Genomic DNA, 60,948 nt, shown 5'->3' on the forward strand with positions numbered 1-60,948 from the left:
TCTTAGTACAGTCTTTGTCCAGGACTCGAGGTCAGAAATTTTCTGTTTCAACATTTTCTGAAGAGGTTCAGTTTATTTTGCAAAAAGTTTTGATAATTTGTCTTTTATCTTAAAAAAAAAAAAACAAATAAAAATATCATGATTTCCCAGGATACAGAAATTCCATCTTTCTGCCCATTTTTGAGCCCAGTGGTTTCAGGGATAATACAGAGCTTTGTGGGTTTGTTTCAGGAAACACTTGACTCCTGGTCTCAGTTTTTCTGTCAAGCACACAGTTCTTGGTCGCTTTTGTCTGTGTTTTGGTTTCTCTGGATAATGGGGTGAGCTGTTGCCTTGAGAAGTTGCCATCGAGGCCTGAGTTACGTTATGGTTTCTTCTCCTGTTAACATCGGTGTACAGCTGGAGACCGAAGCCAAAGGAAAACTCCAGGCTTGTGCCCAAGTGATTGAAAACAGAAATCAGAGGTACAAACAAGAATAAATCCTACTACTCTTAATAAATAAATAGAGCTATAATAAAGTCTCGTAGCATTTTAAATGACTAAAAGAAAACACTTTGTATAGGTCTAAATTCTCAGTGTGATCTCTTTAGTACTTTTTGCAAGTCATTAATCTCTGGAAACTAACATCATCCCTCACTCTCCAGCAAACACTGGGCTAGAAGTAAAATATTCTGGTCACTAAATTTCAAAGAAGTTTTCATCTGTCTTGAAAAAAAAATATTCAAGGGAATATATGCAGGATCCTGCATTTTTATAAAATTTGGATATTAGTATTTGAGAGTGTCCTTTTAAGGCATTTCAGGAAGATTTTGAGGGTCTGTTAACTCATCACCATACAACTCACTGTAACTAAGAACTTTTCCTCCAAGAAAAATGGAAGAAATATAAATAGAAGCAGAAGCTGAATGACACTGTCTTCACTTGAAGTGATTATCATGATCTACTGACCCACAAAGTAAATATTGATTGAGGTGAATCCATGGCCAATATTTACTTGTAAGAAAAATAAATTTGTTTTCATCAGACAAGAAGCTAATATACATGTGGTTTGTGAGCTGCTTCCCCTACCAGCACATCCTGTCCTGGCTTGAGAGCTGGCATGAGGGCCAGCAGGCAGATGTGAAAGAGCCTTTCTATCTCTGTTGATGCAGACTTGAATTCTGCAGAGGTTTTCCCACCATCTGCTTAATTTATTTGTTCATTCCTCTTCTGGACAGTTGCACCATGGCTGGCTGCTAGGAGATGAGTCCATAAACCATCTCTTGAATCTGAGGCACTGGTGGCCAGCAGAGCTGATTTTGTGGGTCTGTTCACATCTCCAGTGCTTCAGCTGGCCACAGCTGCTTTGGTAAATCAAGGGCTGACGCCAGCTCGTGTCAGGATGCACAGAGGCCTGGAGTGCACAGGTGCAGACTCACCAGATTGATGGTCAGTCTGTACACCTTAGACTCTTTTCTTTCTGCATCTCTTACTTGGTAGCACTTTCAAAGAACAGTGTTTGAAAATATGTGACAAGGAGTAGTAAAGCACAGAAAATGTGCAGAGAAGGTAAAACTCCAAATCCATCTGACTGCAGTAATCCTCTGCCTGGAAAATCCACTCAGTGACCCCAGAGATATTGGCCTCCAAATGTGCACTTGGCACAGGAGATACTGTTGTTTCTCATCATACACTTGTTTCCTGCAAGGATCAAGCTGTCATGCCCAGGACACCCATTTCAGTGCAGCTTCTGTCCATAATAAGGTTTTGAAGCGGATCGTGTCACTCCAGCTCTGGGGCCAGGGCTTCTGCTGCTAATGTCTGGAAGAGGAGGGACTGAGAGCTCTGGTTCATTGGTCTTGGGTTGGGCTTCTTCCCCAGAAGAAAGGTCAAAGGGGTGACCAGCCCTCCATGCTGGTAGTGACAGACACATCACTGTGGTGGGCTGACAAGCAGACTCAAGGGCACACGGAAGCACTCAGAGTCCTTGGTTCACCACCATTTTGTTCTTGCACTGGGTGTTTCTCAGCCTGTTGACCAGACTCAGAGCTTGGAAGGACACCTGACTGTGGTCTGGGCTGGAGGATGGTTAACCTGCCCATGTCTGATCCATTCAAAGCCTGGAAATCTGCTGGTCATAAGGAGTTAAATATCCTTCGGTCTTATTTTTTGTTTAGGGGGTCTGGAAGAGTACCTAGCATCAAGCTGAAGGTGTATAAGCTGGGTAATGTGAGGATTGGGGTGTTGGGTGCTCTGTGAGACCTTGTGTCTCTACACCTCCTGCTCCACACCAAGTCCTGCTGCAGAAACGCCCTCCCAGTCCCACTCTCTCACAGAAGAAAATAAACTAGGGCAGCTCCCCACCTCCCAGGATGGGTTTTCCCTACAGACCTTGAATTGTCCCTTGATCCCAGTCGCTTACTTGAGAAAATCAAGTTAACATTTCTTACGCAAAAAAAGGAGGAAAAAACGCTGTTCAGTGCAAGCACCCCATTGTGCTCAATACCAAAATGTCAGCTGGCAATAAAATTATTCCCGTAAATACTCTTTATTAACAGGGGAGACATTTAATGTCTCTCACACACTGTGCTTCTCTGGGCCAGTTGTTAAAATGTTAAAGGGACAATGCTCTTAGGATTGATGGGATCCCATTTTTTTTAACCTGCTTTCAAGGGGGACTGTTTGATTGCACAGTATTTGATGGATCATGAAACAAGTCAGGCAAGAGGGTCTGAGCTGCCATACAACCCCTACCAGCTCCTCTGCACATACCAACTACCTCCTGCCTCCCTCACCGGGCTCTGCCTTTTTAATCTGATTTTACAGGCAGGCTGGTCTGCTGAGATTTACAAGATCCTGCTTTTCTCCTGGCTGTTCAGTGAAGAAAACGGCTGCACAATAAATTTTTAACACCCCCCCCCACCTCCCTCCCCCCTTTTCAAGCTCTAATGGCCATTGCTAGGGCTGCATGGAGACAAACCCAAAGGCTTTGCTGCTTTTCACTCATCTTTCTTCTGAGAACCTGGGAGAAAGCCCATGGGCCATAGTCAGGGTAAGGCAATGACCATAAGAGGGGAGTATAAAACCCCAGCCAGAGGTTAGATGAGGACAGTGCTGGGAGGAGGAGATGTGTCTCTCTAAGTGGTGTAGAGCTGCCTTAGCAGGTCCCCATTTGTCTGCTCTGCAGAGGAGGGAAGGTATTTTTACTGGGATACTACAGGGGATTTTGCTTCTATAAATCCTAGAGTGGATGATTATTTAGGAAACTGTGTGATGGGTAGGTGCTGTTATGGTGTGCGTGAGGAGGGTGTCCCTGAAGGACAGCCACCCCCTGTTTTGGGGGAACCTTGTTGTAACACTCGTGGGATCATCTTCCCTCCCTTGGCAGGAGGCATCTGGAAGAAGCCTGTTGCCTGGAGAGAGACTGGAGCACTCAAGCAGACACCCAGCTCTAAAAGAGCATTTAATTTTAAATCTCTTTTGTGTTGGCCCCAAACAAGATTATTCATGACTTCACAACTTGTCTGTGGTTTTCTCAGCTTAAAGCAATTCCCCCTTATAACCTCGCAGGTTGCCCAGAAAACCACCAAAAATACTCTTATATGTTTTGGAAGAGCTCTTGTCACTAGAGGAAAAGTACCAAATATTGCTGAGAGCCCTTCTCCACTGTGGCCCCACCTACACACATCTGCTTTTTATGTGCAGTAAACTCTGTGCCCATAATACCTGCCAGCAAGACTGTGCCTGGCTTTTATAGGAACCATCATCAGCGTGTGAGAAATATGCAATAAATTTTAACTATAAATCTTTCTCTGGGATGCTTGGAGAGTCCTTGCACTGCCGCCAGCCTTGACTTTGTGCAAGAGGTTTCCTGCTGTTGCATTATCCCCCCTTGCTGCTGGCTGTGACAGTCCAGATGCAGACCCCAGCTTTACTGCCTCTAATTTTATGTTTGTTTCTGCCACAACAGCTGCTGGGGATTAAAGTTGGGGACAGGGCTGGAAGCTCCCAGACCACTTTTTCCCACTGGTCCTCAGCCTGGATCCTCTTTCTTACGGTCCAAGGTGAAATCGGGAGTGTCTGGAAAGTGTTTGAAGTTCCCTTGGTGGAAAGTATTAAACACAAGTGATCAGCACCACCTGCACGCTGCCATTTCTAAAGTATCCCTCCAGTGCCAAGGCATGAAACACTGTAAAACATCAATAAAGACACCCAAGTCAAGAGAGGGATACAGGCAGAACTTGCCAGAGAAAAAGAGGATAGGAGGAGTACTGGTCAGCAAAAAAGGTCCCAAATGGTTTCCTTTTGATAACACAAATGATTTCATTTCAATAAGGTAAAGATGCTTCACTCAAGGAAGGGGGAAACATGATAAAAGTTGCAAACCAGCTGTGTTATATATTACTGTATCTATATGTTAATGGTGCATTAAGCTATATGTATGTTAATACCTAGCCAATAAATATTAAACTTCATGTTTCACTGCAACATAAAACTTCAAGTAAATTAAATGAAACAATAAGGTCAAAACAAAACTATTTAATTTTACATGTTGGTAGCTGTATTTGGCACCAGCCATCCAGAATGGGGGTGTCAGAAGACTTGCTTTGATTTTTATCTCTCTCAGTGGATTTCTGCAAGATGTTTTAATTTTTTGTGCCTTCCTGAATCTCCAGTGGAAAACTGTTCTGCTGAAAACTTCTTGGCAAGTTTTTCTGAGGACCAAATAGCTGCTCAATAAATGCTTTCTCATCTACTGAGCAAGTTTTATTTAATTACACAGCAGCTATACAGTGTGTAGCTGTTCCTGCATTTTAAATGGCAAGTGGGTCCCACTGCACCTCCTCATTGTAATTTGCCTCTTTTTTTTTTTTTTTTTTTTTTCTGTGGGTAATATATAATTGCTGTGAAATTACATAGCATTAGCTAGTAAAATAATGAGATTAACTAGGAGCCAAGATCTTCAATCAGTCCTCAGCAATGTGGCCACTACCCATGAGGTTTGTGGCCAAGCCTACTCTGCTTTGCAGATCTTTTGCCTGCAGAGGTAGGAAGGGGACTCCCAAGGACCTGACACAAGCAACGTCCTCAGGGGAAACTTTAGGCTGAGCCTCCAAGGCTGAAAACCAGCAGTGCCTCCATGTTGCACCACTGCATCACACTCTGGTGATGTTTGTTCTGTGGGGGGAATGGGGAGAGCAGAGAACAGCAAGAATAAGTGGTGAGAATAAAACCCTCTGTAGAAATAGATAAAAACATTGGCCTTGGCCTGGTGAGGCAAGTCCCAGGAGATCAAAGCTGTTTATCTCTAATAAGAGAGCGTGGAAAAAGCATTAAAAAACCAGCTTAATTTCCCTGCAGTGTTTAGACTGGCGCTGCCTGTAACTAATGGTGGTTAGTTATAGGCTATAATAAGTTTTCCTTATGTAGGCAAAGTCCCATTGGGTTTTCTGGGTGTTAATAGAATAGGAACTAAGTGATTTAGTCTCTTCCAAGCAGAAGACGATATCTCTCTTTCCTCTCTTCTTATGAGACCCATCCATCACTCCTGAAGGCAGGCTTCTCACAGTGGCACGGGCCCCCAGTCCTGCCAGGGCTTCCCCCTCCTGCCTGCAAGGTACCCACAGCTGCCTGCAGAAACAAAGGAAACTTCATGCATGGGAAGGGAAGAAACTTATGTTCCCCTTTCACCTCCTTAGCGCTCTTTGGCCAAGCCCAGGACCTCCACCGAACTCTTCAGCCTTGCAGCAGTTTTCTTGAAGGCCCTCTGTCACAGCTTCAGCAGCCTCCCTGCCTGCCCATGTCACCCACTGGTGGGTCAAATCCGTGCTTTTCCTTTTAATACAAGATTCTTCTCTGACTGATTTATAGCTTCTGGAAAGTTCATTGATCCTGATTTTAATCTCCCAGTGCTTGGAAAATAGACATAAATCATATTAATTGCAGAAGAGGAAAAACCAAGTTTATTTGACATAGCTGAGGCTGCAACGTTCCTTTAGTAGAACATTAGAATCATTATGTCAATTAAATCACTGTATGCATTAAACCAGAGCAGCCTTCTTTTCTCCTTGCTGGCTGCACAATGAACTATTTTGATCAGATACTCTGTTTTTTGAAATGAAAATGAGAAGTTTCAAGTTTCCCAAGTCCTAAACATTTCAGCCGCCCCCCCTTAAAACATGCCTGCTGTGGTGGTAGTAACACTGCTGGAGAGAGCATCGATGGTGGCTTTTTGGTACCTTTGGGATGGGAAAAAGATCTGGGAAGTTGATGGCATGAACTTACTCATGGTACAGTCATACAAGTGTTTACAACCATGTTTGCCCATCACTGTTCCCTGGCTGTGCTTGGCAGATTGTTAGACCCATTTCTGTGGGCAATGCATATAATTTATTACATCCTCAGCGTGTATGAGTCTTACTGGGAAACCTGGGAAGACTCCCATGGCTGACCACTGTGAAAAATAGTGAAAGACAATCCTAAATTTCTGAGACAGCCTGGAAAACCTCTGCATCGCTTTTGCAAAGCCAAGTAGTTCACTGCAATGTTTTCTGAAGGACATTCCCAAGACTGCTGTGCCAAAACGAACCTAATTCTTGCTTGTGAATCTCTCTGTCACCTGCAAGCAAGTTGCTCGTGCAGCTAAAGTCCCTTCCCAAACCTGGGAGGGAGCCGCTGCTTTGGGCTAATGCCAGCCTGACCAAGAAAATCATCCTTGAGGAGATGTCTGAGGTGGATAAAACACTGCAAACTAGAAATAGTTATCCCTGAGTCCCATCCCCAACTTTTTACTGAAATGGATTGATTTTCTTGCTGGCAGCAGGAGCTTTCTGATGCCTGAAGAAAGAGACAGAGTGAGTTCATAAGCAGTCCTACAACCAAGATCTCCTTGCAAGATAAGAGTGCAGGAGAGAGAGCAAGCACTTGGGTCAAGTGGAAGGTGTCTGTTGGTAGCCCTCAGAAACAGAGATACTTATACAGGGGGGAGGGTGTGTGTGTGCTTCTGGAAGGCTAGTTATCCCATTTCCTGCCTTTTGCATCCATGTATGTGCCTTTGTTTCCCTTCTCTGGATCTGCTCCTGGTTTTACTGCTAGTTTAAAATAAAAATATAATCCATTTACCATCTTCCCTTATGGCCATTAAGTGCTCGCCTGAGAAAGGCTATTATCTCCACTTGGCTGGCAAAGGATTCAGAGCTGCGAAAGGCTTTAACTCCTGTGTGGCTGTGCGGGCAGGAGGGTCCCACTTGCCAGGCTGTTGGGGATGGGGGAAGCTGTCACATGCCTAGCTTTGCTGCTTTTCTATGTGGTCAAGAGCTCCAAGACCCCAGGGACCTCTTCTGTCCCCTCTGCAGGCTTTGTCACATTGCTGCTGTGAGCAGAGGGGCTGCAAAATCTGCAGTGCCCCCACAGTGAATGCCATGGGGGCGGCTTGCCTTCCAGCACCGGGGAGGTTTTGTCCCTACATGGCCAAGAAAGAGGCAAAGAAGTGGGTTTCATTGTACAGGGCATGTCTCCAGCCGTAAAACTGGGCTGCCAAAAGGAGCAGAGGACCCAGCCCATGGTGCCTGGGGGTGTCTTGCCCTAAGACAGCAAACTGGGTGGCAGAGCTCGAGGCTCAGATCTGATCCTGCCCCGTGTGGCTTGGGGATAGGAGCATAACCTTGATGGCTTCACCCTGGAAATTGCCATAACCTGCGCCTCACACCCGGTGTCCTGTGTCCCCATGCTCAGGGCATGCTCTGGGGCAGGGCTATCCCCAGTGCTGCTGTGTGCAGAAAACCATCCCGCAAGGTTACAGCTGGATAGTTATTGTTTCTTCTTCACAGGGAAAAAACCCTAACATTTCTGTTTGCTCCAGTCTGGGAAGAAAAGTCAAAATTTTGCATTTTCCTGCATATGAAAATCCCTCTAATACTGCACAACAAAGTGAGTTATCTACTTATTTCACCACTGTGTGCCCATGAAATGTTTCAATTCCTTCAACTCAGCATCAGTGACAGGAGACCCGAGCTACTGGGACATTTTGGACTGACTTTGAATCCACGTGTGATGGCAGAGGAAACCAGCTGAGGCCATGTCTGCCCAGGGTTCTGCCTGCTTGAAAAGCAAAAGCTTTTCCAGCTTTCTTGGAGGGACATGAGTCTGAGGCAGGGCTTTCCCCACAAGCACGTCCTAATCTGCCTCGAGGGAAATGACACCAAGATTGTTATTGTTTCTTTTGCTGGACAATTCCTGATCATTATTATTTGGACCATGCTCACCAGGTTTTAAATTATTCTGTCTCAACTAGCTGATGGCATTTGTTACATGTCATGCAATGTTCCTGGTAATTAATTGGTATTTAATTAATTAAGGGATAATGGCATTCAATTAAGGGATGCTTGTGGAACACTGTCACTGTGTAATTAATGGCTTCCTGCTGCTCAAGCAAAGCCAAGGCATTTGTGGAAAATAAATAAAGAAGAGAAGCTGAGATGTTTATTCCCTCGGCAGAAGACAGTGTTGTGTCCCAGTGATCTCTGATTCTCCCGCACTGTCACCAAGGTGGGGACACCGCTCACGGCTGCAGGCAAGAATTGTTGGGTGACCTCGCAGCATCAGGCACCCACTCACACGCTTTCAGCTGGCAGCAAACACGATCTGCAGTCACTGGCGCGGAGGATAACTGCACAAACAGTGAGCACCTGGTGTTTCCAGCATCACACAGCAGGTCAAGGGCAGAAACAAGACCTGATTTCCACACCCTGTGCCCAGGGCTGTGCTCAGGGTGAGTCAGGCTCTGCCCCAGCATGTGTAAACTTGAAAGTGCTCTCACTGATGTCAAGGACCGACGTACCTGGGAGAAAATTGGCCTTATGACCTATTGACTTCGGAGGAGAATGCAGAAAAAAATGTGAATTTCCTGGGACATGAAGACAAATGAAAATAAATTCCCCGAATCAAACAGAAAAGAGCAGAATTTTGAATAAAGGACAAATATTGAAGGATAAACAGGAATGAGTCACTTTGCCAGCTGTTCCTGGCTGGCTAGAAATGCTCTGTGATCTTGAATGAGCCCTGTGTGTGATGGGTATAAATATTTCAGGCATCTCTGGCAGGACTCAGAGGGTTTGAACTCCTCTGGTCCCTTCTAGCACAGCACCCTGTGCAAGGGGCCAGCCCGAGTCAGGGACTCCTGCTGCTACTGGAGAGTAGAGGACCATCCAAGAAGAGTGATAACCACATCTGCCACTATGACTCCTGGTCTTCCTGGCTTCCTCAGCCATCCTTTGGTACGCATGACACTCAGCGCTGATCTCATCCTTTGGGAATAAGGTTATTTCTAGGCAGAATGGGAGAATGGTCTCTGGGCACTGAAGCCCTCTTGGTTTCCTCTTCAGAGCTTCAGTGAAGACAAAAAACTCAATGCAACCCCTTCAGAGCAGATGTGCTTCAAAGGTCCTGGTTTGCTCCTGCACCACAGCAAACCCAGCCGTGCTTTCCCCGGGCAGCTCTGCCAGCAGCCAAGCAGCTGGCATGAATGATGCAGGAGGCTCCGCTCCCCTCTGCCATACACGTCTCAGCGAGGACATTCGTGTGGCCTGCATTAGCATACTCTTTTCTTTCCTAATCCCACCAGACTCAAGAGGAGTTATTGCAGTCTAGGAAAGAAGCATGGATAAATTACAATACATAATATTTAAGATGATGCCGCTGTAGGCACCTGAATTCTTTATTTATCACTGACTCTTATGTCAGAAGTCCACACTGGAGCATTTCTGATGTTGGTTTGGGGCTCAAGCTTCTGCCTTTCCAGCATGTAACGAATGGAGTGATATGGCTCCTGACCACAGCTCAGGGCAGCCAGTGTGTTAAGGTGTCTTCCCATTAATTTGTGAACACCGTGGTCCATCCCTGGGGATGCAGAGAGGATCAAAGCTGAGCTGGAGCACCTGGCACCCACATGGACAGACATTCAGTGTTATTCAGTGAGATGCAACGTGAAAATTACCAAAGACTGCAGTGCTTTTGTTCTCTAGCAGCTTGCAATAGGTTTTCCCTAAAAAGCCCTCAGCCGTTTTTGTTCCAAAATCACATTTCCAGCTGAGAATTGCAAAACAGCTGGGGGGGGGAACGGCAAATGCAAATTGGCCTTTCATAGTTTGCTTGCTGATGCATCCTCTGAAGGAATTGCTTGCTGGATGTAATTGTTTAGGCCAAGAATTTAATGATGGTATTAATAATTAACCATTCCTTAGACTTTACATTGACTCTTTAAATGCATTGAATTTTCATTATTTTCCAGCACTCCTATATAAACAATTTTTTCCTCCTAATTCCTTCTCATATTTCAGCTTTACTTAGGTAGAATTAACATGATATGCAAAATACAGAAAGCTATTGCTGGTCGGCACCTTTGTTCCTACAGCAGACTTAAACCATGACAGGTCCTTTCCAAGTGCATGTCAAAGGCAGCTTTCCCAAGGAAGGAGCGAGGATGCTGAGCTGAATAGCGCATCAGTGACCCCCCCCATCTTTTCCAGGAGTTTTATGCAACAGGACAAAGATGCAAGGAAACTCCTGGGAGGACGCGGGTCAAGGAAATTTCCACTGTGAAGTTATAGCCTAGAAATCATCAATGTTAACCATTTCTTTGTTGATCTGAGTGCGTCAGGAATGTGCATGTTTCTGAGTACATGTGTGTATTCATGCCGGTGTGTGTGAAATGAATCTGTAGTCGCTGATCTCTCAAAGCTGCTCAGGATTTGTGTAATTTGCAGGTGATTCCTGTTTTTTCCTGGTGTAGGTGTACAGGATGGACATGGTGGGGTGCATACAATTTCCCGAGACCTTTGGGATGGAAGGTAATGTGGAAATGTCAACTCTAATTACAGCTCCAGTAAGCTCCAGTTTCTAATTAATTGCAGATTAAGTTAAAAATAGAGTTGGTTATATAAAATGTATTTCGAAAGGCCAGGTCTACCTGGTTACACAATACTCAGGACAATGATCTCTAATTAGGGGTGAAAACACTCCAGGTGCAATTTTTGAAAACACACAGAGCAGAACAATTCAGAAAAGGTGTTCTCCTGCTCTCCACCCTCATGTGCATCCTCATGCCACACTGGGTTTTATCCTTTGCTCCATCCCCAGGGAAGGAGCTCCCCAGACATCTCATCTCACTCTGTGCAGTAATCAGAAAACTCATAGGTTGGTAGCCAGTCACCACTTGCAAGCCTGGAGGTCCCAAAATGCTTTTAAAACCCAATTCCCCTGGAAGACAAATCCCACCTCAGGGCTGAGGACACAGCCTTTCCTTCCCAGTGGTTCAAGCATTACTAGTGGTTCCTCATTACTCTTTTCCAGGCATGGCTGCTACCACTCCACAACTCCTCTCCAAAGGTCCTTTGTGTTGGCTGGTGCCCAGCTTAAGAGCAGTTTGTTTATCTTTTGAATCCGTGCAAAACTGGCTGGTTCTCAGATGGGCAAATTCTTCTGCAGCTTAGCGTCTGCAATCAGAGCAGTGACCCGCAGGTGTGATGGGTGCCATCAAAGAGCTCCGGGAAGGGTGGAGAAGGACCTCCAAGGGCTTCTGCCAGGAACAAGCCTCCTCTTCCTTCCCAAAAGGCAGTCTGCCCCTGCCACCAAGGAATCGGTTTCAGGGCAGGATTGGCACTCCTTAGAGCTGATCAAAGGATGTGGGAGAGCCTGGCTGGAACATGTCTTTGGTTGCCAGAAACTGTGATCCCCAAGGCACAAGTCCTGGGGAAAATAGACTGAGATGGGGCTGCCTTCAATTTCCAGATCAGATGCAGATGTTTGACATCTGGTTTTAGCACCAGCATCTTCTGCAGCTCTTTCAATCGAAGTGCCTCCAGTGTAGCTGTGGACAGGCTCCAGATCTGATGGCCTCTGGCTCATCTCCCTCCTGTGACATTTTTGCTCTTATAAGCTCCATGTCTGTCTGTCTCCTGGGATTTGAAGGTCCTGTGCAGGGGATGATGTGGTTTCCCCCCCTTTATGGAACCTTTTGCTGGCTGCCAGCTCTGCCTTGGCATTATCTAGTGCTGCTCCGGCTCTCCACATTCTTGTAAACACTTTCCTAGAGTGGCTGCATATAAAAGGAAGAAGAATGCAGATCTGGTCTCCCCATCCACTCCCCAAGGGGCCAAGCAATTCCTTGCTTCTGGCAGAGCCTCACCACAGCAAACACTCAGTAGGTTTTTTGTTTCATTCATTTTAATTTAATCTGAAAGAAGATTATCTGCCATTTGAGGAGCTGCTTGGAGATCACAGTCAGAGGATGACGTGGTTTCTCTGCGACATGCAGGGGTTTCCCTTAATCATCCCAGGAGCCACAGCCAGGAATTGGGGGTCAGGAAAATTGTCCGTAGAGCAATGGATTTTTCTGACCTTCTGGGGAAAAAGGCAGGTGCTGGGGGTGGTGGAATGCAGGATGGGGGGGCACTGTCTCATGGGGCTCCCATGGGTGACAGGGAACAGACTGATGTGTGAGGTCACAGCTTGGGTCAGCCAAGGTCACCTTCCTTGCTCCTCCCAGGACATTGAAAACCACTATTTCTGGTTGCTGGGACAAAAGCTGCCTCTCACTATCACAGCGCCGACTAGGTCTCCATTATCCAACTGTGCAACCCCAAGCTGGCCCATCCAGCATCTCTATCATGAAGTTATCCATGAAACTCCCTGGAAATCTCTGAGACCGCTTGCATCCTGACCCGTTGTCCTTCCAACAGATGTCAGGGAGGCTGAAGTCTCCCATGAGAGCAGAGTTTGTCACCCAGAGTCTTCCTTGAGTTGTTTAAAGGTTTTGTGCCCTTCCCCACCCTGATGGGGTGGTCTGTAACATGACCCAACACCAAAGTCATCCTCCCACCCCCTTTTCTGATCCTGACCCACAGGCACACACTCAGAGGGTGACCCATCCTGTGGAGGGGCCCCACACACCTGAGCTGCTCCCATTCATCTTTCAAGGTGAGGCTCCTTGGTCATCAGGGGTGATGTTGGCTGGCTCAGCCATGGTTTCCGGGAGCAGCACCCTCCCTCTCACCGGGTCATTCCTGGCTGGAGGCCCAAATTCAAGTTTGGGCAGTGTTCAAGTGTTTGTGTAAGAAAAGGAAAATAACTGCAAAACATCATGACCTCTCATGAAAAGAAGGTTTTGCTGAATCTGGTTGCAAATATTACAAATGGAGAAGTTTTGGCAAGAACGTAGGGCAGTCAGATATACAGCTTCCATTAATTTCAGGAAAACTGAATGTCTAAACCACTTGCACAGTTTTGAACATCTAAGTTCAAACATCTGTACCAAAGAGATGAGGAGACTGGAATTAATTTTCAACACCAACTATATTTTATTATTTGAAATGCCAGGAAAATTAATTCTCCTAAATGTGGGAACTTCTGCTGGATGGTAGCTCTGTCCCTGGACATTCACCCTGGACCTCTTTCCTTTTTCTACACCCCTCCACCTATGCTTCTGCCATTAGGATATCGTGCATCCCTCCCCATGGCCATGGTAAGGAGCACTCTGTTGTGGGTACAGGCTTGTAACCCTTTCAGCTGCTGGATGGGCTTAATGAGCAACCTACACTCCTCATTTTGGGAGGTGGATCCCCTCTGCCACCTGCTACCCAGGGGACATCCGTGGAGACTCTCAATGAACCAGAGGACATCCTCTGCTGAGGCAAGGGACAAGGTCTTGTCTCACAGCTGGTATTTCTTCAGCAGCTCGCTCTGCCACTGCCGCTTCTTGTTGGGAAAGGCAACAGGGATCTTGATCTTACGGAAGTCCTCGATGCACTTCCCCAGCTCGGAATCCAGCGCCTGCCTCTCCTTGCTCACTGCTGCTGCGGGGCTGACCTCCACCCCATTCTCCTTTACTGCCATGTGGTTAATGTTTCTTCTCTGCCCTGTCTGTTTCACCTCCTCCGGCTTCTTCAGGGACTTGGAGAAATCCAGGGTGTTGGGGCGGGCTCGGCATTCTTCAGGGGTTTCTGGCCATGGCAAGGAGCTGGTGGGACTGAGATTCCTCACCTCCGACTGGTGAACTCTGCCTGAGAGGGTCTCATCTGTGGTTGGAGCTGGGCTGGGTGCATCATGGTTGCTCATGCCAGAGGTTGCAAAGTCATCCCCACCACTGGGGCTAGCTGGGTTGTGCCTTGTCTCATGGATTTGCTTTGGCTCTTCTGGGTCGCTGTGGGCTGGGGAAGGAAAGCAGAGAGCTGTGTGAGAAGTGGGAGCTTGCACAGCCCCTGGTGACAGGCTGCATCTTGAGCAAGGCTGGGGTGCAGCCATGCTGGGGGTGTGGGTAGCTCAGCTCAGTGTCCCTGTGGGGTCCCCAGCTAGGAAGGCAAAAGCAAACCACCATGTTGGTGAACCTTTCCCCAAGCCTTGGGTTGTCTGAGCCCTGGGGCCAGACCTGGGTAGGCTTGGGTGGTCCTGGGAAGGTTATGGGCTTCCTGTGGTCTGTGGTTTGGTGCCGAGGGATGCTGAGAACAGGAATGGTCCAAATGAGAAAACTAAGATGCAAGGAAGCCTTAAATAGAAGGAGAAATCTCACAGCTTCCCACAGACCTCAGGCAGGGCTTGCACACGCTTTTGTTTGTTAACAGCAGTGGAAAAATAGCAGTGACTGCATGGGAAATAGCCACTCTATTTCAATTACCAGCTGCCAGTGAAAATCAGTTCGGAAGAAAAGTTGATGGAAACTGCTAAGAAAGCATTTAGCAGAGGGCCTTCCTGCTCCCCCTCCTCAGGTTTGCAAAGAGCAGCACATGCATTTACACCCGAACCTTGGGGAGTGTTTGCCAATACCTGTGCCTGGTGTGGATGGGAAGGTGCAAGGGGTCTTCACCCAGTCCAGCAGACCTTTCCCACACATCCTTCCTCATTCCCGATGCCAGCCAAAGCATGCTGTCACCTCTGGTGCTAGCTCACCGACAGTGACTACCACGCTGCTCTCAGGAGGAAACACCCAAGGGATGCAGAGGAAGCTGGAGGTGAGCTCACGGGGCTCTGGAGGTGCCATGGGCATGTGACAGACTCTGTGGTGGGGCAGCAGAGATGTCCTCAGGTGGATGAGGGCTCTGACCACATGGTGGGTTCAGGTCTGTGCCTAGGGCCAGACCCTGCTCCACAGCTGGCAGACATTCTCAAAATGTTGGTGTTTTAGAAGAGATTTGTTTTGAAAGTTGTGGGAGTTTTTTTCCCTGTAAAGTTCCTGTTTTTCTAAATATCTTTGGCAGAAACATAGGTCTTCCTGCTCTTTGAAATCTCTGGAACAAGGGGAGTGTTTCTTGTCATTGTTTTCATTTGCACGGATGGTTTTTTGGTCGGATCAGACACACAGACTTTCTTCCCCTCATAATAACAAGATTTGTTTTTCTGAGCAGCGGTATCAACCTGGCAGTGGTTTTCATTGCTTCCTTTCAAAGCACTTAAAAAAACCTTGCTGTTGCACAGCCTTAACCTGAGTAGTGCCTCCAATTTGCCACTCTTGAGGTTTTCACTCATAGTACCTCTGTCTGGCTTTCAGTTTCCAGCCCTCCACCTATACCCGGTGATGTACTGCTGGGGCTATCCTTTTACCCTTGCATTACAAATGCTCTGGCCATCACAGCAAAAGTGGATTGGGAAAATGCTGTTATGTGGGGTTTTATAAGAAGTGATTGCCACCAGGGCATGAATTATCCTCACCCTTTTCCCCTCCTCACACTGTAGTTCTCCATGTAGGACTTTATACTGTGCAGGGCTCAGCAGATACCATTAGTAGCTAACGTATAGGCAGTTGATAAGCATTAGCCAGTAATGCACCTGCCCACAGGTGAATGGCAATTCGTGCTACATCTGCCTGGACCAGTTGTGCTACAATCTTTGCTATTAACATGTGAAAGCAATCAAAAGGGAGTTTGAGTCCTGATCAAAAGTACAGATCTACTATAGAAAATGCAGCATGATCTAGGAGAGGACCTTCTTGTTTCTCCTGGGGGAGTTTTCCCTGTCCCTTTTCTCCCTTGGTTTGTTCTCCTTTCCTTACCCCTCTAGGCACTTTTCACTGTCAGAGCTGATGGATGCCCTCAGAGGGGCTCCATGAGCAGGTCTCTGTGCAGGAAGGCTGCACTGGGGAGCTGACGCAGGGAGGACCCCAGTGCAGCTGAGGTTGGCTTCAGAATGGACCCACCAAACTCCCACAGAAAGCCACTGCCCCATTTCTCAAAACCAAAACGTTCTGAAAACAAAGCAAAGATTTTTCTCTAAAATGTCTAAATTCCTGCCCTGATGGGATTTTTTTTTTTAAAGTACATCTGCTAGCAGAGATATGAAGCAAGGTATAAAGTATTTCTATTTTAAATTCCTCATCCTACTTTTTGCCCCCCCCATGGAAGCCAAAAATGTCAAGGTGGATTTTCTTCTTCCTTGAAAACTTTTTGTAAGGACAGAGTTTGGTTTTAACCCCCTCTTCCTTCCTCTTCTTTTTTTATTTTGACATTTACTTGAACAGCTCCAGCACTGAGATTACTAGAGGTGTAAAGCAGAAATGTCATCCATCATTGAGCAGAAACCTTAAAGGCTGGATTTTCTTTGGCAGACCTCTCCAGGAAGTTACAAGGATGTATCTTTGCCCCAAATTCTTTGAGTGATGGAATAAAGTCTCTAATGCTTTAATCATCTTATCTGCGAGCCTCACAACTGCATTTGTGAAATGGGGAGCTGAGGCACAGGGAACATAAGCTGATGCAGCCAAATTCATACAAGGAGCCTATGACTTAGCTGGAGACTGAATTCAAATCTCTTCAATTATTCTCTAGTATCTTATCTTCTAGACCATCCAATGACTGTAGCTGGCTTCATATAGCCTTTTTTTTTTTTTAAGCTTTCAACACATTTTACATCACATTATTCCCATTTGAGGCACAGAGAAGTGAAATAACTTGTTAAGGTCACCAAACTGAGAACAAAAGCAAGTCTCCTGGGTATAGCTCCTGCACACTCTCCATACCAGACTGTACTGGTTCCCTTTGCATGGTCTGGCAAGGCTTCTGCCAGGTCACAAACCTGCACACTCTCCCAGTCTCTCTGCTCTTGCTATGATGCGTGGTGGGCTGCCGAGCTTGGGGAGAGCAGCGCAATGGTGCGCAGCCACACTGAAAAATCTCTTGCTAGAGTATAGGTTTGCTAAGGGATTATTTCTTTGCTTTGAAACTGCTGAGAAGGTGATTTTCAGGCCATTCCTGTGCTTCTCCAGTGAAGTTCTCTGTGTCAGTGCACAGCTTCGTCCAGATGTTCTGCGTGTACCAGCAGTGTGATGCTGTTAATTTAGGTATGAGGAGGTAGTTTAGGTCATCTCTAGACAAAGGACTTTGCATAAAGGAGCTAGTGAGTTTTAATGACTTGTCTTTGGAAATATTAATTAATTGCCCATTACAATTTATTTACCTTTGTTTTGTCTCATTCACCAAAGGTACGTTATCTCAGCCTGTTCTGGCTGATTTCAGACTAACAGCTGTAGAAATGATCTTGCACTCATTGAGAAATGTAGACCTCAGCAGGTTTTTATTTTCTCCCCATATGTTGCTGAAACACGCAATTCCTCCTGGCCAAGCATCCTGGCCAAGCATCACAGCCCACAAGTTCACCTGCATGGGCACATGTATTTCCAAACAGCAAAGGACTGGAGGGTAGCCAAAAGCAATGTGGATTTGCAGACATTTTCTGGGAAAAGTCAGCTCCACGTTGGAATTTGCAGGATCCAGAATCAGACAGATGACAACGGGTGGATGTTCACCTTGGCCACTCTTCTACACTGGCCACCAGTAGATATCTCATGACTTGTACAAGATACTTAGGCCTAGAGATCTGTGCCTAACCCTGTCTATGAGACCAGAGTCTTTCTGACCTCACTTAAAAGGCTGGGGTGTGCTATTAAGATGAGCATATATTTTCTTTCTGTGTGCTAGTGATTTAAAGAGTGTAGGGATTGCTTTGGCTAAAGTCTGACCTGGACCAAATCTGACACTGAGGCAGTCTAGGTCTTCCAGAGAATTTCCTTGCCATTGATATTCTCTGCAGCTTTGGATGAACACCTTCATTTTCCCTTGGGCTATGCTTTCCTCACATTTGTGTGTCTTGTCTACAGCAGCAACAGCCTCTGTGGGGCCAACCTGTGGCTGGCTATATATGGCTATAGCTCCTAAGATGATCCTAGGATGCCTCACATCTCTTCTTCTGAGTGTACCTAACAGCTACAGAGCTGGGAAAAGAGATCTATTAGGTAGACTGATTTTCTCATCGTTTTAAAATTTTCCTAGACTTTGCCTCCGATGTGACACTTTTGTCTGCTTTAGAGCATCCATTAGAGTGCAGAAGTGACACTTCTGATGCAGCCCCATGGTGCTGATAGAAGTCCTGCTGCGTGCAATTAATGGGCTCCTGCATGCAGTGAGCTGGTGCTTTGCAGGGGAAAGCGTACACCGTCCCAACCCCTTGCTGCTTTTTTGGATAGCATTTTGTTTTTCCAGAATGTTTGACAGGGAGATGAACTCACCATGTGTGATGGCCCAGGCTCACACTGTTGGATTTGCTTCTTTGCATGTGGGTCCCTGTGTGTTATAAGGTCCTGACACATGCAAGTGAAGAGCAGCTCATTTCTGGGCTGCTTCCCCAGGCAAATGGGGGATCTTCAGCTCAGACTACATTGGCCTCAAAGATCGTTTTTCCTTTCCCACCATTTGCTGCAGAGACCCAGATTTCCCCAGAATAGAAAAGGAGATCCTTCTCTTCTTTTTTTGTCCCAAACAAAAGCATTTTCTAAGGCTGTACCAGGCAGCCAAGCAGAGAGTCAGGCATCAGGGCAAAAGCCCCAGCGTGGGTAAAAGCACAGCTTTGTGCTATTTCTATTCCATGGCTTTATTTCAACAGTTCTTTTCCTTCCAGTTTTTAAATGAAAAAACAGCAACAACACATCGCTTGGGGTCAAACAGTAACACCTCAGTTCCTCTACAAGCTTATTAAACTCTTTTCCAGCCTCTTAAACTTAGGGTGTTATGGAACAAAGATGGGTAAAAGCTTCAAAACAAGAGCTGGAAGAGCATGTTTAGTCCTTGTGTGTGCCTGGAGAAGGGAGGCAGGGATGTAAGCAGTTCACCTAAACCAAAATTTTGCTTTCTCTAAAAGCGTGTTCAGAAAACAGATTTACTCTTCATCAAAATGTTTCTCATTAATTCTTACTTGAGAATCTGACAGTGATGGGGAGATTGGACTGTGTCCAGAAAGCAGGTGGTGATGGAAACAATTGCAGATTTTATATGTAAGAGCAACTTGCCCTGGGAAGCGCCAGCCTGTGTCTGCCTTGAATGCTGGCGGTGGTCAGTACAGGCTGGATGTTCAGCGGGATGCACAGGGTGTATCTGCAACTTACCCATGCCTGAGGCAAAGAAGCTGCTTCTGTGCAAGCTCCTAGACCCCATCAATCTCAGGTCTTGCCTCTGACTGAATTGTTTAATGAAAAGTCAAGCTGAGCTCAAAAACTGGTGTCGGCTGTCCTGGTTGGCTCTAACCTCCCTTATTTTATCAAAGAAGGACAAGACGGCATAAATAAATGTCTTTGACCCCATGTGCCTGCAGCAGTAACCTCTGCATTCCCAAGAGCCTCAGTTAGACAGGTTGTGCCAGCGAAGGTTGTTGCTAAATCTGTAGCACCGGTGACTGTTGTGAATGGATTAACTGCTATGGCAACCCCAGCAGGACCCAGGGGTGCCAGGACCAGGACAGACAAACTGTCTTTGGTTTTAAACTTCCCTGCTAAAATACAAGGACCTTTCTACGCCCTGTGGAGCAATATATATATTTATCAGCACATGTGCTGCTTTTGCTTTGCATATTCTAAAAATGTCTGTTTAATGATGTTAATCCAGTTGGTGGATAGCACTGGGAGCTTCACGTGTGGTCGTGCCAATGAGCTTTGTTGTCAGGCTGGTACCCAGGCCCTGCCACACAGGTTTGGTAACGCCCGTTAGCTCTGAGATGGCTCTCCAGGGAGGCCTGGATCCCTTGGCAGAAGGTACCAAGCTCAGCAGAAAGTACCAGCTAGGATGGTTATCTGTGATGTGCAGGTGCAGAGAGTGGCTTGAGCCCAAAACTCATTGCATGGGTGGCAGAAAACCTAGCTTGACTCTCCTTTGATGCTATTTTTATAATCAGTTCCTGCTGTTGCAACATCTCAGCAAGAACCAGGAAATAATCTAACAGCAAGGTGTACCTCTTGAAAGACCCAACCTCACAGCCTTAAAAAAAAATCCAGACTTTTCTCCGTCATTCAGGTTGTCCTTTGCTGTCGGGAGGTGGCAAGGTGGGTTCAAGAATCAGAGATTTCAGTTTTTTTTTTCTGAGGGCTGACTGAACCACGAGCTACTCTCCTTGGAGGGAAGGTCCAGCTCTCAAAGGTGGAAGAAAGCTGGTCAGTGGTATCTGCTGGTGTTTGTTCCGTGTGTGCCATGGATGGTCTGCAGTACCCCTTGGCAGGCAGTAGCTCTGTTCCCCCATTCCTCCCAGGTCCTCTATGATAAAGACATTAAGAACAGCTTGAGAAGCGTATAAATGATGAAGATGGGCTCACAAACATCACCCTTTCCACCTCCTGTGGGTATGAAGGTCACAACTTCACCTCATATAAGGATGTTTAGCATTAGATTACAGGCAATGTGGTTGCAGGAAGCAAAACACCCTCAAGAGCGTTCATCTAAATAAAATAAGTATTTGCTGAGTGCTTGTGTAGATACACACACACTGCAGGAGTGGGCACAATGTGGAAATGCCTCCATCCTGCAAACGTGTACACAGAGGCAATGCAGCAGCCCAGGAGTGTGTGCTCTGTGGGAGTACACATAGGAATGCTAGGTAATTTGGACCTTTTTTGCATTTAAATCAGAGTTTCTGTCATGAATGACAGATGGATATCTAACTCAAGCCACTTTTCATTACCCATGACTTCTATCAGTACCCAGGGTCTGTTTGGAGCTGTAACAAATACTGTAAAGGGTGTGTTTCTGCAGTTAATTCAGGGGCAGGCCCCTGCTGTGATCTAAATCAGTGCTTGCCACTCGCTAAACCCCTCAGTGAACGCTGACACGATACCCATCAGCAGGCTAATTTCTGTTTTGAGTTCATCCCATGATGGATTTAATCTCTAACTTCCTTCTTATTTCCTCTTCTCCCCAGAGCTGGCAGGAGCTGTGCAAGGGCTGGAGATTGCCTGCTGAGGAAGGGGAGAAGCCTCCCTGTGTGAAGCCTGGGGCCGTGACTGTGTGTTCTTTGACTGCCTTAATCACACAGTTTATTGCTGCAATTCAAATCCATCCCTGTGAAATTGTTTATGTTTCCCAAACATACCTTTTCTGCTGTTCTTTTGGAAGGGTACAAGCTCTGCTCAGTTTTAGACTACATTTCCTGCTAGCGTGGATCTGTGCAGTCCAAATATTGTTTCTCCTTTATGAATAAGTGGTGGATATTTGATCGAATGATAATGTCACTGGTTCATTTAGCATCTGTGCTAATCTGCCTCAGTTCTGGCACTCCCAGGGAAGGTGGGAGAAGAAGCAGCAAATTCCCCCCTCCAAGGGTCTCCCAAATCTGGCTGCCTTCTCTGGCATGGGTAGGCAGAATTTTTGCTTTCCCCTGATGCTGGGATGTCCCAGTCCTTGCAAAGTCTGTTCTGAGAATAATGTATGCATGCAATCTGCTGGAGGAGTTGCTCTGGAGGAACTGTGAGATGCATCCTAAAGTACAGCCAGCTGAGGGATTGTGAGTATGTACATGATGGACAGCAGCTTTATTGGACCAAGATTTTTCAATGATTGCTTCATTTGGTCATGCTTTTTGAGTGCAATGACTCCAGCTTTATGTCAGGGATAGGAATTATAACACGTTTTGTTTTGGCAAAGCAGAACGGATTCAGAAACAAGAGGTCAAATTCCGGTGATGGTGCAGAGCCAGGCCCTCAGATGTTGTAAGCTGCTGTAACTGAAGCCAATGGAGCAATGCTGATTTACATCAGCAAAACATCTGGCCCAGGGTAGATGTTTCAATACCACATGAAGCAAAAGCAGCTTTCATTAAGCACTTCTTGTCAAGCCTGTCAGTTTGGATGAGACCTGGCTATTTCTTGGCAGGAATGACTCATCAATTCTGTGTATGGCAAACCCTTGTCAAGAGGTGCTGCTCTTGCCAAGGGGGGCAGCTCCTGGTCAGCCTGACCTGCCTCCATGGCTTGGAGGCCACAAGGGCACAACAGCAACTGGGGAGCAGCCACTCCTGTGCCGACCTCTTCAATCTGGAAGAGGCCAGGAGGCTTTTCCAAGGGCTTGAAAATATCTACCTGGATCAAACCATCACTAAACCCCAGATGGATGTCACAGTGTGAGTTATCACATTGGTTATTACTACTCCTCTTGGTGCCCTTAAAGAATTGCCAGGTTTCTTTCACAGCTGAAATATTTCTTAACCTTGCTCTAGCAACCATAAAGATGCTTCAGCGTACACTTAAAAGAAGGGTCAATTTGCTCCTGACAGTCACTGCTAGACTTTGAGAGTGTGTACTCTTCTCAGGCCACCCATTTCTGTCCAGGACAAATTTGTCCCCAGCCACAGATCATCACTGGACATGTCCCTGAGGTGGGATGACAGCATTCTGCCTGCATCCACAGCTTTGAGAAGATTATAGAGGAAATAAATTATGCAAATGAAAAAATGAAGCACAGAAATTTTTTGTCATTGATGTTTGGGGAAGAAAAGGGATTTTTGGGCTCTCCTGGTCATTAGCTGTAACATCACGAAAGGGCATTAAGATTTATATGGTTAGAAGCTCCAGAAATTAATGCCTACTGGTCGAGTGTCTGCTTCACTGGGCTCCCTCTAAATGAGCAAATGAAAGACAGGTGAATCCAGCAAAGCACAGATCCCCACACTGGGATTTGCATCTTCATGTCTCTTGTTGGGAACATCCAACAAACAGGTATTTTTTCCTTTCTCCAGTGTCAGGAAGCAGCAGAGGTTGTCTTGCAGTTTCTCAGGAGGAGATCAAGGGTGCTCATGTGTGAAGGGGAGATTAGCCATCACTTGCAATCCTGTTTTTAAAAAAGGCTGAATGCTTGCAACCCAGGAGATGTGATTCAGCCTTTTCATCCGCTCTCTGGCATGGCATGCACAGTGGGAAACTAATTTCTGGAAGTAGCTCAGCATGGGAAATCTGTTGAGCTTCGAAGAGCTTATAGTGACCTGGTGCTGACTTATTTAAACATACAGAAAGTACACCACAGTACAGGTACATCTAAGGAGAGGGGTGACTTGGAGGGTCCACCTTGCCCAGGACTGATGCTCATGAGTAGAAGCCTTGCACTGCCTGGACCAGAAGATGCCCTGTCACCCTCCAGTGATAAAGCTGAGCATTAGGGTCATGGGGGCTAAACCAGAGCACCCCAGGTTTCACCGCAGAGTCAAAGTAGGCTGTGAAGAAACCCATGACTCCAAGCCTGAGCCCAACTTGGCATCGGCATAACTGGAATGAGGAGCAAATCAGGCCATTTGGGGTGAAGGAATGGGGTACAGCAGGAAAGGAGAAAGACGGTGACATCGGCCTGACAGGAACACGCATCCCTATCAAGTGTCTGTTGCTAAGTGCAGGTCCATCAAGGTGACCAGTGGGTGGCTCTGCATGGTGTGACTGCAGGTACCTGGGAGAGCAGACGGGTACGTTTCTCACCTGGAAGTGCTTCTGCCATGTCTGTCTTGAGATCCAGGATGGGCTCAGAAGACGACATGTGTTTTTTTGGGCTGTGCTCCATTTCTGAAGGCTGGGAAACAGGCAGGCCAAGCCAGGAGCTACCTAAAAAAATCAAGACCCAAAGAAGAAAAACTTAGAGGGCAAATGATGCACAGGGAGTGTGAGAAGGGGCCAGGGTCTAAAGCACCTCTCAGAGCATCACACTGGGTGCCCAGGGTGGGGAGTGATCTGGACAGCATCTGCTGTGATCCTGAAGGATCACTGTGAACAGTGCCTCCCAGACTCCTTAGGATGATATTTCAGGTTAGGGCGGTGCCTGTAACCACCTCCCACAGCCTCCCACCATGTATTGCTATTCTTCCTCCTTCTTTAAAGCTCTTCTCCCTCTTTCTTAAACTATTATATCACTGGCTTTCAAGATATTGCTTCATTTACACTGTTGCAAACAGTGAGGAAATGCTAAAGTATTTATTGTAAACTAAGATTAGTGCTCCAGCTCTTGCTGCTTTTTCTTTCCTGACATTTCTATGCAGACACTTAAATTTGCCATATAGCACAGATATAACTTTGGACCTAACTGTAATTCCTGCCTCATACAAGGGATATTCCTCTCTATGACTGAGCCTCATAACTAGATCATCCCCCATTGGCATGCAGTGCAGTAAATCCAGGCTGCTTCATTTCCACTTGCTCTGCCCACAACAGCGGCTGCTGCCTCTGTGAGACATGTATGTGTGGGGCAGATCAACTAGAATTCCCCACTCCCCCACCCCCTGGTAATTTGGGATTGGCATCTCTGGGCTGCTCACATGTCCAGAGGCTGCTGCGTGCACTGGGGGTATGAGGTCAGAGTGGGACACATATGTGCTTACATGCATAGCCTGGCGCATGGTCTACCACACACTCTGTAGGCCCCTTTTTACTCTACAAACACACATAGCATGATGGGAAAATAGGTTGGGTCTGGCAAAAAAAAGTGGTGAAGGGTGCTAGCATCTGTGCTTGCCTGCACCCTGCAGGCCTGAGGCACACGTATTGTAAGCCCATTCATGTCCCTACTTTCTCCCCCTGCTTCCATGTTTCTACATGCTGCATGCTGACACCGTGTGACACACAGACATGTTCTTGCTCTGATTTAAATATTTCAGTGCTGAATACCTCCCTGAAGCATTCGTACACTGCTGCATATCCAGCACAAGGCACAACACAGCCGTGACCCAGCCAGGTCCCCAAGGTACAGCTACTGTGTCCCCAGTCTCCGATCACCACCGATGCTCTTCCTAAATCCATTTTCACACACTTTAATCTCCTGCTCATCTTCAGGGCAGATATCTCTGCTTTCCCAAACCTACAAGCTAAGAATCTCTACTGAAGAGCTGATAATCAGATTTAGACTGGAACATAAGCTTTCTACTCATCTGATGTGGTGACTTCATGTGCCACCCTGGGAACAAAGCCTGAGCTCTCCCTTTCCACAACCTGGACTACTGCTTGCCCCACTGACACAGCAGCTAAGTGGTTTCTCAGTGGACAACTGCTGGGTCTGCCCTGCAGGTAAAACCCTTTGTGCACAAAGCCCTCCACGAGCCTCCCTGCGGTGCTGCCATCTCTGCTCTTGAAGAGGGAGAAGTGTTTAGCCAAGGTCATCCTGATTTGATATGCAACCAAAATATGCTCCACCTCACCATGGCAGCAAGGGGTAGAACCGGGTGCCCCAGCCTCCAAAAGACCCACAGCTGAGTAGCTTTCTATGGGTTGTGGCTGCCAGAAGCCAGGATGTCAGGGGCCTGCGTTGCAGACAACCTGGACATACTCAACCTCCACAATCCAGCACTCATGGACCAGAAGAAGATGCTGCATCCAGGAGAGGGCAGCAGAATCCCAGCATGCTCCATGCCTATTGCCACCACCATCAACTGTGGTTTCCCAGAGTCAATTCCTGACTCTTTCCTAAGCTGTAAACATGGCCTTCTACTTCCCATAACAATAATCTTCACCCAGAGACTCTGGCAATGTCTTTGTCATCACCATCTGTCAGTGCGTTTATAAAGGTTTCTAATTAATGCCCCAGAGTAGCTATTTTTGCACCCATTTGAGCAGAGGGACTGTCTGCAGTCCTGAACTGAGATATGGAGGAGGAAGTCTGAGCCATATTCAATCCCACGGGGCTCTTGCAAACCCTTTTGGGAGCTGCGTGGGATGAACAGGGCAGAACACAGACACTCAGCAGTCATGGTGAGTGATCTTTGCTGACAGATCTGTCCCCCCTCTCCAGAGGTTGCAGGTGCCCTCAATCGCAGGGCACGGGGAACAGCAGCCATCACCTCCATATCGAACAAGGGAACATGGCTTTGAATTGAGGTCCTGGCACACAAGTGCAGAGGAAACAGATTTTGATGGAGTAAGAACTGCAACGCTGGGGCTCCATCACTGCATTTTAATGGCTGAGGTTCCCCAGGTACCTTCCAAACATGTGCCCAGCATCCAGCAGACATTCAGCAGGGGCCAGACCACTGGGCTTCTGCTTCCGCATGCTGTCGTGCAGCAGATGAGAGTGCCTGTGCAAGCCAGTGCTTATCAAAGATTTAAAAGGCAAGCTGTCAGCACTGCTGCTAAAGATGGGCTTTTCCTCTTATAGCTCTATCCCTCTCTAATACTAATAGGATTGGAAGGAGGAGGAGAAATGGCAGCATGCCGACCAGCTGAGGATGAGTGTTTTTGCCTTGCAGAGGCTTTGTACACCTTGGGGTATCTTTCTAGCAGTTTGCTCATCTTCCAGCACCCCTCCTTGGTTCTCTGGGATTTTGGGTTAATCCCTCAGGCTCTGCAAGGGGAGATGATGCAGCCTGGGAGCAGAGGCACAGAGGAGAAACCACTCTCTCTGGCTGCTCCTCCTCCTGACACCTCTGCCAAGGGAAAACAAAACGTCCCCCCCACCTCCTCTGAGAGCTGGCAGAGGGGTCTGTGCTCTGCTCCACATCCTCTGCCAGAAAAACTGCATTAATCCCCATTCTGTTTAAAATTACAGCTGGGCAATGGATAGAGTTTCCATTTTTGCAAGGACTTTTTGGGATCGGAAGCCTGGATTTGGACCAGGCTGGAACAAACACAAAGAGTTTCATCCTTCTCTGGAAAGAAAGATGCTAAAATCAAAATCCATGCCAGCGTCACTTCTTGAGCTATTAAACTTTCTTTTTAAGTGAGGTGTCTTATAAAAAAAGTTCCAAAAGGCATTTTGACATGATGTAAACTGCTTGAACGTGTGATTTCCCTCTAAAGTTGAGCAAAACTAGGCCAATTTCAGGATATCGTTAAGGGTAAATCTATGGCAATAGAGGCCTGTTTCATCCCAGATTTTCTTTTCAGTTCTACTTAATTTCATTGTCTCATTCTACCTCCTGGTTAAATTAATTAAGTTTGTGAATCACTTAGATCAACTGATGTTGAAGGTCATAAGCATAAATAGTTTTGCCTAATTGCCTGGAGCCAAAGGTGAGGTGGCAAACTTCAGATCTTCACAAATAGGATTGGGGGGGTGCGTGTTTTGAAGGAGTCAGCAGGGAGGATAACCAATCAAACCTTCCACCCCTTGTCCCTGGAATCAGCCTCCGTGTCCTTCAGGGGATTCTTCTGCTCTCCACATCCTCCTGCGGACTTGGAGGATTTCTTCTATTTCCATGGTCACTCTGTTCACCACACACACCTAGACCTGCCCAGCAAGAGCTACCGAGAGCACCTGCGGTACCAGCTCAGTGGGGTAAAATCCCCTGCTGCGATGGCTTGGATGAGGAATTACTGCTCAGACAGCTGCCCCAACCTCATAATGACACCATACAACACAGCGTCTTGGGAGTTTTTGTGCTACAGAGTGCTACAGGCGTACGAGGGATTGCGTGTGTTCACAGCAATGACTTCCACACCATTAGCTCATCTTGTGCTTTAATCAGTGTCATATGTACAATGTATAAGCAGGCTGTATATCATATCCAGTTTATGGTTTGATTGGAAGTAATGGCCTTGAAACTGTAAAATGATAGTTAAAGTAATCATAATTCTTTTGCTGTCTTTTGCCTCCTAAACTCAGGACATTGCAATTGGCTGGTCCTCTTGGATTAGTCCTGGGTTAAATCCCTGTTTGGTTTTGGGCAAAGCAAAAGAGAGGGAGAAGGAGAGGGAGAGGGAGAGGGAGAGGAGGGGAGGGGAGGGGAGGGGAGGGGAGGGGAGGGGAGGGGAGGGGAGGGGAGGGGAGAGGCGAGGCAAGGCGAGGCGAGGCGAGGCGAGGCGAGGCGAGGCGAGGCGAGGCGAGGCGAGGAGAGGAGAGGAGAGGAGAGGAGAGGAGAGGAGAGGAGAGGAGAGGAGAGGAGAGGAGAGGATGGAGCGGGCGGAAAGCCAGGAAATGAACTCGCTGTTGGAGTCAGCCAGAGCAGGGTTTGAGGAAACCCAGATCCTGGCTTGTCCATCTGGCAGGACTGAATCATGAGGACACAATTATTAAAGAAACACAGATTTTTGTTGGTCACCTGCCAATCTCTTTCCACAAGGAGGCAAACGACTCTTAGCAAATAGAACAGAAGCCCCTCTGATTTCACTGACACCGTGTGAGGAGTGAGGACACCAGAGAAGGATCATCTGTGCCTGTTGTTGCCAAAAGCCTTGGGTCTGTCCATCAGAGGGTCAGTGCTTCCTCCACTTCACAAGCAGGGAAATGGAGGTCAGGAGGCACCAAGACCTGTCCACGATTGAGAGGGAACCCCCTCTCCTGAGCTAAAACTTTATATCCTAATCTTCTGGGGCTATACAGACCCCTTCCCTGAGCTATTTTCCCTCATCAAGGAACAGCTTCAGCCATAATACCTGAAAAGTCCATTTCAGCAATGAGGAGATGGCAGAAAGGACAATGTTGTCTTGTCTGAACATTTCCACCTATCCAACCTCCTTGCTATCTCTAATGAAAACTGTCCAGCTTGTCTGATGTTGCTGTTCTCTCTTAAAATTCAGCCACACTTTGCCCTTTTGTATGGAAGACAGCTCTCCACACTAGTGCATCTTGTTCTTTGGGCTCACCAGTTTACAAAAAACAAACTAATTCCTGCTGACCACCCCAGTGTGCAAAGTGAAAGGTTCTTTCAAGAGCATCAAGGCAGCACTCACATGGGAGTCAATGAGCAAAGGTGGGAAAGGTATTCCTCAGGTCACAATTTCCGGGACGACTGTATATATGAATGTGCTGTTCCTAGTGATCACTCCTTGGCAGCGTCTGCTGTACAAAAGTGGCTCCAGCTGTCTTTCTTTACACAGGAATCTGCTTTTCTCTGAATTTTCCAAGAGTCACTTTCAGAAAGCAGTCCCATCAGCGGTTTCCCTGCAGATGTAACTATGCTCACTTCCTATCTAGATTTTTTTGCCAAGTAGAAAATCCACAAACTAACAGGCTTGCAAGGAGATCCCAGGCAGGGTTGGGAGATTGCTCGGTTTGCTGGCCAAGCTGGGAGTCGGTGGCAGGAAGGCAAAGGGGAAAGGTGGGAATCATTGAAACTCTTAATGTACTGGGGGGAAGAGCAAACTGGAATCATTTATGCCAAACCAAATTTTTTGCTCAACACCAAAGGGAAGAATTGTATTTTGTATTTTGTTAAGAAAAGCTTCAATTCCCTAAAGCAAGAAGACGGCCCAGGAAGAGCACTGCCTGTCTGTGCAGAACATGGGCTGTCTGTACATGTAGCATGGACCCACATTTCCTTCATCCAAGCAGTCTTAGCTTCTAGGTGAGAAGAAATGGGGACATGACCTCTCCCCTTTGTCCTCCTTCCAGAAATTCTTGTCCTTTTTTGCAGAAACTCTGTCCAATTTGACCCTGACCTGTGGGTCCTTTGGGGACAGACAGCACAGCAATATGCCCTGGTGTGCTCTGTGTGTTGGTGCTCCTGGTGAGCCTCTTCCTCTTGGAGACTCACACCAGACTTCACGGCCTTCCTTTCTTTTTTTGGTGTCAGTTTGGGGAGATAAGGTCTGCCAAAATCACTGCAGCTGCATCAATTACATGAGCTGAAGCCTGTCCCAATACACAGAGATGCACTAGGTAGACCCTTGTCTCCAGCTGAGCACCTCATCCTTATACCAGGGGTCCAGCCCATATGTGCAAAAAAATACCCCTTCTCCTGCCAGAGTAGACAGCAGGAGCATCATTATCTCTTTCCAGCAGTGAGCCATAATGAGATGAAGCAATTTGCAGAGAACTAAACCCACCTCACCCCAAAAAAGACACAAGCCTGCAGCCTGCAGAGTCTTACTCCTACTTCACCTTTCTCCCACTCTTTGTGCATTTTCCTACTCAAAGACAGTTTGAGGCCAACTCATTGGAAAATCTGCCAGACTCTAATCCAGCCCTTGGAAGCCTCCTTTCCATGTTACAGCTGCAGTTTTCCCTTTTCCATTTCCTTTTTGAAACATTAAATCATTTGGGCAATGACTCTTTCTGGTTCTGGACTATGGCCTTTCGCAAAAGCTGAGAAATGTGCAGAATAAAATTTTCCTGTGTAGCTCCAAGAGCCAAGCACAAGCTGAGCAGTGCAAGAGGGAGGTTGTGCTTTCAAGTGAGATAGAACATCATTCAAACCACACCGTTGGCCAGCATCTCCACACACGCAGATGCTCACTAGAACATCTTATTAAATGTCCCTTGTATGAGAGGTGGCTGTCTCTCCCTCATGCCTGCTCTTCAGTTCTGATCATCTTTTGAAGAGATTATGAACCAGGATTTGTGAAGACTTCAAAGTCCCCTCTGAAAGGTGTTGACTCAGCTCCACCTCCAGTCTCAAACCCAGTTTGTCTGACAAACACAACAGCTTAGATGATATCCTATGGGTGCTGTGAAGGGACTGAAGATGCTGAGGAGGCTCTCATGGCCAGTGAGACCAAGCACTGGGCCACTTGTGAATCACAAGTAGCACAAAGCTGCTACTGAATCTCAAATCCACGAGACACCTTGTCTAGACAGACCTGAACCCCCATCTTCACTGGCACCCTCACCCACTCCCAGGCTTGCCCTAGGACAGCCCTTGTGGTGCTTTTACCTGGAAGGCTGAAGTGCCTGGGCAGCTGCCTGGAGAGTTGGCCTCGCTCAACAGGACCTAGAAACAAAGAAGGTGTGGGTCTGGCTCTCTGCACCACCATGACGGCTTTCTGGTGACCTCTCTTCACATGAGCACACCCATTTGGAAGGGATGAAAGGAAAGAAGAAGAGCACCATGGTCTCATCCTGTGAAAAATTGTTTCCAGGGAATTTCTCTTGGATATGCACCAAGAACCCAGCCAGGTTTTACAGTGCATGACACATGGCCTTCCTTCAAAATGTCTCTGGTAGGTACCCTGCTGCATTCCTCTAGAGCTTTTCATGCTTTTTAAAAGTAGAGAGTAAGCTGACACCCACCTTAATACAGCTCAAATCCATTTTACTGTTTCAGTTAGAGATGCTCTTGCACTGTCAGAAACAGCCAATTTTTGGAAGTGAACATTTTTTTCAAAGATGTCCTGTAGGTGCAGGGACAAGGCAATGGGCTAGTGCATCCCTTCCCCTGAGATGAGGAAGATTTCAGAGCAGACTGACCCTCTGGGTTAGGATGTCTCCCGTGGTACTCTCAAGGGGGTCACAAGCCTGGGCATCACAACAACCATGTCTCTACTCATGCTTTTTCCACCTGGAGGAGCGAAGGAACTGCCCTGTTACTCCTTGGAGGCCCCTGGTTTTCATCCCTGAAAGCCTGAGCTGTAGAAAGGTATAAACAACTGTTTTCTGCTTGAAGGGGAGGAGGGGAGGGTTTGGAGGACAGCCCCAAATTCATTTGGTTTTGTTGCAGAACAGTGCCTGAAACAAGACATCTCTCCCTCTCTGGTTTTAGCCAGTTTCTATTGAAAGTAATTTTTTCCTAGAAACCCATTAATACAATGTGGAGAGGCAGGTTAAAATTACACTTAATCTTGAAATATTGTTTGAAAAGGGGAAATTAGAATATTTCATTTAAAAGCTGCAGAAGGAAACGCATTTTTCACACGTCAAAAAAAGGGTTTTCAGCACTATTTCCTGTACCTTTTGATGAATTTGCAACTAGTCTTAATTAACCCCAAACCTGCATCTTTCAGCAAATAAATGGTTCACCTGAGCATGTTTGCAAAGATCCATTTAGGAATTGTAACTGCTTCTGTACGTAGCAAGCAAATTGAAATAATAATTAAAGTCAGAATTAAAAACTGCCTGTGTGCTTCTAATACACAAGGAAAAAAAAATCCGTTTGTCTTCTGTTAAGTCAACAAAGTAGTGGATAATGGAGAACAGTTAATACACTTTCCTGAGGGCTTTTTGATAAAGGCCATCAAAGAGGCTTTTAAGGAAACTCAATAGCCAAAGGGGGATTGTCTAAGTTCCACAGTGTATTAAAAGCTTATTAAAACAGAGAAAAGGAGAAATGGAATCAAGAGTTCATTCTCAACATATAAATAATATAATAATAGGACATCCCCGAGAGTCCATCTTAGGATGAAAGGTTTTTATTAACGATGAAAGGGGAAAAGGGCAAAGAATCAAGTGGAAAAATTTCGCAAGGAATAGAAAATAATATCAGCTGGCTGATAGTGTAAGCTGCAAAGGGACCTCATGAAGGTACGCTAATGAAGAGCCTGCCAGCACGTTAAATGAAATGGCAAGCAGTGAAAAGCAATGCACATTAGAAAACATCACTTGAACTTTTCATACACCTTGGTGAGTTTTAAATCAGTCTTTTTTACTCAGGAGAGAGAAAAAGAAGATGAGAGCTCAGTGTAATGATGAGCAGATGAAGAAATGCTGGCTCAGCAGTCAGAGGTGGCACAGACAGTAAGACTGCATTGGGCAGAGGGATAAGAAATCACAGAAAATATAAAAAAATACCTTTAGGGAATAGAGTAGTGCTCTCAGTTTAGTCCTGGCCACTTCTTGTCAGGAAAGACAGACAAGATTAAAATCTGCCCAAAGTTGTTCAGTAAAACTGTGAAAGGCATAAAGGGAGTTTTACAATGAAGAAGGTGAGATCAGGATGGTCAAGGCTGAAGAGGAAAAAAATAAGAAGAAAGCTGATGGGAGCATTGCCATCATCATAAAAATACATGTTTTTATGGAAAGGTCCCTTTAGGGAAGTCCTCCTTCCAAAATTAGTTTAGATAAGATTGAACATGATAAAAGACAGAAACCATGATGCCGCAGGGTATTGGGCATCTCCCACAACCTGAGCTTAAGGAGAAATTCTCCTGGAGCGGAGCTAATGAAAACCAGACCAGGGTTTCTTCCACCTTGATCTGAAATGTTTCTGCCAGGCACTGTCAAAGTCAAGACATGGGGATGGATGCATGCTCTGCCCACTCCTGCCTGATAAATCCCCTCCTCCTAATCTTGTTTTCTAATGTAATAGTTTGCATTTTCAGTCTGACCATGTATCATTTCTAGATGGGCCAGGGCACTTAATCCCCAGTGGTTTATTCATTATTAGAAAGCTTTTCAGTTTGCCTTTAACATCATTTGGGTCTGATTTGATTAGAGAATACATCCAGTGCTGAGTTCATATTTCTGAGAAAGGAGTGATAATTAGATGATGGTCATGCAGCCTGGGGGGAGATGGGCAGGAGGAGACGTCTGGGGAGGAGAAAGGGCAGGTAATGGGTGGAAAGGCTCCAGTGTCAGCATAACCATGAGTGGCTGAACCTGCGGTCCAGCCTCTCCTGCCTCTCTGAGCCCATTCTGAGAGGCACACTCTCTGCAATGCGTCTTTAGCAGGAGCAGGGTCAAGACTGGGATGTTTTTTACCCCTGTCGTTTGTGGAAGAATTAATCAGAAAATTGCAGCCCACCAGGCTTTAAGGTTGGAGCTAAATCCCTTAAAATCAGTGTCACTGAGCTCCCATCCACCGATTATTTAAATAATGGCTTGATTTTTAAATTTTATTTGATTCTAGTCTTCAGAAGAAGAAGGGGAAAAAAAAAAAAAAGCCCTGGGTTTTGTTTTGTATCAGATCTAAAATGGTGCGAAACATAGAACACAGCTTTGCTAGATTCCATCTCCTTGCCAGCTACGCAGGTAGGTGAGGGCAGGCACTGCCCTGCACGCAGGGAAAAACCAGCCTGGTAAACATATGTGGGATCGACAGGAAAAAAGACGAAGAAGGAAGATGAGCCTGTCGCTATCTCTTCACTGTTAAAATTCACATCAAGGCTGATTTCAGTCTTGTTGTGATGGGTGAAGGGCAAAAAGATACTGCTGGCTCTAGAGGGGTACCTTCAGATGGTCTGTTTTGTGGCCCTATGGTGGCTCATAGCTTCTTAGAAATGAGGGTCTAGGTGAATAAAAACCAATGGTATTTTGGGAAGACACGGAGCAGAAAAGCACCTGGCTCAGAAGCAGGACCCCTCCTTCACGGCTCTTTCCCTGGAAAGTCAGGAAAGGCTGTGGCTGCTTGGCGACTGGGTGGTGTTGGGGTTGCAGAAGATGCTAAGTGAAGGGGACACCACCACTGTCACGCACAGTTCAGCACTTGCAGACCAGTCCAAGGGTTTGAGGGCTGGAAAGGCAGGACAATCTGGAACTCCTTGAAAAGCTGGTGAGCAGAGGCAAACCCACAAGCTACTGAGTTGCATGAGTTCACTGATAGGCACCAAGAGCCTCACTTGGGTGCTTTCAGTAGCCTGCTAGAGTCCTCCACCCTCTGTTTATTCTATGGCAAGGTGTTTAAATTTAGCTGCTGTGCATATACCCCCCACCAGCTCATTTCCTGCAGGAAGCCAAAAGAGATGCCAGTTCAGATAGGGCTGTGGGCGGAGGTGTGGGCTAATGAGGGGACCTCCTAGGCAGCAGCAGCAGGGGGGTGTACAGGTAGGCACTGGCAAAGAAGAGAAAGGGAAGGTTTTGTAAAACAGCAATATCAGAGATAAAGCTGAAATGGAAATGACATCCTCTCCTCGGTCACACTCACAAGGCTCCAGGGCGGTCTAACCCAGCAGGGTGGCAGATGCAGGCAAAGAGCATCTCTGTGTACACCCATCAGTGCTGGGTCTGGTGAGAAAGCATTTGCATTTAAACTGCTGGACCTATTGCTTCTCCTCTGTCAGGGCTTACACATGGCAGGATATTTATTCCAGGCTACGGCTGGATTCAGTGGCATCCCTTGTTAAAATATTGGTGATGCTTCTTGCCTTGGAAGACAAAGATGTGACCCCTGGTTTTATAGTCAATAATTTCAGGGGTCTGCTCAGGCAGTGGGAGTGGATGGATGTATTAATCCTCCCTTTCTCAGCTCATAGACACAGGATCCTAGGGAATCATCTCTGATGGATGTTTGTCTAACCTTAAATCTTCCAGGAAGGAGATACCAGTCCTCCCCCAGAGACCTGCCTCACTGGTGCTGCATGTTACTACTGTAGCTAATAGAAAGCCTTTAGTAATGTCCAACCCAAACCTTTGCTACAGTGAATCAAGTGTTTTTATTCTCATCCTTTCTCCAGTGACCATACAGTACAATTTATTATGATCCATTTTATAATTAAACTTGGCCTGATGATGAACTGTTTCCATGTCTTCTGCTTTCCAGACTAAACAAACTCCGTTTCTTTAACATTTCCTAATAAGCTAGGGTTACTGAATCTCATCTTATTATTTGTGCTTCTCCTCTGGACTTCCTCCAGTTCATCAACATCTTTCTTAACCCGTCATCTGAAAGCGGGCAGGGTGTTCCAGTCCAAGCATCAGGCTGAGAAGAACAAGATACCCAGGTCTCCCACAGCTCAGGCTCCTGCAAACACCCTGCTATCTGACATGCATCTTCTTGCAAAGGCCCCCGCCCTTTTGAACTCACCCCCTTAAGCACTGGCAAGCCCTCCCAGCTCGGAGCCACCTGTGTGCTTTACATGGGTGCTTCTCTTCCATCAGCAGAACTGTAAATGAAAATACGGACTACAGCCACTCTGCAGAGGCTCCTGCAGTGCGTGCTTAGTGTGTTCTCCTGCTCCAATAGTGAACTGGTGATAACTGCTCCAAGACCAATTTAAGAGCATTTGCTTTCCTCTGAATTAATCTAAACAATGTTTATCAGTGTACCACTGCAATATCTTGCTTAGGAGAAGACCAGTGTGCTGTTCCTGCCCTGCTGTGGGAACTTCTTGCTGCCTGCCCAGCCCAGTTAGCTGTAGCAGGGACTATTTTGGGCAGGAAACCACAGAACAGCAGTGAGACTGCCAGACAGATGTGGTGAAAAGGGAGGGAATATTTGTGTAAATAAGGCTACAGTGCTGGGGTCATGCTCTTGGGCTCAGGGGCTCATGCTATCGGTTTGGGGTTTTATCCAATGCTGGGTGTGCTCCCAAGCTCAGTAGGTTCTCAGCTCGATGCTGCAATGCCTTGGCTGAAATGCCATCTGTGGGACTGAAAATGGTGTGTTTTCAGCTGGCACACTTGGGAGGCTGATAACCATGGTGAGAAGTAGTACAGAGCAGTGCAGGAACAAGGCAAGAACTGTACCCTGGACTGAAAGAGAGCACAGCCTGCTCCAGCTCTGGACATGGCTTATGGTAGCATCCTGGCACAGCCAGGGGCGTCCTGGGAAGAAAACCCAAACCCAAGGAGAGGCTGAGGATGCTCTTCCTTGCAGTATGTTGCTCTTATTTGAGTTAAACCAGAGTTCAACCGGTGAACAGGGAGTGAAGGGGTATTAACAAATATCTTTAATTTGCAGGAGCCGTGTGTTGACAATATCCTGCAGCTTGAGGTGGCTCGACAAAAAGCCACTGGCTTTATTTTTACTAATAAAAACTGGTGAGCATGTCATTCACTTAGCTAGTGGCCACAAGTTCTAAAATATCTCTGCCAAATGGTTTTTAATTTGCATGTGTGGTTCAGGCTTCAGGGGCAGCGATGGGGGGGGTGATGGCAACTCCTGCCAGATTGCCCTGGGGAGCTGGCCCCCTCTCTGTGCAATTTTGTGTTTAATGTATAAATTTAGCTCTGCTTTGCCTCTTGTGTAATTTAGTTTGGCTGGCAGCAGGCTGGCAGCCTGCCTGGGCATTGTGAACCGTGCATGCCACACAGTGAGAAACACCTTGGGCAGACGGCAAGTCTGGAGCAGTCACGTCATCCCATCCCATCCCATCCCATCCTCATTGTTGATGTGAGGGCACATGGGGCATGTAGCATGTGGCAGAGGGACAAGATTGGGAAGTGGTCCTCTTCCCACCCTGCCCATGGAGGAAGAACAAGAAAGCATCTTCCTCAAGAGAAAAAAAGCTTCTGAGAAGCTCCAGGTCCAGACAAGTCTGACCTTGAGGTGTACAGGGGTTTGGGCTGCCACGGGTAAGGAAGCTGTTTCCCACCCACCTCGGGATGCTTGACTCACCCCACAGGGTACTGGCAGCCCCAAGTCTCCAAGGGGCTGTGGGGACTGACCTTCCTGTGGAAGTATCAGTGTTGGCGATGGACACAGAGGAAACCCAGGGTGCTTCTGCTGTCCTCACAACAAAAAGAACTTCACTAATCCATGAGGAAGCATGAATCACAGATACTTGTTTTACAAACCAGATCTGAACACCAGTACCCAAATATCTGTGGCATCCAGCACAGGTGACCAGACGCTATCAAGGATCCAACCACTGGATGCTGCATGGGGCTATGTCAGGTGGACCCAGACCTCAACTCAGAAGCATTAGTGCCAGCCCCAGCCATATGGAGATTAGAGCTGCAGGCCCAGTCTTAAATCTAAAATAATTTATTCTAGATTATTTTTTGGTTTTCCTTTGTCTCCCTGTGTTTTCAAGGTTTGCTCCCCCACCAGCAAGGTTCAGATTCAGTTAGACACTAGGTCCCTGCATCCTCCGCAGTGGGGATGACCCTCACAAACTCATTTCACAAGTGGGTTGTTCATTGACCCCAAGGTCTCCAGTTTAGCAAGGGCTAAGCTAATGCTGAAAACTCCCGGACAAGTGGCTTTCTCAGGAAGTGCTGTCCTGGAAAATGTAGCCTGAGAGAAAATAAACTTCTCTGAGCCACAGAAAAAGACCCAAGCCTGCAATTTCTTCCTCACTGTCTGGAAATGGCTGGGGCTGTGTTTTCCAAAACACAGGGTAGGGATGTTATTTTAGTGAAAGGCTGAGCACCTTCAAACCTCCTGACAAATGGATACATCCCCGAGTCCTATTTGTTCAGATGCAGTGCTGGGCCAAGCACCTGACACGGGGAGCACCTTCACAGTGATGGAGCTAGGATGTTTAATGAAGCTCCATGGAGCCCCGGGAGCTGACTTGGGGCAACAAGCCTGCCTGAGGCTGTGCTTCGTCCTTTGCTTGTCTTCCCACAGCTCAGTCTCCCCTTGCTCCAGGCCTCAGTCTTGGTCAGCATCAACCTTTCTGCCTGCAAGTCCATCCCCAGCTGCATTCACCTGGTCCTGGAATTCATCTATCTTTGACAAATTCCTGTTGAAAAGGACATCCTCAATGGCTGTGGCTGGACTTGCCCCATCAGACACAGATCTGAGGGTACAACGGGTGGGTGCCAGCCCGGGCTGCCAAAAAGGGAAAGTCAACTGTGGAGTCTCTCTAGAAATTTACACTGGGTAATTGCTAATGGCTCAGCCTTGAGAGAAATAACTTTAAAAGTAAATAATTGCCTGCTCCAGGTACTAAAGCAGGATGAGAGGACCTCACTGTTTGACACAGTCATTCAAGCAACTTTATGCATGAAGCATCAGGGCTCTGCTTGCTGCCTTTTCTTCTTCAGCAGCTGACAAAGGCATCCATCGGGTCATTAACTTGAATTTCCCAATCAGTTTTGCTACCAGAAGGACCATCTATTATTATTACTACACAGGAAACTTTGCACACAGGATGCTCTAGCACACCATGTGTAATCAGGCCTCCCATGAGAGAGCTTCGCTCTCTTCGTTTGGTGCTGGGAGTGTGTTTGCTCAATGGCTCTCTTTCAACACCGGGCCACTTTTCTGTTGTGTCTTCCCTGACACAAGACTAATGATAATGGCTCTGTACAGTGTTTGTACGGGTTAGCTGCAGCCTTTCTGGGTAACCTGGTGCTCGCTGGGGAGGTGTCATCCTTGCTGAGCACAAGTGGGGAACCTGAGATAGACCCCAAAGAGCTTCCCCAGTCCCACAGAGGATCTTGGTATGGCATCTCAAAGGGGACCCTGACTCCAAACTGGACTGTCCTCCTGAGTTGTCAGGTCCCTACTGGTTCAGAGGAAGGTTTGTCAATGATCTGTCACCCATCCAGAGATCTCTTTAGTCTCTTTGTGGCCAAGGTGTGACTTGCCTGTGGCTGATTTATGTCCCCAAATCTACATTAAAATGCACACTGACAAAGAGAGGAAAAGAAGGAGCTTCGGTGTCCCTGGGGGCTCCTGGTGAAGTCTGTATCTCTAATGCCTGTGAATCCTCACTGTGGTAGATGTCTAGATGTCATCTCCAGACAGGTATCTGACCCTCCAGCACTGCTTGCTTCTCTTGCTGGACTATCAAAGGTGTTAGGAACAACTAGACTTTGTCATCAGAACTGAAGATGGTGAAGTTAGAGCAGATCAACCTACTTGATTACATCAGCTGCCAGCTTCAGGCAAGTAAGTAATCACTTTTGGCAACAGGTGCATTGTGAAGCTGCAGCTGCAGCTGTAAAAGCCTCCGTGCTGATGCTGGCACTGCACTGACACTCCCCTTCCTGCTGGAGTCTTGATGTGTGGAGAAGGGGACGAAGGTCCTGGGTGGTCTCCTGCTGATTTCCACCTCTCTAGGCCAGCTGCTGACTTCCAAGGATGTAGGCCATGCTTTGCATCGCAGGACCAGAGCTTGGCCCAAGCACATGTGTTACAGCTGTTCTTAGCCCCCTCCAAGATTTTCACTCAAGATCTTGCTAATTGTCTGTGAGTACACAGAGCTGCTGATCTTATCATTGTTGGGACGTACATGTGCACAGAAGGTCGCAGTGACCACTGCTAGTTGGGGGATGTCTTTAATTTTGACCGTGAGCACACAGGGAAGCCTCCTTTGCCCTGGATAGTCTGGGGAGCCATGTGTATCTCTCCTCTAGGAAACCTGCAGCCCCTTTTACGTGACTTGTACAAAAAAAATCCTCCTTTCTTCATGTTGTTACTCTCCCTCCTGAGTTTTTAATCAAAAGATAATTTTGGGGGAAATAATTGCCTTTGGTGGAATTTTTAGTGGATTTTTCATTATTAACTACACAAAGAAACCCAAAGTTTCTGGAATAAAAAAGTCAGTAAGTTTGAAGATGGGAAGGGAAGGGAAGGGAAGGGAAGGGAAGGGAAGGGAAGGGAAGGGAAGGGAAGGGAAGGGAAGGGAAGGGAAGGGAAGGGGTCAACCCTAGTTAGAGCTGATGGCAAGTAGATCAAAGCTTTTCAGTTCATGGAGTCTTCCAGTGTTTCTGCATCTCTTGCAGGCTCTGCCTGTTTCCTTAAGTCACCTGAAGTCTCCTTATGGGCATGCTTCCAGCGTGACACAGTGTTACAGAGCCAGGTCTGGGATTTCTGGACCGCAGTACTGACCAGTTAGCCTGGAGAGATGTTGGTTACAGACTGAATGTGCCCATGTGACATGGGACCCTTCTGGGAACTTCTGAAGCAGCTTCAAAGCAGAAGAAGATGCTGCTGCAGGATTCAGCAATGATGGGGAGCCCAGACAGAAGGAGCAGGGGAGGTGAAGGTCAGCCCTAAAGGGCAGTGGCAGACCCCTGTGCAGGGAGGAGATGCCCAGCCAGAAAACTGTGTTCCCCTAGGAAGAACCAGGACTGCTGGGGTGTCTGCCAGTAAACCTAAGAACAAGGGAAGGTTTCATGACTCCTGCCAACTCTCTGCTTGACAGGAGACAGGGCGGTTTGTCCTTCATTTACATGACACTGAGGGATGACCTCAGCTCCCACAGAGGTAGGAAGGGAGAACTGCCTACAGTGAAGGTCCCTGGTGCAAACACCTCACCACTCCTGGCAAATACAAATATACCCCGTCACAGGAAAACATCTTGGCTTTCTGTAGTCTGCAAAAGTGTAGTTTGCTGGAAGGTGGAGTTGGCAACAACATTAAATTGAGGGGGGGGGAGGGAGGGACATGAACATGATGATACTTGGCATAAGGCACCAAGCCCTTATCGTAACCTCAACGTGCTCAGTACATGTTCAGCTTTCCAGCATGCTGAGAAGTACTTTCCTGGCCAGTTTAGCTAGTGTGACTTCTAGAAGACTGGGAATCCTTCCAGACTAGGACCTGGGGACTTCAGTTCCCCTGGAGAAAAATAATAGCTAAAAGGCTGCAGTGTGGGGCGTCTTGTTGATTTTTTTTTTTGTTGTTCCCCTGGAGTTTTGTGTTAAATCCTCTCCAGGCATGCAAAGAACAAGAATATTTTGGGAACGCCTATTGGGAAACATTGGCTGTACCCTCAGTTTCTCCAGGTTTGGAGCTGCTCCATTAAAGTGACTGAAGTCAAACGAGATGAGAAGCTGGAAACCCAGCTGTGTTGTACGTGAATTTCAAAAATGCAAGTTCTACAGGGAAAAAAAAAAAAAAAAGAAGTGACAAATGTCAGGGTGGCTCTGTCTCTCTGCCTGATGCAGAATCACTGGTAAATGCAGGAACTCTGGTGTCACATGTGAAGGCCTGGGCAGCTCCCCTTCCCATGCAATGCCTGCTATGAAAGGTCAGGGAGCAGCGTGCAGCCGGCTGAGCTACGGCCCTGCTTCTTAGGTTGCCAAACTTGCTGCCACAACATCCACACGAACAGCACATGCAAAACTGATCCCGGGTGACCCCAGGCAGTCCGGGAGCCAGTGGAGACACTGTCCCCAGGGAAACTTTGGGACAGGCAGTGTCACAGCAGAGGGCTGTGGAGCTCAGCTGAGCAGGGGGAAGCTTTGCTGATGGGAAGGTTGCAAAACAGCTTCCTGTTTACTTGTCTTTTGCTTATTACTCGGTTAACTACCGACTTTACCTACTAAACTATGGCTTTTACCAGCAATGCAGGGTAAGCCCTGTTCCCTGCTGCCTCATTACCCCCATTCCTCCTCCTTTGAACGAACCAAACCCTGAGAGGACATGGCTGCACTCATGTGCCCGTCCTCAGCATCCCTGCACCGTCTGCCTGCAGCTGGAAAAGGCCATCCTCCTGGGTCCTTAATGGCATTTGATCCTTTGAGTTGATTAAAATAATATATTAACTGGAAGACTTGGGCATAATGGGAATAATCATACACAGGGCATAAATGCATGGCGAGTGTGACTTCACTAAATGAGCTGTAATCTGTTGTTCTGCTGTAGAGGCAAAGGATTAGAGCATTATATTTTTGTTTTGTTTTGTTTGAAAGCCTCAGCTCTGAGGAAGGTGATCCCCAACTGAGACAAAACAGTTTAACTTGGTGTGTTTCTTATTTATACAGTGGGGACTGGATGTTATTTTAGATCATGTTGGATTACAAGGGTGAAGTGCCCTCTCATGCTTGCTAGCTTCAGATTCCTAGGTGGAGAGCAGATGTGGGCGAGCTGTGCCCTGTGTTGTACAGGACCAGGCATTTAGTGACAGCTCAGAGGTGAGGGAAGTGCTGGGGTATCCATTTCATCACCCTCAGGAGAGCCTGGCTCTGCAGAGCCTTCCTGTGAGGACCAAAAAGGACTGGTTTGCCTTATGCTGTAGGTTGAGGAAACTGAGGCAGGATGAGCTGGCTGAGGCTGCAGAAGTGCAGGGTAAGACTGAATCTGGGGCCTGTGCACATCCCTGCAGCACCCCTGTTCCACATCTGGATGAGACCCCAGCACCCACTCTGCTACTTCTCCCGGCACTGGAAGGGAACCATTGCCACCTCAGTGGGGTCCCCATACCACAGGAGAAACCGAGCCTGGAGTATCCAGTAAAGCACAGACGCTCCTGGCTGTGCATGTACATGCAAAAAGGATCCTTGGTCTTCTCCCTTGCTCGTATTGCTTTTTCTTCTGCAATAAGCCCTGTGGATCAGTCAAGAGCTGACAGAAGCCCTGCTTTGGGTTCGCTAGACCTTGTCTTTTTGAGCCATAAAAGCTGTCAGCTTCTCTGGTTACAGGTATCTGCTAATCTGGTACTGATAAACACTGTCTGTCTGGCCAACCCCAAAGCACAAGATGGGGTTAAGGGAAACTTAAGATTTTTATTTTTTTACCATTTCCTTTATTTACTTTTTTCTATGTTTGAGCCTTAAACATGTATGACTTTGTTTGGTTTTGGTTCTGAGCCCTCTCTTGTCACAGAAAAGGGCCCTGAACTAAAACCTAAACAAACTTGAAAGCTGAAGGTCTAGTGAAATTGCAGCTTCCAGCAAAGCCAGGATGGCTGAGGCAGCCACGCCATGGCTAGCGAAGGTCCACAAGCACGGCCTCAAGGGTGGGCAGCGCTTTGGCTCTAGCAGACCAGCATATAGGTGTGTGAATTTTGGGATCAGTGGGACAGGGTCAGGTGCTTGTACCGGCACAGAGGAGTCCTGAGCGGGGCACAGCAGCAGGTTGGTTTTTGAAGATACAGATAGCAGCCCCTGCCACCGAGGAGGCTGAACTAAACTCCATTTAGAGTGTCTGTCTTTTGGGACACTGGCAGGGAAAGAGGATCCTGGCAGTGCCACCTCTGCCTTGTCTCTGCCCCTCAGGGAGAGCTTTAGAGGGGCAGTTACCTCTCCCCAGGGGCCCCAGGAGCAGGACAAACAAGTCTGAAGCCTGTGTGGGTTAGTGGAAAAGCTGCCATCAGTGCCCATTCATGGGATACAGTTAGGGATGATGGCGGTGGTCCCTGCTAGCACCAGCAGGCATCTCTCCCTGGGGACAGGGACATTCCTTCTGTCCTTAAAGGGTAGAACCAGCCCTGCAGCACCCAGAACTGCTCCTTGTCACGTTGCCAGCCCTGGTTTTGAGTGAGGATGGAGAAATTTTATAATGCTGGGGATGAAAGAGTGGTGTGGCAGAGGTGTCCACCAGCCCCTCCAGAGGAAGGACATCAGTCATATCCCAGCCATGCTGAGGCCCCCGCGGTCCTGCTCTGTGGCATGGGCTGTAGCCAGGAGTTGATGCTGAGGAGTGTGGAGGGGAAATAGCAAAGCCTCAAGCCGGTTGTTTTTATTGCTTCTTTATAAGGCAATGTTCCCTCATCCTCCGCTGGGAGCTTGCAGGGCTGTTCCTGCATGTCCCTCCTTCGTGTGTCCCCTTGAGCACTGAGGTTTTACAGCCTCCTCCATGGAGCATGGGGCACAAAGGCCTCTCCAAAAGACCAGGCTGGATTGGAGGGCAAACCTTGTTCCCAGGCTCTGGTGGCCCTCGTGGCCGGGCTACATGGTGGCTCTGTGGCTGCATGCCCTGGAGCTGACTCTTTGGGATGGCTCTGCAGCAATGGGACATGCAGAAATCCCCAAGGTTGCTTGCAAGACTCCTGTGCCCTCCCACTGAGCTTTACTCTGGATCTTATGTTCACTTTCCTTAAATAAAGAAAAAGTTCTTGTTTTCAGAAACCCACTCATTTGTCCCAGTAATTCCTCTGCTGCCTCTGCATTAGGGACTTTTCCTTCTGTCAAAGGTACCACTGCCTCCCTCCAGATCCAAGTGAAAGGCAGACATCTGCTGCAGTTTTGTGGATGAAGCAGCTCTTTTGCAGGTCTCTGGCTGGTTATCCTCTGTTAGCAACACACTGTGTTCGTGTCTGCCAGACTGCTGCCTCTCTCAAGGTGCATCTCTGGCTCAGATGCCTTGCCAAGCTCTAGGGATTGCCCTTAACCTCTCTACTCTCGGGGGCTGTTTGACCACACGTCTTGGTCAAACGATGCTGAGATGAAGGAAGAGCTGGTACAAGCAAGCTGCCACCCAAGACAGAGGTGCAATGAATGCTCTACAGGCTCAAAGCATAAGCCTTAAGTATCTGAGCATCCTTGATCTCCCAGGTCTGCTCAGTACCTCGATCTGCCTCCACAGGGGACCTGTAAATTAAACACGAACCTGACTCTGGTGCACTCCAGGGCTCTACAGCTCCTGCAGGGGCTCAGCAGGCTGCTTGCCTGTGAGCTTGCAGAGGGCAGGGAGACCACAAAGTCTATTTTCTTCTGTGGTTTTGCTTCTTAAAGGTTGAGTTCATGCTCTGGGCAGGGGGAGGGGGATTTGAGGAGGAGGTCTGCTATAGTCCAAAACATATTTTCATGAGACTGGCAGGCTCCTGATAGTTGAAACACTGCCAGGCTGGAGTGAAACTAGCTCACAGATTCATGTCCTCTAAGAAAAGGGAAGGAATATGCTGTGTGAGCTTACACAAACCTTTCTCCTTAAGAAATGGAGCAAAAACCCTCTAGGCATTGGGAGCAGCTTCCTCAACATTGAAGGGACCTGTGCTTTTAGAAAGGGCTGAGCAGTCTGCAAACTGGGCTTACTGAAGGCTGGGAAATGGATGATGTGCATCCCAAGTTGCACCTGAAACTTGGCTTCCACTTACGAAATGACCCCAAAATCTACCTCACATTTCTGCATGGTTGTGGTGGGAGGGGGCTGCTCTCCCCAGACATGGTCCCTGGGGTGGGCACTAAGGTGTCCACCATTCAGCTCTCCAAAAGGCCCTGGGCAGGGGATTGATTTGAGCTCCTGGGCCAGCTGCACCAGTCTTTGTCCTCGTGGTTCCTCTCATCAGGCAAGGGTGGCCTGGACTCAGCTGTGGCATCAGCTGGGGAGAACATGCCAAGGACCTCAGGTCTAGAGAACGAGGATGCAGTGGGGTCCTCTTCCCTGCCTTCCCACAGAGGTCCTCTAAACAACGATGGGAGAGGACCGTGACAAGGCCAAGCTCCATCTCACTCGTTCCAATGATCAGGAACATCAAACCTTCCCTGCCTGCTAGCCCCAGTCAGCCTTTGCCAGAGCTCCTAAATTAATCCAGGGAGGCTGGGCTTGTACAGCTACTCCAGTAACACCAGCCAGGTGATTTGTGCTTTCCATGCAAATGCTCTTCTTCATACTGCTGGCAGGAGAGGCTTTTTGTGTCCCTGATTAGAATTGCAAGAGAGGATGGCACTTAAGAGTATGCAGTAAGAGCTGTGTTTATCCTCTATAATTGCTCCATGCTCTTCTGCCTCCTGCTGAACCACATCATCCAATTTCGGGCTGAGTCTAGGAAACCGCGGGGCTGACTTAAGTTTTCTGTGATCTAGAATAGTCTGTGAACAGGGTGCCCTGCCCTGCCCTGGGGTGTTGGGGGCTAATATGCCCTTTAGGGTCACTTTAAAGAGCTGTTGGCAAAGTGGACCGTGTATCACAGTGCGTCTAGCCTGGAGAAGGGTAAGGGGAGAGAGGGAATAGACATCTGGGATGCAGGGGTTATGCTGTGGGCTCAAATATGATTTAGATGAAATCTGGTTTAGTCTATTTGCAAGAACATATTTCAGTCAGATACTGTACAGCTCTGCCAGAGGAGGGGGATTGATAATTCCCAGCCATCCACCACCTAGAACTAAGCAAAAGCTTTTTAACTGCAAGAGCCTTTTAAGAAAATCATCTGCATGTCATGAAGTCACAAAGTCTAACCTGCTTTAGCTCAGAACAAGCTGTCAGCACACGTTGAACAATCTTCATTTGGCAAAGTGCTCCTGCAGCTCTCCGCCAGCTGCCGGAACAGCTTACCCAACCCAAAGCATCTCCTGGCTCTCACAACTTCCAGCAAATGCAAACATTGACTGCTCAGCTCTGTTTCCTCTCCTGCTTCACCCATGGCCCCCCGGAGGAGGCCCAGAGGTCTCTCCATGGCTGGCCAGAGCAGAGCAATACTCTGCATATTGTCTCACCTCCTGCACTTTGCAGCCAGCTGGTGTCAGCTGCTACACTGAGCCTATAACCTCGTTTTGTTAAGCCTCCTCTTACAGAAAAGCAGACAAGCTGCAGTTTCTGCACCAAGAATTGGGGAACCCCCATCTCTCTGATTGTTTTTCTCAGTGGTAAGTATCCATACTGTTAGTTTTTGGGGGTTTATTTTTCAGATTAGAAGAGGTTGGTTCCAGCTTCCAGATACTGCTTCTTCTACCCTCGCTGTGCTTCTCGATCAGTAAGTCTTTTGCTATTTCAACACCATGTCAAGTCAGTCTCAGTCTTTGTGGTGTGCTGAATTTCCTGGGCTCCTCAGGTCTTCCATGGCAGGACAAGATTTCTAGACTGGGGACAGGGTTTTCTGTGTCTCCCCTCTAGTATCTCACATCTTCTGGACCCCACGGGACCCTGCTTGTCCTCTTCCCAGTGCCCCAGTATTGATCTGCTCCATCCTTATTGCCTCCTGGCTGCTGGCAGGATGGGGAGAGCTCAGCTTCTGGTCAGGGCAGGACTTTTCTGCCACCAAAAGGGGTCCCCTTAGAGAGGAGCTGAAGACAAACCTAGGAGATAAAATGTTTTCAGATGTTCTCCGGGGTGGCAGAGGTGTCTGATGGAAACATGGGATTTGGCTTTTCCTTAGGGAGGAAGCTCAGTTCCTTAGATTTTGTGCAGAATGAGACGCCAAGCAAGTAACCATCAATTTGTGGGCAGGGTGCTCGCCTGGGAACACAGACCCAGCCTGAGTTCATGTTCTGTTTTATTTGAATGAGGGATATTACTTTGGGATGGACGATTTCCTGGGGATTTCTAAATGAAGGGGTGAATTACATCACCCCTCAAAGGGAAAACAATCTTTGAAAGCTTAAAGCCCTCCATGAAAACATTCCTTGGTTTCTGGTGGGCCTAGCAGCTGCTGAGCTTTGCAGTAAGACCAGCCTGCTTCCCAAAGGACACTCCCCTGCACTGCGGTCCACAGTCTTCCACAAGGGACCTGCTGCCACATGGAGACCCCCTTGGGAGGTGGTGAGCTTCTTATTTATCCTAAAAAACATCTCCAAGGCCAAGGTGGTAGGTGGTCTGGCATCGGGGGATGGATCAGCTCTAGCTTAGACACAGTCCTCACCTCTTATTCGCAGCAGGACTCCTTCAGAAAAGCTGATGACTGCTCAGTGCAGGTCAGATTAAAATAACCACAGGGATCCCTCCTGGCCTTGGGCTTTTGCAGACAACGTGACTAATCCTCCAATGCACATGCAAGCCACTCTGGCTTACTGCAGGCGTGCACTGCAGTCTGCCTGCCCACACACAGCTCACGTGCCCCTTCTCGGAGGTGCCAGCCTTCCTCCGCTGGAGAAAAGCCATCCATGGCCGAGCGGGGGGCAGCCAGATCCTCTCCAAGGCTCTGGACCTACAAGGTATGTGGAGGATCTTCGCTAACAGCTCCTGGGTAGGAGGAGCAGGCTGCTGCCACCAGCACCTCTAAAAGGATCTGGTGATATGCTTCAGTGCTAGCTGGGGGCTAGTGACTTAATCCAGTTGTGCACTGGCAGAAATCAGTGCCTGAGAGTCATGCCGCATTCTTGGGAAGAATAAAATCACCTTGAGACCAGCATTCAGGAGGGAAGGAAACTGAACAAGATTTGATTTTCCCCTCAAGTCTCTATGGACATCCTGGATAGTGAGAGATGCTGAGGGGGGGTCACGAGCTCGAGGACAGCTAAGTAGGTCTAGGTGCTTTGAACAAGCACAACCCAGAGACAGACCACTGTGGTCCAGCAGGCAGCTCAGTATCTGGAAACACATGGAAATGCAAGCATGTTCCCAGGAAAAGCCAGCAAAACAGGCAACATCAAAAAAGTGCTTTCTGCACTGTGTCCTCGAAGCCCTGGCAACTGAGAGAGCTTCCCAGCTCACTTCAGCCATCCCTTGCTTTTTTTTTTTTTTTTCCCAGCTCAAGTGACTTGCCATGATTGTTCAGAGGACGAGGACCTCAAATAGGTGTTTTTCCATGACACCATTTCTCTGCAAATGGTCTCTCCTAAGGATCAGATTATCCAGGTTCTCCTCCCAGCCATGGGCATCAGCTAAAGGATACTCTTTCCATTACTAGATATATGCAAAGAAAAGAAACAAACTCAGATTGTTGTATTTTTGTTGAGATATATCTCAACGAAGGTATTTTTTCCACAAAGTATTAGTTTTCATGAAAAATGTCAGACTCTAAAATGATTCAAAAGTAAACTCTTCTGCTCTGATCATATTTCACTCAGAGTATTAGGTTTAACAGCCCAGATCACATAACCTAGCAGATCAAAACCACCAAAATGTTGACTTTGCCATTATGGTTTCTCCCTCAGGAAAAATGCTTCCTCCTGTGAGATCAATTTTTCAGTCCAGTTTCAGAGGGAAAAGCAAACATCAAAACACCAGCATTTCTCACAGAGCAGCAATTTCTTTTTCCAATCAGTCCTAATTAATAATGAGCAGAAAAATCTTTAGTTAAAAAGCAAACATAGAGTGTGTGTCCCCTCCCCCTTTATTGAAAAGATTTTAATTCTGTCCTTCAGCCTCTGTCTCCACACAGAGCTCAAGTTCCCGTTTCTTTTTTTAAAGCTGGTTGTCATTTCCTCTTCAAAATGCTGTTGCAATGAGGAACGGGCCCTCATAAAAATACCATTTTTGCCTTCCCCCTTCTTCAGGAGAGAGGGACTGCCTCGCTGTCAAGTTTCTGCTCACCCTGTGTGCCAGAAGACTGCAGCTCTCCCGCCTCTTCGGAAACCAGCTGCAAACCTTCCTCCCAGATAAACCCCAAACAGAAATACCCCTTTGGCTGGCATCCAGCTGGCGAGGCGATCCTTTAGCTCCCTGAACCAAGAGCTTCACGGGGGCTGCTCGAGAAGCAGCCAGAGGCAGAGGGCCAGGGATAGATGGTGGGTGTAAGGGAGCCGGCAGGTGCAGGCAGCAGTGGGGGATGTCAGGGTGACAGGGCCACCTGTAACTGCCCCTGCAGTCGTTGGCACCAAGATCTGCAGGCTAAAGCCTTGTGCCAGAGCTTGCAAGGCCCTGCGGCAGTGATGGGGATGAATGCATCATCCAGGGCTGGTCTGCAGAGGGGTGGGTAATTCTGGACCTGACCGCTTGCACCAGCATCCCTGCAGGGATGGACTGCATTGCAATTTGGTCCAGCTGGCATGGGAGAGAGGGTTCAAAGAGGAGGAAGGGGGTCAAAGCAGGGCAAGAGGCCTCCAGTAAGTTTGTCTTCCTTCCTTCTCCTCTTTATTTCAGTCCATACACTAAAGCACATTGCTCCCTGCCCATGTGCCAGTGCTGTTGTCCTGCTCGAGCAGCACCTCTGGGTGCACATAGCACACCCCCAGCACTACCGCCTTTGCACCTCTGCACACGAAGACGGAGGCGAGTTGTTTTTGTTCCTTTATTACACATTGCCCAGGCGTGGTAAAGCAGCAGCAGCCAGCCCCAGGCCCAAAAGCAGGCCACGGAGAGCTGTGATTGAAGAGACCTTCACAAGAGAGTGCCAAAATGGCAAAGATTTTAATGTAGGGCAAAGATTCCAATGTAGGGCAAAGATTCCCTCTAATCTATGAAGTCGTGACTGCAGCTGAGCCCGACTGCCGCTCACTGGAGCAACCCAACCCCATCCCTCTGAAGCCCACATCGCTATCGTACTCCAAAGGAAAGATGAAGGTACTTTTTTCTCTACAGACCTCTAACGAGTTTGAGAGATGTATAAGCATTTTACACCCTACAGAATGTAAAGTTTCCCTGCTCCCCCCCACCTCCCTCCACATATGCATGAACAGAGCATCTGTCTATACGCCCCCTCCCACCCCCCAAAAAAAACCCCAAGGCATCCCAGAGCAGCAGTGATGCTTTGAATCAGAACTGCAGACACAGGGTGCATCTTTATCTAACCTTCCCAAGCACTGACAGTCTAAACGCTAAGCTGCTTACATGGGCTAATGGCAATATATCTGTGCTGTGAGGCTTCATCTTTCCACCCCCCCACCCCCCCCTCCTCTCTGCTTCCCTCCTTTCTCCATATCCTTAAACCAGCACCTTCTCACTTGAAGCCCTTGGCAGATCAAATACAGTGTATGCAGCATGCTCCCGGGGAGCTGCACGGCGTACAGGGCATGAGAGCCAAGTTCAGTGTCCAACACGGACAAGCTCATCCAGCTGCAGGAATCCCAGCCCAGAGCACAGTCCACTGTATCCCCCCCTCCCACCCAAAACATGTACATGACAGTGTCCAAGTCCACACATCCAGGGAGGGTTGGGAGCTACAAGTGGCTACTGCAGAAGTCGGAGAGAGGGAAGAAGGTTGGTGGTCAGCAGCTGCTACAAGGAAGAGCTGAACAGGTTCAATGTGGAGGAAGGAGGAGGAAAAAAACCCAAGAACAAACTCAAAAGGAGGCAAAAGGGGGATGCTGGGATTCAGGGCTTGGATGTCTACCTTCTACGAAACAGCCAGCACAGGAGAGGAAAGGGAGAGTTGGTGTTTGGTGTTTGGTTTTTGGGGGTGGTTTTTTTGGTGTCACTCACGATAGAAAACATATTCGGTGTAAGAGGTCCAGATCCTGTCATCTGTCTGGTCATGGGCGAAGGCACAGGTGCCTGTGGAGTTGCAAGCCACCATGTGGAAGCCAGCATCGGCCAGTTTATCAAAGGCTTGCTCCAGGAAGGTGAATTTGAGGTAGTACCTGGAGGTGTACCTCTCCGGGGGCCTGTCCGGGTCCCTGCTCTCATTCAAGGTATCACCAAAGACCTCCTTGGCCAGCGATGTCTTGCCGCAGACCATGATCCGTGCCACCCTGCGGAACTTGGCATCCGTCTGGCTGTCCCTGCCCAGGGTGTAGGAGCCCCGGTAGCCAATGGTGATGAAACCTGCCCTGCGGACGTCAGTGCTGGCAGCACCGGTGCTAGTGGTGATGGCACCCCCGGGGCCACCAGCCACGGCACTGGGGAGCGTGGCACTGGCAGAGGTCAGGTTGCGGGTGGCATCTGCATTGGGGGAGAGCTCCTCTGGGTCGCTTTGGCATGGGTCGTCTCCCAGCGAGTTCTGCTTGCTGAGCTTGGGGGCCAGCATCTTCACAAGCTCTGGCAACATGAAGTACTCTGCCTCTCGCTGCAGGCGGCTCCTCTCTGGGAAGTGGTCGGGCAGCACCAGCTGCTGGTCCCTCATGTAATCCAAGATATAGCGGAAGAGGAAGCCATCCCGATCCACGAAGAACCGTCCCTTGCTGTCACGGGCCAAGGAGCGGACGTTCTTCTGGGTGAACATCTCCCAGAGGAGCGAGCCAGGCACGCTGACCAGGGTGGGGTGGCGGGTGATGTAGACTTGTCCACCCACATTGAGTTCAATGATCTCAGGGAAGGGGAAGTCCTCACTGGATTTGGCACAGCCTGTGTTGTCTGCCAGGGCCATAGTGAGCTACTGCTGCCTTCCCACCTGCAACAAAAAGCATCAACATGCCAATGTTAAGCCTGCCAGCAAACGCAGCCCGTTGTCCCACCGATCCCAAGCCAGACCGCGCTTGCTTTGAGTCAGCAAGCCAGCAGTCTGGAAGTCAGCTCTCTTCCCCAACCACTGGCTCTTAGAATAAGCAGCATTATTTAATGCTGCCTTCCCTTCCGTGGCACAAGGATGGAAGAGCATTACCTGTGGTCCGAACACACCGTCTCTGCCTGCAGCCCTTCTGACAGCCAGCTCTGGCGGCTGGTGCTCAGCACCTTTGCCGAGGCAAGGCACAGTGACACTGTGCTGATATTAACAACAGGAAAGTCAGTCCTGTCACACCCTGGGTCTGACCGGCAACCACCCGGCCCAGCATCCTGCCGGTCGGGAGGAGCTGCCAGGCATGCCAAGGGAGGGCCGCACTACGGCACGGCATCTCCTGCCGAGCCTGTGAGCTGGAGGGGGGTTTATGGTCCTCTGCAAGGAGCACCCACAGGTCTGCCAAAGAAGCAACACTAAGTACCACTCTAAAGGACATAGTGACAGTGCCTTTTGGCACTCCTGCTCCGTCCTTGCTCCTAGAAAGTACTCAACAGGGACTCGAGGCCAAGCTGAGAGCAGGTGAGAGATGGCAGAAGCTCTCCAAGGGTCTGGGACCAAGACAAATACTGTGCTTCTGGTACAGCCTCGGGCCAGATGACATCTATGTATACATTTTTCTAAATGCAAGCTGATTCTTAGGCATCTCTTGACACTGCAAATCAGCGCTTACATAAACCTGGCTCAGCAGACGGACTCTGGATCCAGCCTGGCCAAGCCATCCTCTGTGCATGGATTTGGGAGACCATGGAGAGAAGGGGTTTCCCTGTGCTGACCCAAACTATCTGGCAGGGTAGGCCTTGAGCTCTCCTGTGTGATGTTAGTGTAGCCCTGGGACTGCTCTAAAGTTGGCAGCAGCTGCCTGCACCCCCAGGGGACTGGTCCCGCAGCCAAGAAACAACACTAAGTCTTGTCCCGTCCTTGTGTCTGGCTGTGCGGCTTCACAGGAGCAGCACGAAGTGATCCAAATGCAAATTTCAGAGAAACTAAAGGGCAAGGATGAAACTCTGTGGGCACTTTTGGGTGTTGGGGAGAGCTGAGCCTGCATTTTATGGCCACACATCTCCTCCTCCTCCCAGCTCGTGGGGATGTTCGGGAGAATCGGTTTAGAACAGGAGTGACTTGGGCGAGCCTCTGCCACGGAAGAGACTGCAAAGATCGGAAAGAGGATCAGCGCGGTCCAGCTGGTTTCCAGCTTCTCGAATCCGCTCCCGCAGTGGCTTTCAGTCCCTTTCTCTGGTGATGTGCCCACGCTGCTCTTCCCCTGCTACAGAAAACCAGGCAGGAGCCTGCCTGTGCCTGGAGCTCATCTGCCCGGAGCCACGTCCCCTTGTCACGGGTGGCGGAGGCTGGGGATCGCAGCCGGGCTGCCCACAGCAGGGCCAGGAGCTGGCAGGGGTGGGGTGGGGGGGACACACAAGGGAAGCCGAGCCCCTCCCGCACCGGGCGCCTTTGCGGACACGCTACAACCCCTCCCGGGACCCGGCAGAAAGCCGGCGGGACACCCACGGGGACACCCACCGGCACCAGGACCCGGAGCCGTCCCCAGCCCTCCCCGGCACTGCACCGTCCAGGGGACCGACCCCCCTCCCGCGCATCCCCGGGGGGCCGGCACCCCGCCGCCCCGTTACCTCCGCAGGGCGGCCCGGCCGTGCCGTGCCGTGCCGTGCCGTGCCGTGCCGTGCCGTGCCGTGCCGTGCCGTGCCGTGCCGGTCCCCGCCGCCGCTCCGCTCTGCCCGCCTGGTCCTGGCCCTGCCGTTTTATGGTCGGGAAAGCGGCGAGCGCCATCCCCCGCCGGCCCCGGACCCGCCTCGCCCCCGCCCTCCATCCCCGCCTCCCCCGCTGCCGACTCGGTCCCCCCCAGTCCCCGCACCCCCCCGCCCCGCTCTGTGCCGGGGCCAGGCGAGGCCAGGGAATTCCCTTCCCATCCCCCGGCAGAGCAGGATTTGGCTCTAAGGCCATTACCCAGCCGTGAGGAAGCGTTACCGCACCCCCCATCGGCAGGTGCCGGGGGGGGCTGCCCGCCCCGCACCCCCAGCCCCAGGCTGGCCATGGGGAGGCGTCGATGGCCCTTACGATGCAGCGCTGCAGTGCAGAAGGCGCTTTGCACGCTGGTGGTGGGGTGGTGGGAGCAGGCGCTGGCCCCTCTTTGCCCCGGCTGCGGGCAGGAGCTGGCGTTTGGCAGGGGAGCGTGGCCAGATGGCAGCCCCAAACCCAGCCAGACGAGCCCAGTGGGGTGCATCGCCCCGGGCCGGCCACCATTCCAGCTGTCTGTCCAGCTGTGGGGCTCAGCAGGAACCACAGACCCGAGGGCCTCGGCCTGCTCCGGGAACCCTTGGCGAGAGGTGGAAGCAGTCCCCCAAACCCGCTGGTTGCCAGGGCATCCCTCATCCCTTAGGCCTGGCCTGGCTGCAGCCGCCCTCCCGCTGTCCCACCTCATGACCCCCATCCCACATCTCCATTGCCACGGGGAGGTGCATCTCCACAGCGCTCAGAGAGTGCAGCCACAGAGCCCCACAGCTGGCCACAGCTGTGCAGAGACAGTGAATTAGGGATGGGAGCAAAGTCACTTTCCAGCCCCAGACAATTTGCTCAGGGTCTGTTGAAAACTTCCACTTGTTTGGTCCATGTTGCTGTTCCTGGTTGGATTTTATATTCTTGAGCTGTAGGGACTGAAGTGTCCTTTCCCAAGGTATGAATAACACGCGATGGGATTGTAAAGAGTTTAGCCTGTTGTGGTAACCTGTTTGTTAGTGCTAGTAAAGCCAGGCATAAGAAGAGAGAATCCATCTCTTTCATTTGTTTACAGAGGCCAGTTTTTTGTAAAGACAAGAAAACACAATGACTCCAAACAACATCTCAATATTTGCTCATTTCCTAAAAGTCTGATGAAGGCAGCCTAAACCCCAACTCTCTGACCTGGCAGCTGACCTGAGTTTATCTATGAGTTTATTTATGTGTACCACTCAAGTTTTCTAAGGGCAGAAGACACAACTTCTACTTTACCTAAAGATCAGATCCTGCACTGAGTCTGGGAACTTAGGTCTAAAGAATTTTTCTGTTTGCGTTTCTCAATGATGTTTTCTTGTATCCCAGCAGTATCATCGCACAGATGTGTGATACAGTCACCAAAAGTACACTTAGAGGTGGGATGTGTCTCTGAATAAACAAGCTGGGATGCTGTTTCCTGTGTCTGAAAGAATAAACCCATAAGTATCAGTCTTGCTATAGCATGTCAAAGGCTACCTGAAGAATCCCCTGGCATGGAAAAGGAAATGCAACATGGTTATGCAAAGAGTACCTGGTGGAGGGGACAGCCTTGACATAAAAAGGAGCTCATAGATCAGCTTTTGCATACATCCTGCTTATTTTTCTATAAAATTCTACAAATTCTATCCACCAGCAGTTCTGTTTGCATGTAAGCAGGTGAGAGCACTCCCTAAAAGATCCCACATTAGCGGAGGTGTCTTGGATTCAGCAGCATCCTGTGAAATCAGGGTTTGTGATTATTAATGATTGTGGATCAGAGCTGCGAAGGCTAACTTTTCATACATTAAAACAGAAACTTTCCCATGTACATATTTTGTGGAATATATTTATAGATGGGGCAAAGTTAAAAATGGGATAAAGTGTTTTGAGATTATAGAAATTAACAACAAAAAATGCCTTGAACTAACAAAGAGAAAAAAAAAAAAAAGAAGGGGGGGAAATAGGGAAGGTTTTTAACATCATAACTTTTTTTTTACCTCAAAATTTTGTTTCACATGCAAAGACATTGAAAACTTGAACCACCAAATTCCTCCTCACCAGACTATTCTATTAAATTATTACAGCTGGGTATTGGACCTAATCAAAATTCTGGCATGTGCAGATGGATGGATGGATGGATGATGGAGATTGCTTTGCTCAACAGGTAGTGGAAGCATCTTTGAAAATGGCCTGTGGGCAAAGTCAGTTACCATAAGCCTGTTTGATTGGTAGAGTTGGGTCAGGATGAAATCCAGTGTATTTCTGTTTCACACCTCTGGAGGCCTGATGCAACATAACTGAAAGTTTATTGTTCATTTTCATTGAAAAATTCTCAGTGAATTTTCAGCTCTGTTGGGTTACAACTCTCTATCTCTGAAAGATGCCATGACCCCAACCATAATTAAAGCTAATGGTTCAGCACTTCAGACTGTGCTCCCTCTCACCCATCCTGGCCCACTAAGGACTCGCAGAGAAGCGAAGTACACAGAAAAACCTCTCTGTACCAATTTCTGTGCTTCTCCCTGGCTAAAATTCTGGTGGCAGTCTTATAGAACCTTGTCTGATGCCAGCATGGGCAGATGTGAAATAAGAAGTCCTGATAAAAAGGCCTTTGGACATGAGCAAATGTGAGCAGCCAGATGCAAATAACAGACAGGTTGTGTGTGGGCAGTTGTGCTTTGCATTAAAACCTTCACTGTGGGCTGTAACTCCATCATGCCCTGGTGTGCCTACTGGGAGGGGCTGCCCACTCAACATCCCCCAAGACACAAGGACAGGGGGCTGTGGGCTTTGTTTGAAGGAGCCCAGGTGGCTTGTGCTTCCCTCCTAGCACTGGTGCAACAAGGGCAAAGACTCTGAATGTGTGGGAAGGGAAAGGTAGAGGGGGTCAGTCTGCTGGGTATATTAGCCTATATTTGCTGGAAGTACTTACATTAGGTTTGTCCTCTGTCCAGTCCACTATTTTCCCCAACTCTGTCAGAACGTGATCTCTTTGAGACCTTATAGTGCTCCATCAGACTTAGTTGAAATTGCCCAAAGAATTCAAAATATATGAGGGAGGGCAGATGCATAGGCACACTGTCTCACACAGCATGCACGCATGCGTGCCAGCACTGCAATCATATTAATCTTGTTTCCTTAGGAAACAATCCTAAAAATAACCTGGATTTGATAATGCCTTTGGAAGGATACAAAAGCGAGGCTGCCTGGGGGGAATTAGTTGGAGAATCCCCACAGAAAATGCTCTGCCTAGCACCCTTGGTAAGGTGGCATCCCTGTCTGGAGCAGGAGCTGCAAAGCTGGAGGGATGGGGACCCTATTGTGGAGTCAGCACATTTATCCTGGAGGCTGCACACCATTGTGCTGAGAGAGATGGGGGGGAGCCCAGGACAGGCATGGTGAGAGAAAGATAGCAGGGAAGATGCTGGTGCTGAAGACTTGGGAAGCTGTGGAGAAACTGTCATCTGCTCCAGCTGCTCAATACAGGGCTCCAGGCATGTAGCAAATATGTCAAGGTGTGTATCTACCCCATGTCTGTGCCACTACATCCTGGAAGAGTAAGCTCAGTCCCGCTCTTCCAGCCTCCCTTTGGACTGGAGTGATGAATATTGGATGACGCTTTTTTCTCCTGTTGGTATTCAGATAGATTAGACTTACTCTGCCTGCAAGTTCACCATCATCAGAGCAAGAGCTCAGCCCTCTGCAGTTCTCTCTGTGCTTGTCTTGTGTGATGTGACACTGCTGACTTCAAAAGACGCTCCCGTCTAAGTGAAAATGCACTGTGCTGCTTTAGCGCTTTGTCCTCCACATTACCAAGACTCAAATTGGTACAAATATTTACATGGGCTGAAAGGGAAAGCATCCAGGCCACTGCTGACATGTCTTGAGGCAACTTGAAGCATGATCTCCTGAGAAAGGGAAGATGTTGGCACTGTAGAAGCGATGAGGGGGTCTGGAAACTCAGGAAAAGTTGCCAAGAGGTTTCATAAACCAGTCCTTACAAGTTCTTCCAAAAAAAGAATGAAACAAGAGTTTGGGTCCCTCTCTAACTTCTGAAGACTTTTATCAACCGCAGCAGTGGAACATGATTCATCCATATCCCAAGAGAAGGAAGGAATGGGCTTAATGTGTGTGTGTTTGTGTCCACTCTGTTATTACACAGAATGTGGTCTGGTGATTGCAAGGAAGGTGCTGGCATAGCTTCCTGGCTGCTATTTCCAGCTCTTCAAGTTTTCTGAGCTTGGACACAATTCACTTCAGCTCGTGGTGCCTTGACCTCCTCATCTGCAGACTGGGGGGTCCTGTCTGCTCTCCATTCACCAGGAGCATTTCTAAAAGCCTCATTGTGCTGCTCCAATACTCTTTGAAAGGTCTTTAAATATGTATTTTTAAGGGCTGAAAGGACTATAAACTGAAAATAAGACACAAATTTTTCCATTGCCTGATTTTTTTGTCAGCTAAAAAAGAAAAAACCCAAACAGTTATGCACCCTGCTCTGATGATGATCTTGTGATACATCACGTTGCAAGGATGTTGTCACAGAGAACCGATGCTGCTACATCTGCTTGTTCAGTTTCTTATCTAGAGATAACAAGAAATGTGTGCCGAGGGAGGAATATTTATTAGAGGAAAAATCCCATATTTCATGTACGTCAGAAGGGTCCAGCACACAGAGGTTCAAATTCCATTGTGCCACTGTTATGATTCATGAATGACGGCTAAATGCAGGAATCTTTCATGCTTAAACAGAGTGGAGCTAGTCCTAAAAAGGCAGCAGAAGCCCTGAGTGCAAGACTCTTGTGGGGTGCTGCATTACTTTTAATACATTCAGGGTCTTGTTCCTGTGTCACCATCAGTCAGTGGGAAAATTACCCTTTACAGCATCTCTGTTGCTTCCCTCCTTCCAGCTCTGTCTCCCTCTTCCCCATCTGCATTTCTTCTTTCTTATTCCTCTGTGCAGTGTTTCTTTCAACTTTCCTCTTGCCATTTCCCCTCTATGGGCTAATTAAAATCCTACCCTGGGGATTTCAAGTGTCAGTGGGAATAGTGGAGAGTTGATGGGGCTCTCACCCCTGAGTCACTGATGACACGCAGGCTCCTAGATGCCCATAAATCAGCAGCACACCCCCACCCCCACCCCTGCCCCAGCATCACTGGGACACATCTTGGGCTTTCTTCCTTCAGCTCCCTTCTCCAGGGGCTGTGCAGGTCTACTAGTAGGCACAGACCACATGCACACGTGAAATTAAATAAAAGTGATGATCCTTCCTTCCGTGGCTGTGCCTGTAACATCCCTCTGCTTTCCCTGCTGAGGACTTGCTGTGTCTGAACGGGTAGCCTGGAAACTTCAGCTGTTGCCAGCTTCTATAAAAAGTGGCTAATCTGCTTCTGCTTGGTGAGGAGCTCAGGTGGCTTTGCAGCTCTGGGAATGCAATGGGTAAGCACCCACATACATTTGACCCTGGCTGTCATGGTCCCGTCTGAGACTTCAGCCTGGCATTTCAATAATTTACTTATACATCTTTCCCATTTTTAGCAGCATCTGCCAACTTGCTCTATAGTTGTTGTGTCCTTTCTGTGACAGATAGGTTCGGACAAGGAAGGAAAAAGGCTGTGCTTAATGGTGCGTTTTAATTGGCTTTTCATTATGAAAGCTTAGATGTCTCTGCAGCAAAGCGCAGATAGAAATCAGTAGCAGGGTGAGGACTAGGCTGCAGACTCCTCCCAAAAGTGGGAACTGCTGAGGATCAAAGTTTTGGTTTGGTGTCATTACTACAGGAGGATTTTCTAGGATCATCTTGAGCAGTGCTAAAACCAGCATCATCACCACTGACTTCAGGGATGATTGAAGTATTGTATCGGAGATCCGTTTCCATCCTGTGCAATATTTGCTAACAGTAACAAGAACATGCGTATCTACTGATCTCATTTCACCATCTGGAGTCAGGAACTGGATGGCCACTTTGAAACTACTCACCCCTAAAGCAGAGATGTCTCATGCAGCCTTATCTTCATGACCTCTTTCAAGCTGGTAAATGAAAATTATGACGTAGGACCACAAACGCCACTACATTTCAGGCAAGCACTCTCAGAGCAAAGCCCAGTGGAGGAGGATGCTGAAGCACATTTGGAAATATTTCATCATGCCTTTAGTACTCAGAGAGAAGGAGGGCTAGAAATGGCCTGGCCGTAGCAGAAACATCTTCTGAAAAGCAGCAGAGAACCTCTGAGCTAGTGGTACATCAGTACATTAAGCACTCCCAATGTTTCTCTTCCTTGCACTCACTGCGATCACTCTGGAGGATTTTTCCTTCCCTAGTGAATTCTCCAGACCAGATTCTGCCCTTGGTACAGGCCAGTAACCCAGCCAGTTTGACCTTTTGCTGAAGCAGCTACCGCGGCCTTATCACAATGTCACTCTCCTGTAGGTACTTGGGTCCTCTCTGCAAAAGCAAACATCCTGCCAGCTGTGTTTCTAGGATGCAGATAATTTAGACAGTGAGCTGGAAACAACCTGGGCTGTAAAACTTCCCATGTACACTTAGATTTTTATACACAGAGGATATATTGACATGCTGTCCAGTAAGACCCAAGCTTGCATCATACAACAGAGAGGTATGGTAAGAAGACCTAAAGTCTAAACTGAGATAGATGACAGGCGGGTTGCAGGAGGAACCTATGTCAGCCTTGTTGCAGACGGTCTGTTCCTTAGGCTCTGCCAACGCGGTGCCCCAGGGTGAAGATGCCATCTGGCTTGGCAGAGCAGCCAGCCTGAGTATGGTGCTGGTGCAAGCAGAAGGGGGATAGGAGGATCTGCTTAGCACATGCGTGTTTTAAAGCCAGCATTTCTGCAAACCTGACTGGCAGACTGCTCATTGCATCCCAGCTAGGGGTTGGGGCTGAATCAGCGTGGGGGACCATGGGGTAAACCAGAAATGCCAGCCCATCTGCTCTCTGAAACCTTGGATCTGGAAACACCCCAGTGTTGCCCTTGTTGTGA

General features: G+C 48.2%; 1 protein-coding gene across 2 annotated transcripts; it reads right to left on the reverse strand.

Moving 5' to 3' along the window:
• Positions 1-13,058: 13,058 nt before the first annotated feature.
• Positions 13,059-53,925, reverse strand: LOC141964460 (BTB/POZ domain-containing protein KCTD12-like). 2 transcript variants are annotated; one of them, XM_074914864.1, is made up of 4 exons: positions 53,831-53,925; positions 51,188-52,094; positions 23,739-23,861; positions 13,059-14,184 (listed from the first exon to the last, which is right to left on the reverse strand). In XM_074914864.1, exons 2-4 carry the CDS (start codon positions 52,068-52,070, stop codon positions 13,688-13,690), a joined length of 1,503 nt encoding a protein of 500 aa, XP_074770965.1. In that variant the 5' UTR covers positions 52,071-52,094; positions 53,831-53,925; the 3' UTR covers positions 13,059-13,687. The 2 variants fall into 2 exon arrangements, with proteins under 2 accessions (XP_074770965.1, XP_074770966.1); XM_074914865.1 differs by lacking the exons at positions 13,059-14,184; positions 23,739-23,861 and having other exon boundaries at positions 50,466-52,094.
• Positions 53,926-60,948: the final 7,023 nt, after the last annotated feature.

This window comes from Athene noctua, chromosome 11 (genome assembly GCF_965140245.1).
Source record: "Athene noctua chromosome 11, bAthNoc1.hap1.1, whole genome shotgun sequence".
Taxonomy (NCBI): Eukaryota; Metazoa; Chordata; class Aves; order Strigiformes; family Strigidae; genus Athene; species Athene noctua.

Excerpts from the sequence above, each read along its gene's own strand:
- LOC141964460 (XM_074914864.1), bottom strand. The coding sequence starts at position 52,070 with ATGGCCCTGGCAGACAACACAGGCTGTGCCAAATCCAGTGAGGACTTC. Across the intron at positions 23,862-51,187 it reads CACCGAATATGTTTTCTATC|GTAGCTCCTGGCTTGGCCTG; the intron begins GTGAGTGACACC and ends TGATTTTTTTAG. Across the intron at positions 14,185-23,738 it reads CATGGCAGAAGCACTTCCAG|CCCACAGCGACCCAGAAGAG; the intron begins GTGAGAAACGTA and ends TTCCTTCCCCAG.